Raw genomic sequence first — 72,089 nt, 5'->3', positions numbered from 1 at the left:
TGGCTCAGTTAGTATGCCACCTTAGTTAGTTGAGTTTGGTTTGAGACCCATATATAGGGTTCTTCTATTTCTTTGTATGAGAGTTCTTTTGGCTTACACAACTAAGAAGAGGAAAACTGTTTTCAGCCTCCACCTCTGTGTGTATTCCCCCATTGTGCAAGCAAGAAAGCTACAAGTGAGACTCATTCCTTCTCTCCCACAATCTTGACACCTACTACTGATACATAGGGAGTTTTGATTGGGGAGTTGGATGCGGATGAGGATGAGGATGAGGTTATGGTCGAGAATGCTTCTGTTTTTCTGCAGACAAAGAAGAGGGTTCAGCCTATGCATTATGCTGAAATTAATAAGCCTATCTTGGTACTGCGCAGTCACTTTTCGCGGAGTCATTGGGCTAGAGCAACTACAGAAACAATGGTAAAAGTTGGAGAGAAACAGGTGCCTTATGTTGCTTTGGTGGATCATGGTTTAGACATTGATCTCATAGTTCATGGAGTTTATGAAAGTAATAAATGGCCTATGTATGCAGAGCATAGGTGGCGTATGAGAGCCGCCAACAACACTGTAGGTGATTGTATGCTACTTGTCCCAGTGTCAGGATTTCTATTGGAGATGTAGAGGAGAATTTCCATTTCTTTGTGTAGGATTCATGCTCTTACCCCATAATCCTAGGACAACCATTCATCACAAAGATGTGCATGGAGATGAAAGTAATGGATGACGGGTCTGCTTATGCACGGATTTGCAGTAAAGATGGTATGAGAGTAGTCCAGTTTATGACTGTGTGTGTAAACCATGCTAGAAACAAGGATACCCTTCGAGATGCGCCTTTGCCCATTGCAAGGGATTCGGATTTTCATTAGGTATTGCTATTCCGCGAGACGACGGTGGTACAGAGCAGAGGAGATTGGAGTTCTCGCCTCATGACTGTGTGTGTAAACCATGCTAGAAACAAGGATACCCTTCGAGATGCGCCTTTGCCCATTGCAAGGGATTCGGATTTTCATTAGGTATTGCTATTCCGCGAGACGACGGTGGTACAGAGCAGAGGAGATTGGAGTTCTCGCCTCATGGCAACAATGTTTTATCCTCCAATTTTGTTGGAATTTTAGCAAACAGTTCGATGAGTTATCAGAAGATTTCTGAGAGAAAAGAGATGATGAGGATTATGCATTAGAAGAATTTGCAAGAGAAGAGCAACGAGAAGAAACTCTAGTAGAAGAGATAGATGATATGACAGATAATCTTGCTGATATACCTGAAATACACACTGAAGAGATTGATCTATTCGTGGATCTTGACGATAATGATCATGGGTAGTTGGCCCATCTGGAGGATGCGCAGGATCAGAGGGGGTGGATGTGGTACTGCTATGCATCCAAGGTGCGGAATCCACCAAAAAGTTGTGTGTGTCACATTTGTTACTTTGTACATACTTAGTCGTTGAGTTTGCATTTTTGTTCTGTGTGGGCAGTATAGTTGAGAGGGGTTTGGAGGAAGAGGAACTTATCTGTAATGCTCTAGTTGGCATGTATGCCAAGTATGGAAGTCTACCAGATGCTGATACTTGCAGAAATATTCATCTAGACATATTTATTGAGAATACCATGATCTCTATGTACAGCAAGTGTGGAAGCATTGTGAAAGTAGAGATTGTGTTTGATGGCTTATCAAGTCAGGATGTTGTCTTGTGGACTGAAATGCTCACCACTTATGTAGAGCTAGACCAGGGGGAGGAGGCTCTTCAGTTTTACAGACAGATGCAAGAGGAAAGTGTCATCCCAGACCAACAGACATATGTGGTTGGGCTTCAAGCATGTGGCATTCTAACACGAAAGGATAAAGCCATGGCTGAGACAGGACAGTTGAACAGAGTGATAGCACTGATCATAGGGCAAGCATTGCATTCGGATGCACAAAGGGAAGGGTTGTGTTCTAATGTGTTCCTTGATAACACTCTTGTAAATTTGTATGGCAAGTGCGGAAGCATTGTTGAAGCAGAGAATGTCTTTATTGGGTTATCAAGGTGAGACTTAGTATCATGGAACTCAATGCTTACAGCATAAGTGGAGCAAGAGTAAGTGGAAAAGACTGTATTGTTGTACAAACAGATGCAAGATGAAGGTATCCTTCCAGATTAGCAGTCATCTGTGATTGCCATTCAAGCATGTGTGTGCTGTCAAGGGTACGATCAGGACCCTTTTATAAGAAACACTCTCCTCCGAGCATATGGAAGTTGTGTAAGTATGCTGGATGCTCAAAAGGTCTTATATACAGAGGAGCCCAGTATTTTATATCAATGACCCGAGAGTATGGCATCACTCTAGTTGCAAAGCACTATGGGGTAATGATGGATCTCCTTGCACGGGCAGGAGAGTTTGGTAGAATGAGAATTCTATTATTGCAAATGCCAGTGCAGACTAACTGGTCCATCTGGATGTGCGTTTTGGGAGCATGCCATAAATATGGCAATGTGATGGTAAAAGAGGAGCCTGAAGAAAAAGCAACGGAAAAGAAAAGAGGAGAGCGATCAGGAAGAAAGGAAGGATCGATCGAAGAAAAGGGCATAGGCAGCGGGCTCTCAAGTTATCAGTCGAGAATCCTCCTCTCCGTGGACATGGTGTCATCTCCAAAGGGCAAAACGAGCATTCCGCAACAACTTGTTGGTTTGAGTAACCTCTGGTAGATATGTCACAGAAGCAGTGTTAGTGGCAGATGCAGAGAAGGGGGCACATGCATCAAGAAGCATTGAGATTGTCAGTTAACAGGATGGATGTAATGGGGCAAAGTTTGTCTGAGGTGAAACAGAACATGATGATATTGGTAGCACAACTCTGACTAAGGGCCGCTCTTCTATTCCTGAAAGCCAAAGATCTACAGTTTCATTGCTCACTGAACACTCTAATGAGATTGTCGAGGATGGTGTTGCAAGCAGTGCAAAGACTTTGGAGAAGAAGCCATTGAATGAAGCTGGGTCGAAAGCTGAGGACTTTGTTTCAGGGCACCATGACAATGAAGCAGTTGCAAAGGAAGCCGATCAGCAAAAGTAAAGGACCTTGACAATTCTGCAGCACATGATATCAAAGCCGACACAAAACCTGAGAACAATGCTCACAATAATGCAGAAAGTGCTCGAGTTTTAGAAGAGGGAGATGCTTTTGGGGAGCTAGAGCTGATGCTTTGTGCTTGTATCTTATCAACTCCCCAGTTGTTCGAGCAGAACCTTGGCGGTTCAAGAAAATAGGAGTCTTTGCACTAGTGAAAGATGTGTTCCTGCCTTGGTATAATGCCTATAGATTTTTGGTTCAGAATGCGATCCAAATCAAGATTGAATGTGGAACTCCTTTTATTCCTTTAAACTATAGAGGTTTGCTGGACTCCACCAATGTTCTTGACCAGTGGATAAATTCTGCATCTCAGAGCCTTGTGAGGTTTGTTCATGCAGAGATGGAGGCATATCGACTTTATACTGTTGAACCTTTCCTTCTAAAGTCTATTGATAGCTTGACTAATATCTATGTTCGGTTCAACCGTAAAAGATAAAAAGGCCGCACTGGTGATGCTGACTGCAGAGAAGCCCTTTCAACGTTGTTTTGTGTTCTAAACATTTATGGTGTTGTCAACTGCACTTTTCAATAAGCAAGCCTTCAGAAACCTTGTATGCAATGATCTAGTTCTTGCTGAGGATGGGAAGAAAATGAGCAAGAGATTAAAGAATTATCCACCTCCAATGGAAGTTGTCAATGAGTATGAAGCTGATGTTAAGGGGTGCAGAGTTGAGGGGAGCTATTGAAGAGGAAGAAAAGAGGAGACTACTCTGATTCAGACTGGAGGGAAAAATCTTGGATTGAGAGGACAATTCAAATAGTAGCTCAGATTATGAAACATCTGACATCGAGGTTGTAGAGATGAAAGCGTGCACAGAGTTTATTCTATTACTGTACTATCCAAGGTTGTAAGCGCATGTTTTAGACAATTTTCATCATATAGTACTGATCAACAACAACCTGCAGAGTGTTCCTCTCTTAAATAGCAAGAGTCTAGTCTTCAGCATATAGATTATCTTGGTGCTTCTTATATAGTACTGATTAATGGACAACTTGTAGAGTATCTCTCTCTGAAGAATAGCAAGAAGGGACGTGAAGGACTTCAGTTTTTGAGCAGCTAGTTTATAAATCAGATTTGTTTTTTTTAATGAAGCTGAAGCTATTGATGTTGAACAGGGTTGTAATCAAACGAGTGAAGTGTAGCTAGTATTGCATACATTCAGGTCTATTTGCCACATTCAAGAGACCAAAAGGCTTGAACAAGTTGATTATAGGGCCATTATCCGAAATTGAGGTGACCTTCTTTAAAATTGAATCGTGATCTTGCTTGATTGATCTTCTATCCTGAAATTAGTCAAGGTCCTCTGTGGTCACGACTTTGCTTTCGAAAACCCTTCGACAACACTGGAGGGACTCATAATCTTTGAGGTATTCTTTAATTGCCACTCACAAAGAAGGCAAATCTAGCTCAACAGGGAAGATGGCTTCTGTGCCATACACCAACTGGAAAGGAGTTTGACCTGTAGCAGCCTTGTAAGAGGTTTTGTATGCCCAAAGGGCCTCTGTAAGTTGATTATCCCAATCGTGGCGATGTGTGGCAATCGTCCTTGTCAAGATCGAGTAGAGGATGTGATTGGTGACTTCAACTTGGCCATTGGCTCTAGGGTAATAAGGAGTGCACTTGCAATGGAGAATCTTATACAGCTCTGTCAGCTCCCACTAACTCAAGAACTTCCATATCCTCAAGTGCACCATTTGCAACCAAGACCCATGAGCATTCAATCCACAAATGCCAACATAGAGGCACAAAAGCAAGTACTTTATCTACAGCAAAAGATGTAAGAAAAATGACAAGGAATATGTAGAATGATATACGAAGAACATCAAGAAAAGAGTCCAACAACACCAAAGAGATTCTGTCATGAAAATGAAGAAAGACATAGAAACATTCCAACCATTACAGGATAACTTGGAGGCTAACATAGAAACAATAGTTTATCGCATGGACAAGGCTAGGAATTTTGAGCAAGCCACCATCCATAAGAAAAATGCAACCGTGCCATGGTACAATAACCTATATGGACACCCAATAAGATGTAAAATGCATTATTTTTTAAAGAGAATAAACCTCATTTAGCATACCAAAAGAAATAAGTATGTTCAAAATCATGATCAATGATTTGAACTATATATATATATATATATACTCTCCTTTCAACATCCTCCATGTATTTAAACGACACAAAAACTTATATACAAATGTACTTCACTTCAAAACACGTCAAATGTCTAAAGACCATTAGAGAAAAAGATACATAAAATACATGCAAGAACTGGATATACAACTTCTTACTCCCTTAAAGCTGCAACTGTCAATCTAGTTATATAGGTTTTGTTCTTCTAGTACATGTTGTCAAAGCTTAAGGCTTTTTCAATGTTAAAGATTTCCATTAAGCTTTTAAGCGTTAATTTTTTTTAAATCTCTTAAAATCCTAAAGGCCTTTTTCTTTTTTTCCAATGTAGGCTACAATCTCTTCTCTCATTCATGTTGAGATTCATCTAATGCCTCCTGCCTTATCTTGCAATCTTACCCTTAAGCAGCCTACCTTTGCCCTTTCTGTCTAGAAGTGCTTTCCTATCCTTGTCTAGTTTCAACTTAGTGATTACCACTTTGGACAAATGAATACCAATGTTGACCATGGCTTCATTTACTTTCTCCCGTGTAATGCGCTCCGCATGAATGTTCCACTTGTGCTTGTAAAATTGGATGACCTTTCCCTCTCTTCTTTTGAAGTCCCCTCCTACAACCTTAACCTCATCATCCTTCCTCATAGGTCCTGAGCAAACATTGACCATTGTACTTGTTACATAAGGTAGATGATAGTGGAGCACTCATCAAAATGTGGAATTACACTTGAACGTGCAATAAAGTGAGCTTTCTTGGACTTGTGCATGGAATTGCTGACTCTTGGATTGAACTTCATGGTGACTAGTCATGTGCTTCACGCTCCAAGAGTCTATCGATGTTGCCTTAGTGATAAATCTCCTCATCAACTTCTCCCTTGTAGCATGAGCTCCTCTACTCCTCCGCAAAGTAGCTCTCCTATAGAATATGGGCTACCACCTCCATTCCAAAGAAACTGTTTGGCCACTTCTTCTCTTCCCACCAAACCGCCATGGTATTCCCCTTTATATCCAATGTTCTCTATCAATATCCTCCAACAACTGCATTATTCAAAAAATAAATAAGCCAAAGTTGACCTATAATACCTGCTACCTCTCCTCACACAACATCCATTCTTTCAGCCTTCTAAAGCATAATTCCTATTTAAGGTCATTGCCTCTGATATTGATGTTGAAGAAGTGTAGCAACTCCTTGCATGCAAAGAAGAAAACTCCATATTGCTAACCTTTGAAGTCCCATGTTACAGTCATCAACATTGCAAAGTATTGATGATCCACTCTTCTAGTAGGCATTATATTATTCCTTTTTTGTGCAATAATGAACTAACCAAGCCCTTGTCATGTATCAACACTTCACTTGTAGGATAATTTGGCTAAACGAAACGATTCCATGCCATGCAATCATACCAGCAATGCTACACATGAAAAGATGGATGCACTAGAAACTATAGTGCCTAGCATATCAACATGTCCCTGTGTATCATACAAAATGCAAACACAATTCCTTGAGTTTCTTTGCAATCCTTAACATCACCTCTCATCACTCAGCAAAGAAGAAATGTTTATACTCTACTCCACCCTCCCAAATCTCATATTCTCTCAAAAAATTAATGGTCGTCATGATGTTGACCAAGAAAAAAACCCATCTCACAATTGAAGGCATCCTTCACAAACCTCAAAACTCACTCAATCACTTTTTTCACTCAACTAGGGTTTCCTATTTAGGTGATAAATATTTCAACTCTTATGTGTGCAAAAAACTATGCGTGCTCAATGAATGTGTTGTCTCAAGTATACATGCATCTAAGATTTACTAGATATTGCTACACTAGGTATCATGTTGTGCTAGTGCTCAATGATAGTGTAAAACATGCATCAACCCAATCCATGGCATGGAAATAATTTATAAAATCAGGAGACGATGGTGGGTGAAAATGAGCGACCGGGGACATGATGCTACGTGGAGTCAAGTGGGATAACACATGCAAATATCATTTTTTTGCCTTTCTAACACATCCGTAGTGGGAGTCGGATTGATAGATGAAAATCCCAAGTGGTACCGTGCATGTTTGATGTGTGGTTGTGATATTTTATTTTTGAGCCTTCTCAAACTCAAGAAGAACATGGTGTCCCAACTTGAGATTTTAACTTACAACGATACTTATCAGCTTCGTGCTTATGCTTATCTTGTGTCCTTTGGATAGTAGCTTTTAATTGAGTGAAAGTTGTATCAATGTCTCTAAAAAACTCATCTACTGCAAAGATCTTCTCCTTCGCAAGAAGAATGGGTGGTAAATGAGGCTTACCATAGATGATCTCAAAGGGTGCCTTACCAGTACTAGAGTGCACTGTGTTATTGTATGCAAACTCTACTAAAGGCAAATACTTTTCCCATTCTCTTTGATTATCATAGACATAGGATTTCAAAAGGTCCAAAATAATAGAATTAGCACTTTCACTTTGCCCATCCATTTGAGGATGATAAGAGGATGAAAACTTTAACTAAGTCCTGAGGTTCTCAAAGAGAGCTTACCAATAGAGGTTGGTCATGCGGGGATCTCAATAACTTATAATGGACTTAGACATGCCATGATGCTTGAAAATATGAGCAATGAATAGCTTAGCCATATGATCACCTTTGATTGTCTTTCGCATAGGTGTAAAGTGAGCTTGCTTACTGAATCTATCAATGATAGTCCAGATTACATCGTTGCCTGCTTGTGTGCGAGGAAGCTCCATGATAAAGTCCATGGCTATAGTTTCCTAAGGCTCATTGGGAATAGGTAATGGCTTTAGTAGACTAGATGGTTTAGGCTAGTCATACTTTACTTTTTGGCATATCTTGCACTCACAGACATATCTTTCAATGTCAGCTCTAAGAGTGGGCCAAAAGAAATATCTTTCCAATTCTTGAGTAGTGGGTAGAATATCCCTATCTATAGCATATGGAGATGCATGTGCTTCATCCATTACCTTGTATCGCAATGGTAATGCTACACATATTTCTTGATGATGATACAAATAACCATCTCAAATCGAGTAAGGTGTAATTGACTAACTGAGTTATACTGATCCCATATAGTTGAGAAGTCAGAATTAGTTGCATACGTTTTGGGAAAATCCATGAACTTGTTATGATAACGGTTGTGATTCCATTCACTCAAGGTCATCGTAATAGAGCATCTACTACCACATCCTAAGTTCCAGATGTGTGAAGGATTTGGAAGAGAAACATAGATAAGAAATTTTGCCCAACACATCTATTTCTCTGAGAGCTTCTTATGAGTGAGAAAGTATCTTAAACTCTAGTGATGTGTTTTAATAACAAAATTTGCACCAAGTAAATAGTGTTTCCATACTTGAAGAGCATGTATCAACACCATAATATATTTCTCATATACTGAAGCATGTAGCTCATGATCCTTGAGGCATCGGCTCTCAAATGCTATTGCATGATGCTCTTGGTGAAGCACAGCTCCAATGCAATCCCTAGAAGCATCCCAGTGAACCTCAAAAGGTTTTTGAAGATCCGAAACTATGAAAACTAGTTCTTGAGTCACAAGAAACTTAACTCTTTCAAAGGCTTGTAGTTGCCTTGATCCCCAGTGAAAATGCATTCACTTATTAGTAAGGTCATGTAGAGGAGATGCAACATATGCAAAACCTTGTATGAACCTCCTGTAGTATGAACATAGGCCCAAGAAACTTCTAACTTCATGTACAAAAGTAGATGTGGGCCATTCAATAATGGCTTGAATCTTCTCATGATCCATTCTCACCTAATTGTGAGAAACAATATGGCCCAAATAATGAATTTTCGAAAGGAAAATTTCACTCTTCTTATCATTGACATGTAATCTATGCTTGCGAAGCTCTTGAAAAACAATAGATAGATGCTTTGTAAACTCTTCTTCAGATCGTAAAAATATTAGAATGTCATCAAAGAAGACACATGTGAACTTTGAGTGAGGTTTGATAATTCTCTCCATCATTCGATTGAATATGGTAGGTGCATTAGTCAAACCAAATGGCATGACTAAGAACTCATATAGTCCAAACGTTGTATGAAAAGTTGTCTTATGAACATCTTCATCAGGTGATATCCATATCTAGTGATAGCCATTGTTGATATCAATGCGACTAAAGATACTAGTCCCTTACAACTTATCCAAGATATCATCTATCCTTGGGATAGGAAAATGATTATTGATTGTGATCTTGCTCAAAGATATGTAGTCTATACACATATGGAAAGAACAATCCTTCTTTTGAACAAGTAAGACTGGAGAGCAGTATGGAGAAGAGCTAGGTTAAACTAACCCTTTTTCCAATAGTTTGTTCACTTGTTTTAGGATCTCCTCTTGCTGACTTGGACTTACTCAGTAAGGTGGTAGGCTAGATGGTGAACTGCCTGGGATATGATCAATTGTGTGATTTTGCAGGCGCCTATGAGGTAACTCTCATGGGAGTGAATCACCAAAAAAATCTTCATATTGTTTAACAAAATCATGTCTCGCTTGATCAATTAAAGAGAGGGATTCTTTTAAAGTTTGAGACTTAGAAGCATTAGTTTGTATTGTCTGCTCATTAGAGGCATCAAGTGCCCTTGAATAATTAGCTTCTTTTGACTCTCTCACAAAAATCATGTATGCAGAAATAGATTTTTTCATTTATTTAGAAATGCTAACATGACTAACCATTGGCACAGGCCAATCTCTAGTGCATCAGTAATGCATACTATGTTCAAACTCTTGAATTGAAATGCAATGGTCTTCTTAACAAAATCGAAAAGAGGTCTAATCTTGTAATGCCAAGGCATACCTAAGATAACATCACAGTTACCAATGGGTGGAAGTAGGAAATATTCTTGGTTGCGGTAATCCCCAATTCTAAGATTCAACTTTCCCTAGATAGAGGTAGAATTGGTTGTAAGTCCTTCAAATGCCAAACCTGATCCAATTGGTGTTCCCAATTGATCCAATGTTATTTGTAGCCGTTTAGTAGTATCCACTGATACAAAATTATTTGTGAATCCTGGATCAAAGAGTATCAAACTTGTTGATTGTTGAGTGTCCCCCAACCCTTCAAGAGTTGTCTCTTCTTCTCATTCGAATGAGTATTAGCTTGCACATCTGGAATAGAATTTGAGGATGGTAGAGGAGGATCTGTGAGGACAATCATGCTTCATATGCCCTAACTCACCACAAAGAAAGCATCTTCCTTCCTCTTTGTGCTTTTGTATCTCAAAGGGTGAGAGATACTTGCATTGCTTCTTGTTACCCTCTAGCTTTGAATATTGGTCATGGGTAGAGGTAGGTCTTCTTCGATTAGTCGTATCTCTTGGTTGATCATAGAGTTGCTCTTTTCTAGCTCTATAAGAACTCATCTCCAACTTTCAAGATGTACAAGGTGTATGCAAAGGTTCAGGTATGATGGTAGACTCCATCATGCAAGATAAGGTTTCATGTGGATACACCTTTATGATTTGTGTAAATGAGGGAGTAGGCCAGCTTCAAAATTCATTTTCTTCTCTTCATCGCGCTGATCTCAATGAAGGGAGTAACCTTGAGAATAGTAGACCAAAACTTGTCCACATAACTAGTGACCTTCTCATGCTCTTTCTGGCCTAGCTAATCCCACTCCTTCTTGATATCATTCTCAAAATCAGAAGGCAAGAATCGAGCATAAAACTTATTCTTGAACTTTTTCCAAGTTTTAGGTTTCCTTCCCTCCAAAATTAGAGTCAACCACCAATTGCTAGCGGTGTCTTTCAAGTGCTTGCCTACATGCCTGAGCTTGGACTTTTTCGAGAAATTACCATGATAAAAAGCAACTTCAAATTGCCTGACAAAGGCTAACGCCTTACCAGGATCTATCCTACCCAAGTAAGAGTCAAACCTTATGCCCTTATCCCTAGACTTGAAATTCTTAGTCTTCTTAAGATTGCTCCTCTTATGGTTCCTCTTTTTCCGTTTGTGGATTGTATGAGACTTCGAACCAAGAGAGTACGAACTAGAAGATGATGAAAAGGAGGAGGAACTTGAGTAATTAGGGAAGTAGTTGGTTGCTAAGGGAGATGACTTTCTCCTTATTCGCCTCACTCGAGGTGAGGTCTTTTTACTCTTCTTGACCTGAAAGTCCTTCTTCCTTCAAAGAAGCTTCTTAGCAATTGGATGCTTTGCACCTTCACCATCAGTTGATGCAATGGTGTTTCCTTCAGTATCATCATCTTTTGGAGGATTCGATCCTTCATAAGTAGCTTCTTTCCTTGCCCTTAAGCTGTCAACCAATTGACAATCTCCAACAAGCTACCATTCTCTATCGTTTGAGCATGTAATTGCTCACTTGTAGGCACTTCATTAATTGTTATCTTTACCTTCTTCTTGCAAGGATAGCCTTTACTTTGAGAAAAGAAAAGAGATATGCTCTAATACCATTGTTATAAGATCCGAGATACACGCTTGACCTTCTTATATACTTAAAAGATATATGGTGAATATTATGCTTGCATAAAGAGAGAACAAATGAGAGAAAAGAAAGTTGTAGAGAGAGAGATCTAGAGAGAGAGAGAGAGAGATTGACAACATACTAGGGACTGGAAGATGGGCTAGTCTCCCCCTTGTGGAGTTATATTATTGACAAGGAGCAAGCTTCTCTATTACACATAAACCCATTCTTAACTTGTAGATCTTGGGAACAAGATTATGGTTCCTTGCATTGTATACAACCAGCTAACACTTGCACAACTTGGAAGTTGGTACTTTTTGATCCTTCTTGAGTCTCTCCTTCTCTTCTACACAATAGGTGTAGGGATCTCCTCTTTGAGCTTGATTTCAGTAGAGCTTCCACAGTACTTGCATCTTCTCTCCTACACAATACGTGTAGGGATCTCCTCTTAGAACTTGATTTTAGCAGGGGTTCCGCAACACTTACACTTTCTCTCCTACACAATATATGTATGGGTCTCTTCTTGAAACTTGATTTAAGCAGAGCTTTTCGCAGCACTTTGTGAGACTCGAAGCACCTTCTCTTCTTCTCTTGCATACATACAAAGTGATGTTTTCTTCACATCCTCCATACCCAAGGAGAGCCTCCCCTTTTATAGGCTCCAAGAGCTTCACTTCTTGAAGAGAGACTTGAGTGCAAAGATTGGAAATGTTGAACTTCATGCAAGATGTGGTTGTTCCAAGATCTACTCTACAATACAAATTTTGAAATATCTCTCTGTGTGTTGCTCGGATAGAAAAATGTCCAACACAAAAGTTGTAGATCTCGCCATTTACGATAACTCAATCTAGCCGTTTTTAGAGATCGGCTTTGTATCACGAGATATTTTAAAAATAGATTCACCTTGTCTTTTTAAAGAAAAGCAGTTGTTTAAACTCTATTCTTAACGTACGGTCCATGCAACCACCTTGAGCCATAAATAAGGAGAGTTCATAAGATTTCCTTGGGCCTTAACCTTAAGATTGACTTCCACACAAAAGCTTGTATCATTTTAGATCTTAGAAAGGGAAAATCGCTTCTCTCCTCACTTTCAGAGGATCACATTTCTCATCTTTCTCAGTGAGAGAATTATCTCTCTCATCTTTCTTAATGAAAGAAAAGATCTTAGACCTTTACTTATAAGGGAGAGGATGATCCCAAATGAATGCAATGCTCATTACACACAAGTAAATGTTCCCAAGCATACACATAAAAACATATACACAATGCTAATGTATTTCATCTTTTTAGAACGCAATCCATCTTGATTTATGTGTAACTCATTGGTTCTTATGTAAACTCTTACACTTGGCAGATACTTCCTTTCCCCTCTATAACTTGTACTCCCTGTACCAGATATCCCCGTTACAGTGCTCTGATCACCCTATTAAGTGATGCACTAGGAATACTGGTCTCTAAATGGGCTCATGGCCATGCTAGATCATCATCAACACTTAAAGAAAAGTGAGTCATTAGTTTATTGATATAAATTTATTAAATAGAGAATACGTAATAAGCAATTAATTTAGTGATAGAGTACAATAGTTCATCATCTCCACCAAATTTGTGAAGGGCCAAGGAGTTGGAGAATGGGCATATACACACAAAAAAGAGCAATATGATTAGTTTCTAATCTATCAAAATACAACACCAATGAAGAAATGATAATATAACTCCTTGTTCTTGTAGTTACATTAACTATACCGTAGATAGTTAAACTACAATTTCCATAATATAATAATATACTATATAAAAATATAACAATAATATGGTGTGTGAGAGGCTCCACGAGAATGATTGCGATGTTTGTTATTCTTGTCGTATGTATATTGCAACGTTGCAACATTGCAACATTGCAATATATGATGTAATAATACAGCATTCCTAGTATGTGCGTGTGTGTGGCTCCATGGGAATGGTCGTCTATGGCCTCTTCTGTTTGGTGTGAATAAGAATTATCGTATGTATCGCTAATATGGTCATGGATATGATCAATCGGCTCGGATGGATTGATGAGATCGACACCTTTCGTCGTCATGTGATGAGAACAGATCCTTGCTCATGTTATTAATTGAGGCGGACGTATAAATATACAAGTACTTATATGCATATCGCACACAGGAGAAGACACGTTGTATCGATTTGAACCCTAAACGCAGAGTGTATAAAGATACCTTTATAGGTCTGCGTGAGTCACCCGATTATGAGCATTCTGCTCGGGTGTCAAGCTCGCCATTAAGAAGGCCAATTCGAAGCACAGAAGTTGTGATGGCGAGGCGAATTTCTCCTCCTGCCGACTGATAAAGAATCCCTACCCGTCGATGATGGCGGTGCTCGATTACAATACACAATCCCCCTTTTCCCGAGTTAAGATCCCACTCACGCCCTTAGTCCATCCGCCTCACGATGTATGACCTTGGAATACCTTATTGCGGGTCCCTATCTCTCTCTCCGTCCTTTAGATGCAAGTACATTTCGTCGGAAACATTTGATCAATACTGGGTTTTTATCCCAATAACATTGTAGAATTTTGATATTAGGCATACAAACCTCCCTTAGTACTGGTCTACACTCTACATGAGCTTGGCCACACCAACGTCTACATCAAAATGAAGAGGAACATCTATAGAAACATATAACATTGTGATTAGCGAGAAGACAAATAACAACATACAACCCAAATTTACAAGTATCAACATAATAAGGTATTTTACCACGTTTATATCCATTGCCTGCACCTATACACATTGTTTGTTTGTTATTTCACATAGTTAGCATCAATCAAATAATTTAGAATCAAGAACTACTAGCATAACATAGCATACACCTAGTTCAATCTAGCATTAAATAACCTAGCATATGCATATGGTTACCCTACATCTAGTCACACATAGTCTACACTACAAGATATAGGCCTTATACTGATGTTAAAAGCGATGAAAATGTAAATAACAAAATTTGTCCCCGTCGTCGCAAAAAGTGTCGTTATTGACGACGCCATAGAACAATCGTTATCAACGTCGTTATTAGCATCGCTATTTGCGTCAGTATCAGCGACGCTCTATGATGCTAATAACGATCGATGCAAATAGCGACTTGTGCAGGTAAATTTGCGACACTAATAGCAACGCTAACAAGGAAAAAAGAAAATTGTGGCAGGGCAGCCATATAGCACTGTGTGCTTTATTTGGGCCATACAAAATGGTTTCTGCACTGTGTACAATGCTCGTGTAAACAAAAATAAAGTGTACTTAAATCATAACACTGATACATGAAATAAATATATTATCACATAATGAAAGTGACTGGTACAATTATGACAAGATATCACTACTACATAGAAAATGTTTACACAAATCAGGCGACCAAAAAAGAAAGGTGTGTGAGATCCAGGGATCCAAGGGCGAGCTACATATCCTCGCCATCCGAAAGCTTGTCCCGTCGCAAAGGAACATCGAACGAACTTTGCAAAAAAAGAAACAACTACACATCAGTCCATTATACAATAATGCATTTTAATTAAACATGGTAACTACAGACAAGAAAGATGAGTGACTTATAGGGCCGCCACGTCTATACAATCGATTGATCAATGTAGTGAGACCGTGCCTCTCAGTATATCGAGTCTCAAGGTCAATCGGATCGCGATTTGTAATGGAGTGCTATAAAGAAAACAAAATACTAATTGTTAGAAACATGATTGTCAGTACAAAAGATATTGCAAAAAAATAAGCAAGCAAAACAAAAGAAAAACTTAAAAAGTCCTCCATATATGTCTTCTGGCTGCCACTACCAAGATGATGGATCACTCTGGCCTCTAGTCGTGCCCTCGCCACCTCGCACTGTTGACTCCAATGTCGTGGAGAATCTATAGCCTTCTCCCTCAGTCGGCGTCAATTGTACGCGTCTAATCACTCGGGCTTTGCAGCCCCACTCTTGAGTGCCTTGCGTGCGTCCAATCGTTTGTGTAACATATACGCACCCATCCACTCCATCATCCAGCCCGTAGAAAATCTATTTGCTATGGCTAGAACCAGAAACTCCTCATGTAAGGATGCTACTATGTAGTCCTTGCTCCCCTCCGGTATGTTTTTCCAATGATCTAGAGATGTTGTGCCAAAAAACTTGTTGCCACAACTCTCTCATGCAAGCCATCACCCTCCTCCCCTCATCATATATGATGATGGCTCATGATCTATCATCGACAAGATAGGCATATCCCTCTAGGGTATGCCTAAGATGGGTTCTCTCCCACCTGCGTCCACGCTCTTGGCCATATCTAAGAGACCCCTGTAGAACTGATGTACTGAACACGGTAGTATCTATTGGTGTAGTACCCATAGGGGTGCCACCTGCAGACGATTGAGCAAGAGCTGGAGTAACTGGAGTAGACGTCCCCACACGTGTGACAAATCCTAGAGGTGACGCAACTCCAGTAAAACGACAAGATGGAGACACCGCGTCCGTGCCTCCACAGCAACCACCTGAGCCACGCTCCTTAGAACCACCACGAGAGCGAGGAGTCGCACCTGTATCCCGTGCCGACCGCGGGCTCACTACCTCCGTATCTCTACAGCATCACCCTGACCCTAAAACACACTCTCTCTCTGGCCTAAGTTTGGAGCGTCGATCTCGTCTGCTCGAAGCTGAAGCATCTGATCACGCCGAAGTAGATCTAGTAGAGTGGCCTGACGATGTCCGAGACAACTCCTGGTCTGTCATGTCTCTGAATCTCGTCATCTGATCCGGAGACATGTGCGTGAAGATATCATGAACTTCTCATCACTCATCCCTTGACTCATCTTGAAAAGATCACATGCATAGAAAAAAATGATGTTAGTATAAGCAATTTAAATCATACAAAGCACGGTAATATAAATCCTAAAAAAATGATCTTACTTAAAGTGCATATCTTATGTACCCTTATAAGTGATTAGTCAACGAATTGAGTAAGTGGATGCTCCAAGTATGAAGTATCATATGCTCCCATGTCAATCTCGTGACACAACTCCGCATACACTGGAAGGTCGATAGACATGTCACCACAAAAGGATGAGACCATCTCATTCCCAAAGAATTCTTGGACTCTTGTATTTCCATCATTGTTAGCCAATGCTGGCTCCTCTACATGCTCCAAGCTTTCAATGGCCTCCACCCCTTGCAATATTGACCTCTCTATTTGCATATTATCCTTATCTATGCTCGGAACATCGCTTTGATCATATACTCTCGCACTTCAAGGAGTTGAATGTATAACATACCACCATCAAGGTTGTCGGGGGTTTGGATAGAAGATTACCTGTTCATAAACACGTACAAGAGAGATTAAACTATTGTGACATGTACCATGTTGTAATACAATTAACAAACAAATGAGTTCATGCACCTGTTCACAATGGGCCGGCAACACAAAGGTGTCACGTAAATACGTCCATTTTTTTTAAAATCTATTTCGAGAAATCTAGATGGACCTCGTCGAACTGTTCCTCCAGCTCCTTCAAGTACCACTTTGAACCACTGCACATCGAATAGTATCATGGAGAAGCTACGGTAATCCACCATAACAATACTTTGCAAGTTCCCAAAATACTCTATCTCATCTATAACCTGTTTGGATCTGTTGCTCGTCGTCGGCTCTCCTGCTCGAATCTTGCCATGATACCATAGTCCATTATGGAGCGCATTTTGTCAATATGCTCCATGCGAAAATGTCATCCGCGCAATCATGCTGCACTATATATTTTGTACTGCACATTGAAACACTCAAATTGGTTGTCACATATAAAATATAGATATGACAAATCTTAAACATGTCATCACCTTTGGACTACATCCCCTCGAGAATTCCCACTCCTCCATTGAGACCTCCGGCCCTTTGCGAGACACTGTGGTCAAACCTCCATGCAACCATTGTATTGACATGAACTGCAGCATCTCCTCCATATCCTCAGGATATCGAATCGTTCAATGGTGTGTACTACGTTGAAATTTAGATCGCGCTTCCTCTCGATCTTGCCTAGAGATCTGGTACCTGGCGAGCCACGTCTCCATAAAGGCATGGTGCAACATAAAAAATGGATTCACCTTCTTCTCCATTACAACATCCATTCCTTTTTCTACCCCATTTCCAACCACCACATCTCCGGTCAGTCTATCATCGTCCTTCAGCGACCATAGCATTTTGTTGTCTGGATCCACCATTGGTAGCCATTATGAAATATGCACTAGCGCCTCAGACACCAATCAACCTTCAGCCATGCTACCTTCTGGCCGAGCTTGTTGTCACACAAAGCCTTTCAGGGTTTTCATGAAGTGCTCCAAGAAGAACATCCATTTCATATAGACAAGTCCAGCAATCTCCACTTCATCTACAAGATGCACAAGAAGGTGGATTTGTATCATGAGCATGCTGGTAGGCAGGTATTTCTCAAAGAGACACACAGTCTCCACTGCTCCCCGCCTCGCGGATTCAATAGAGGATGTCTTAATCTCCTTCTGTGAGATCCATTGCACCAAAGTAGACAATCTCTAAATGGCCCAACGTATTTCCGGAGTAAGGCATCCTGTGATTACGAACGGTAGTACAAACTACCACAAATGAGAAAACATTATGAACAATGGCTACACTCCAAATAGCAAAATGCGCACGCCAATTACAATCCATTCATAGTACAAGGTTGACATATCTTATGCCAGTCATGGGATTTGAGCCCTGATAATTGGTCATCTTTAGAAAATACAGACCTGAGAGAACGCATCATACCCGTCTGAGTGTGGATACACTTGACTACTTGCTTCACAATGCGCTATTCTTTAGTGGACAAAACCCAAGGAGCGCGAGGTAGCTGCATGCAACCATCAGCGCTCGACTACGGCCAAAGGGCCTCCATCTTGCCTACCTCCTTTAAATCCATTCATGCCCCTATAGTATCTCTCTTTCCTATGATGTGGTCCCATAGCAAGCTGCTGACATTCTTAAAAATATGTGTGGGATCCAATAAGTGGTTGATCTATAAGTGGGTCCAATATGGCAACTCGTAGAAAATTGAGAACCGTCACATTCCGTTTGGATGTGACTCCACGTGGACCATTTTCAGCTCGTACCAGCTTGCGTCATTCATACGTATTGGAGGTCGTCCAAGAAAACCTTCCCTGAGTTCATGACCCTCTGGCAAGAAAGCGGTGTGTCCTTGATATACTATCTTCTTCATGGTTCGTGACCTTCGGGAGTCTAACTGTGGCCCGCACAATGGACATGCATAATAACTTGAGGTAACCAGACCTGTTCCAACACCTCTATCCAGTGAATAAAAAACTTGAATGAGATAAAATATAGATATTACTAATGAGAATGGAAGCCTATTTACCTGAGCACTCTCCAAATCCCAAAAAGTCATGCATCGTCCACATGAGAATGGCTCGAATATTGGCGGACCGTCGACTATCGCGCTTCCTCATATCTTACATGGTGACCCCCTTTTTCCACAAAATCTTAAGCTCATCGACTAATGGACGAAGATACACGTCCATATTTTTTACTTTGCAGTAGATAAGTAAGCTAAGGATGAGATGTCATTTCTTCGTAGAAAGCCATGGAGGGATATTATAGTTGACAAGGACTATAGGCCACACACTGTAAGAAGTTGAGCACAGACCGAATGGGTTCATGCCATCCATTACAAGACCGAGCCAAAGATTCCTTGGCTCTCGGGCAAAGCCTGGGAAGGTAGAGTCAATGTGGCTCCATGTGTGTGAATCCACTGATATTCGTTGAACTCCATCTGTGGATATATTCTGCGCATGCCACGTTGTCAAGCTCACCATTACGGACGTACGAAACATGTGGTTTATGTGGGGGATAAGAGGAAAGTGTCTAAGAACTTTTTGAGGGATGGTTTGCCCTTGCAAGTCCTGTCGATACCTGTGAGCACTACACTTTGGACATGTCTCCATAGTCTCGTATTCTCCTCGAAACAGTATGCAATCGTTGATACATACATGGATGCTGTTGTAGTCCATACTAAGCTTTCGTAAAACATATCGTGCATCATCACGAGACTCAGGCATGGTATTTGCAGGTGGTAATATATGATATTTCAGTAACTTGAAAAAAATCATAAATCACCTTGAAAAAGCACAAATATTTTTAATGATAGTGTCGAAAAGAAATCAATGAAGCATACATACAAGGTACCTGAACAACTTGGTGACACTCGCATCGCTCCACTCGTATTTTGCTTGCCACTTAGAAGTACAAGCAATGTCTTTAGGTGAGATACTCGACACCTATCATATAATGGTATGGATCCTTCCTCTCTAAGTAGATCAGAAGTCTCGACATCCATGGGAATCAATGCATCGATCATTGTCTCCATCTTAGGCTCCAAGATTGTAGGTAGGCCTGGAAGGCTGCCTGTCTCCTCTGGTATTGACGGTATAGATTGGGTAGTACCTTCCAAGTGGTGGATTGGCTCAAGCACTCCATCCATTACACGCCCATGAACTCTTTTAATTAGCCGCAAAGGGTACACTCCTCCTTCGGACGAGATGTCACCTCCCTGGATAGAAAATTTTCCAGCCACATCCAACCTTCTTGTATATGGTATTCAATTAGCTTGCGAGTACAATGCATGATTGATATTAACTTTTCTTACCATTTGCTGAAAATCCAAGATCACTTGATCAATGATCTCAAATTGAAACTCGTCGAAGCGTCGTATATATTCTATAGACAATCGACGTTTTTGTCTAATTGCCAGCTTGCATTGAGAGCAAGGACATGGGACACGCTGATTAAGATACACCTGGCAATCTTGAACAACAAGACCTTCATCGTTTTCCATTTTGTCTACGTTACAATAAACAATTCGTTTTTGTTATCATTTTTCTTTCTTTCTTAAATTTTTTGAGAAGGGATTTCTTTTCTTGTAACTCAGCAAAAATTAACGTATGTAAAGTCTCCACCCACCCACCCACAGATTAACATATATATGTCAGAGTGTTTCCTGTCTCGTGGTGTTGCACCGGACCTCACCACCACTCTCTCTTTGTTTTTATTCATTCATTATCTCCTCTCCTTCCATCTCTCTCTCTCTTTCTCTTTCTTTATTATGCTGTATCTTTATTTTCTCTCTCTCGTTCCTTCTTCATTTTTCTCTTTCTCCCCCTCTCTCATTTTATTTAACGATCACGGCTACGACTACGATGAAGACCACGACCACGACTACGATGACCACGACTACGACTACGACTAAGACTACGACCACGACTACGACCACGACCATAACCACGACCACAACTACGACTACGACTATAACTACGACAACCATGACCACGATGATGAGTACGACCACGACCACGACCACAATCACGACCACGACCACGACCACGACCACGACCACGACCACGACCACGACCACGACTACGATTACGACTACGACTACGACCATGACCACGACCACGACTACGACTACGACTACGACTACGACCATGACCACGACCACGACTATGACTACGACTATGACCACAACCACGACCACAACCACGACCACGAATACGACGACCACAACTATGATCACGACCTCAACCACGACCATGATTACCACTACCATGACTACAACCACCACATCTACCACTACCACTACCACTACCACGATATCGACCACTATAATAAACAAGAAAAGAAGAAAAAAAGAACAACAACAATAACTACTACTACTACTACTACTACGATCACGACCACGACCACGGCTACGACTACGACCACGATCACGACCACAACCACGACCACGACCATGACTACGACTACGACCATGACTACGATGACCACAACTACGATCACGACCATGACCACGATTACCACTACCACGACTACGACCACCACATCTACCACTACCACTACCACTACCATGACATCAACCACTATAATAAACAAGAAAAGAAGGAAAAAAAAAAAACAACAACAACAACTACTACTACTACAATAACAAAAAACAAGAAAACTAAACAACAATAAACAAGAAAAGAAAAAAAACTACTACTACTACTATAATAAAAAATAACAATTAATTTTCTTTTCTCTTTTCCTCTTCCTCTCTCATTTCCTCTCCCTCTCTCACCCTCTGCCTCTCTTTCTCTCTTTCCCTATCAGGTTTAATTTTTTTTCCTTTCTTTTTCTCTCTCCTCTCCCTCTCTCATTTTTTCTCTCTCTTTCTCTCCCTCTCTCATTTCCTCTCCCTCTCTTTTTCTTTTTCCCTATTATGTTTAGTGCATTTTCTCTCTCCTCTCCCTCTCATTTTCTTTTCTCTCTTCCTTTCCCTCTCTCATTTCCTCTCCTTGTCTCATGCTCTCCCTCTCTTTCTCTCTTTCCCTATTAGGTTTAATGTTTTTTCTCTCTTTTTCTCTCTCCTCTCCCTCTCTCATTTTTTCTCTCTCCTCCCCCTCTCTCATTTCCTTTTCTCTCTTTCTCTCCCTCTTTAATTTCCTCTCCCTCCCTCACCCTCTCCCTCTCCCTCTCTTTCTCTCTTTTCCTATTAGGTTTAATGTTTTTTCTCTCTTTTTCTCTCTCTTCTCCCTCTCTCATTTCCTTTTCCCTCTTTCTCTCCCTTTCTCATTTCCTCTCCCTCCCTCACCCTCTCTTTCTCTCTTTCCCTATTATGTTTAACATCTTTTCTCTCTTTTTCTCTCTCCTCTCCTCTCATTTTTCTTCTCTCTCCTCTCCATCTCTCATTTCCATTTACTCTCTTCCTCTCCCTCTCTCATTTCTTCTCCCTCTCTCACCCTCTTCCTCTCTTTCTCTCTTCCCCTATTATGTTTAATATTTTTTCTCTTTTTCTCTATCATCTCCCTCTCTCATTTCCTTTTTTCTCTTCCTCTCCCTCTCTCATTTCCTCTCCCTCCCTCACCCTCACCCTCACCCTCTCTTTCTCTCTTTCCCTTTTATGTTAAACATCTTTTCTCTCTTTTTCTCTCTCCTCTCCTTCTCTCATTTCCTTTTGCTCTCTTCCTCTCCCTCTCTCATTTCTTCTCCCTCTCTCACCCTCACCCTCTCTTTCTCTCTTTCTCTATTATGTTTAATGTTTTTTCTCTCTTTTCCTCTCCCTTCCGCTCTCTTTCTCTCTCCCTCCCTCTCCCTCTCTTTCTCTCTTTTAATGTTTCCCTCTCCCTCTCCCTCTCCCTCTCTCATTTCCCTATTATGTTTAATGTCTCCCTCCCTTTCCCTTTCCCTTTCCCTCTCCATCTCCCTCTCCCTCTCTCTCTCCCTCTCTCATTTCCCTATTATGTTTAATGTCTCCCTCTCTCTCTCTCTCTCCCCCTCTCTCATTTCCTCTCCCTCCCCCTCTTCCTCTCTTCCTCCCTCTCCCTCTCCCTCTTTCTTCCTTTCCCATTTCCTCCCTCTCTCATTTTCTCTCCCTCCCTCTCCCATTTCCTCTCTCTCTCATTTTCTCTCTCTCCCTCTCCCTCTTCCTTTCCCATTTCCTCCCTCTCTCATTTTCTCTCCCTCCCTCTCCCATTTCCTCCCTCTCTCATTTCCTCTCTCTCCCTCTCCCTCTCCCTCTCTTTCTCTCTCATTTCCTCTCCCTCTCTCAATACACACGAATTATACCAAAAACAAGTAAAAGAGAGAGAGGAAACTCCCTCTCTCTCTCTCTTTCTCTCTTACTCCCTCTCCCTCTCTCATTTCCTCTCCCTCCCTCTCCCTCTCCCTCTCTTTCTCTCTCATTTCCTCTCCCTCTCTCAATATACATGAATTATACCAAAAACAAGTAAAAGAGAGAGAGGAAATACAAAAGCAAAGAAAGAATGGACAATGCACTCACCGTTAAGGATCGAAGAAGGGTTTGGCCGCTCCTCTTCAGCCTCCGTACACCTCCTCTTCTTCGCGAATGGCGGTGGTAGCGGCGGCAGCGGTGAGAAGCCTTCTTTCTCATTCTTTCTCTCTTTCTCTCCCTCTTAGTAAGATGCTCGTTCTCCCTCTCTCTCTCCCTTTCGCTCTCTCTTTCGTGAATGTGCGAAAAATGATGCGCTCGGGTTTCAGCCCACATTTTTTTCCTCTAGATACTGTCGCTATTTTCGTTGCTATTAGTGTCGCAAATGCGACGCTAATAGCAACGCCGCTATTTCTTGTCACTAATGAGCGTCGCTATACCCTGATATCCTTGTAGTGCTAGTCAATGCCGATGCCTACCTAGGGTAGCCTAGCCTAAGCATGTACCTAGGGTGAGCCTATGCCTCGACTAGAATGGCCTACCTATATGTTTCTTGGTTTTGAAAAACCATCCCTGTTGTAACTCCAAGGAGGAGTACACACAAATAGGTGAACCACCTAGGCAATCACCCATTATAACATATATAATGGATCTTCTATGGTTGCAGGTCTGCCACCTACTTTTGTATTCGCTTCATGGCAATCACCCATTATAACATATATCATGGATCTTGTATGGTTGCGGGTTCGCCACCTACTTTTCTATGGGCTTCATATGCATCTAATCACAAATTTCTTGTTAGCCTATATAAAAATTGAAAGAAAATCCACATCTAGTCTACAATTTCGTAAAGTCAATGGATCCACTAAACAACAATTTTGTATGCATGAGTATACTTCAAGTTAAGTGAGAGGTTAAATAAGTGAAATTTCTCTTTTCTATATGAAATTGGGAATAATGGGGGGAAGTGAAAGGGTAATAGGGGGCAAAGGAATATTTTTCATACTATAAAGGAGAGAAGAAAGTTAGGATTGAGAAGGGCAAGAGAGAAAAATAGTGAGATGAAGAGAGGTGTGGTTTTTGGCAAGGTTTTAAAAATACTCATTGAACCATGATGTGTAAGGGTGAAAGCATGCTAGAATAGTTCACATAGGTGTTGCTTAGGACATGACCTATCATAGAGCTATAGCACTATATTTTATCACATCAGACTATACTAGTGATGTGGGATTTTGTGTGAAGTCATATGTATCTATGGATAGCCATTCAGAAAGAAATTCTAAATTTATAATCCTCGAAAAAATTTAAGATAATTTTGAAAAAATTTAATTGGTGTTCTTTTTTCAATTATTACTACAACGATTATCTACTTAGAAAGCACAAATAGTGAGCCACATGAGGATGCTTTCACCCATTAAGGTGTGCCTAGAAAATATAAATGGTCATATGTAATGGTGGATTATATGCATGTGTATCTCTGTGTACACATCCTCTCTCTCTATATATAGATATATATCCATGTAGGAAACACCCCCTCCAGTATAAAATCGAGCCCTCTCCTTACTTTTCTTCATGAGCAGAAGAATTATAGCCCAATATATAGGTGGGAGGAAACTTATGTGTTTTTCGTTTTTCTTAAGAAATTTTCTGCTAGAGTTATATACAAATAAATTTTTTTTATACTTAGAGAAGGTTTTGGTGCACATGGGTTATTCTCTTTTCAAAAGCCTATACTTACACGTATTTATTTGTATGCAAACATATGTATTTATTTATTATGGCTATTGCACACATGTATAATATTTATTTACTATGGTTATAGCATTTTAAAGCTTAAGTGTGTCATTTATGGAAAGAAAGAAAAAATCCTAAAAGAATGCTTTCCATAAATTTTGATCATAAAAGCTACAATATTAAAATCCTTAAATATATACTAGAGATGCTCACTCATGCGTGGGGAGAGATTCTACCCATTCTCTTGTCATGCTCTATTCTCTCTATTTTATCTATTTATCACTTTGTATTCTCTCAATTTCGAAGTTAATAATTGGTTATTGTACAATAGAGGGCTACAAAATTTGTTATTCACCACATAAGGCACCACTAGCATGTGACTAATTACTGAAAATATGAGAAAATGTTATGAGAATCACTATGAAAATAAGATGTTATTTATGTGTTTTTTTTGTGGATTTCTTTTGGTCTATTTGTTGCATAATAGTAACTTTATATGCATAGCACTCCATGTAGCAATGATCACATTGTTTCTAAAGAATAGATTGCATGGAGCTAATGGGTTTTGTGCTTTTAGCGAGCAAATGATTACATGGAATTATTGAAATTAGTTACATTTATGCTGAAAGAAACACATTTTGGTGCATGTGAACTATTATTATTTTTTGATCCTATACTTGTGAAATTTTACTTGGCTCCACATGTGCATACTTCTATATCTACAGCCTATAATTGATGGATCTACCAAAGCTACAACCAATCTTGTGTGGCAACTCTAAAAATCTCCCATTGCAAAAACTTTTTATTTTAAGAAAACTAATCATTTTAGTGGAGTTCTAGCTAGTTAAGCGCCCCACACATTCAGTCTCTCTCCCTCAGAATAGATCATGTCCATGCATCCCACACGCACACACACTCTATCTCTCTTCCTTGAAATAGATAATAATCATGTTTCCTTTTCTCTCCGAGTATTGTACATGTTTCACTCATTAATGTATCTCTTTATTTAGAATGGGTATGGGGAGTTTTGACTTGGTCCCTTAAAAATCATATCGTTATTTTAGTGATTCTTAGCTCCCCCCACTATATAGTATAAATTTAAAGCTCCTCTTGAGGCTTTGAAATATTGAAAATTCAAAATATTCATTTAGACATGTATAAGGCCTTTGAAACATCAAAAAGTTCTTTGGCTACATTTAATCCATCCTAAGCATATGGTAGGAAGAGTGAGTGGGAGAGTAGACGATATGACTTTTCCTTGTTTTGTGCTACCATGCCCTACCTTAATTCTTGTTGTGATGAGCATGTAGATTAATCTTCTGTGCTTGAGCTTCTTTGCACCCAAGTCCCTATTGTCATCTTGAGGCCCACCTATGTACATCATGGAATGTTCGACTAGGTTAGATTTCACTAGTTTCGTATGCAATGTGGAAGAGATGAAGAGGTGACAAAGAGGTAAACTAGTCAAATGGAGGGTGAAGGAACCATCTCTGGCCAATGGCAAGCCATGGTCTCTTGCTCTCTCTCTCTCTCTCTCTCTCTCCCCCCCTTTTGTGTGTTTATTCTATTAATGGAGGGGAAGAGAGTAGATTGATGAAAGACTTGGATGATGGTGGAGTAAGGTTGGCTTATGTGAAGGAGACATGAGGTAGAGGGGGGGACTATTATTTTTGTGGAGGTGGAAGCCAAGGTTGAGATCCAAGGTCAAGAGACAAGGTCGATGGTCTTGAGATGAGGCTTTGGGTGAATGGCCGCTGACCACATAGGTGAGATAAAAAGAAATAGTCCCAAAGGATGGCAAAGTGTGGATAGCTGCATGACAATCGATGGTAATGACATTGGGCAATGGAAACACTCGACGTTATCCCTATTCTCTCTCTCTTGCTTTCTCTCTCTCTCTCTCATGTATAGTGTGCAATGGGCTGCAAATAGGAGTGTTGTATCTAAGTGCTGGGGTTTGGGATAATGATGGTGGACTCATGCCCCTCTTGATTGCAGCATTGATTAACCAATTCAACTCTCCTAGCCCCTACATGGTGTTAAATTGATGGATTTAATAATATTTATGGACAAAACATTCATTTCTCCAAGTCGTCATCATTGCTTACAATGCCCCTCCATGAGGATATACATGGCTTGCATGTTTGGCCCTTTCAATGAATCAATTGATTGACATGGAGGGTCCAATTCTTACACCTTAAGATCAAGCCCCCATTGTTGCACACAACCATCTTATGCGAGCAACTAGGTATGCTAGTAGTGATGTGTTGATCCAAGGATGGAGAAACTACTGGCCTTGTCTTGTAGAGTGAAGGGAGTATATCATAATGAATCTCACAGAGGCAAAACAAAGAGCTTGGAGGCAACAATGATTTGGTGGAGGCATTCGATCTTTTGAAGGGCGGTGAGGATTATTGTTGAGAAGCCAAGAAACTCCGTCTTCCTCTCTCTCATTCTTTCCCTCTCTCTTAGTAGATACTGAGAACCTCTTTCTCTCTCTCTCTCTCTCTCTCTCTTATAATGTGTCTATGTCTCTCAATCTCTCTAGCATGATGATGACTAGCATTATGGCATGATGGTGTGATCGCGTGAGGAGGACTCCCTGCTTGACTAGACTCTAGCGTAAGGACACTGGAATGACTAGACATTGGCATGAGACGGGTGCTAACGTGTCTAGCATGAGCTTTGATGGCACCGACATGAGTGCTAACATGAAGGCGTTACTCTGCAGGGGCACGTCTCTATGCAAAGAGATAGTCATTGTCCTCCAGAGTCACATCTCTACACAGGGAGACTCTGGCTGCCCTAGAAGGTGTAGAGGTATTGGCAGTTGTTTAGGAAGGGTCTGTAGGGTTAATGCAAGCACACTTAGTGGCTGTCCTAAATTGTGAGAAGTCAGAGACTACTAACAAAGAAACAAGCGGACATGAGATCGAACTTCATACACATCCTATCTGGCCAACCGTAGGAGGAACTACATCAAAAGGGCAATACAAGACCCCCACTAAGGACAAAAAGTTCTACTATAGACAAAATAGAAGGAGAGCTCATGAAAATGCCACTCCCACAAGTCCCAAGTGATGGAAAAAGATGCAAAGGATAATTGCAACAAATGGTTTGGATGGCATGAAAGCCCTCATAAGAGCAGAGATTGCAGCAATATGTAGGCCAATGTTTGGCAAGGTGACAAGTGACATGAATGTGATGCATGAGACATGGGTAAATGAATTGAATGCTAAAATGGATGAAAACCTTAGAGCATTCATGAGGCTGTGTGGTAATATGCAACAAAAAATCATGAATGACATGGATACAAAACAAAAAGATCTATATGGAAAATTGCAGGAGACATTCAGGGAAGAACTAAGTGATGTTGTCAAAGCAAATAGGAAATCATGCTCTTACAATTGGGATGATGCAAAATACAAAGAAATCAAGGCTAACTTGCAAATGGATATGATAGATAGCTTGAACAAGGTAAGGGACGCTTGGAAAGTAGATATGGATGCATTGAAATCTGATACAAATGCACGCATAGTAGCCAAGCACATGGAGATTGCTGAACTCAAAAGGTAGTTAGAGTCATGTAAGAATGAATTAGTGACATACAAGTCAATGATGGATACACGAACAGCAATGTCAGATGCACCAGAATTAAAGAAAGAGATGGAAAGTTTAAAAAAAGTCATTCACATATGGATGAATGTGGTAGAGGGAGCTCAAAAGAAAGTAGAAAATGTTCATCAAATAGTGAAAGAAAATGCACAATGGATCAAGGTAGTCAAAAAGAAACAAAGGCGTGCCTCACAACAAAGTACAAATGATGAACGCAACACTACAGGAGGAAGCAAAGAGGAAACTCCGTGCATTGCGTGTTATATGTATGGTGGGGTGGGCTAAAAAAGGAAACCCCCAAGAGGATGGGAAAGCACTTTGTGCTAAGATGGGTGTAGACAAGCCATGCATTATGGATGCTTGGAGGATAGGTGATCCAAATGACCAAAGAGGTCAAACCCTCATGTTGAAATTTGGGGACATGGATAGCAAAAGGGCCTTCTTATAAAAAATAAAGACTTTGAAGGGTGAAAAGATTTACCCCGATGAGGATCTCACACCCACATAGCTAGAGAACAGAAGGGATTGCATGCCAAAAGTTCTGGAGACACGTAAAGAAGGCAAGTATGCTATGTATAGAGACGGAAAAGTAATCATAGTAGAACGGAGGTCACAATGACGATACAAGGCCTATGAGATGTTAAACATGCCCCTTTGGAATTCTAATGGTTCAATGAGACTCGATGCAAGTTATTTTGAGGATACTTTTTGTGGGATAGATATGGCTATGTATACAAAGACACATCAACAAATTCAAGAATACGGGATGTTGTGGGATACAAATGGGAGAGCCGATATAGACCTCAACCCGATAGACCAGGAGGAACCACGGGGTCAGGAGGGGTGGCTATTCTTTATCGTGAGAGCCTCCAAGAAATGATTCACATGGTGTCACGAGATGTGCATGCTAGTTATATGTGGGTAAGGCTAAGGATAGGGCACCCGAGGGATTTATATGTTGCAATATGCTGCTTCCCACCTGACTCTTCAACATTTTCTATTGAGGAGAGATCACCATTTGAAGTACTATAAGAAGATATTATGAGATATGTAAGTATTGGGGACATACTAGTGGGAGCCTTTAATGCTCAAACAAGAAGTGAGCAGTCCGTCTTTTATGATACCGAACGTGAAATGTTTAAGGAATTGGCAATTGGATGAACTAGGGCTTGCCAGGACATCTCAAGATAAGCAGGCGATAGGATATGGATCACATTTGCTAGATTTGGGAAGAGCTCACGGATTTGATATATTCAATGGCCTATTAAGATGGCTGGGAGTGGATGCTTTCACTTGTTAGAATAGTAAAAAAGGAGTTAATGTGGTGGACTATGTAATGGGCTTGCCAACATTAATTCTAGAAATTAAGGATTTTGAGATATCTGATAAGCTGATCAATATAATGGCCAACCACAGAATCCTAAAATTTACTCTATCATATAGTCAAAGACAAGAAACATGCACACAATCACACACATTCCCGCATTATGAATTTCAAGAGCAAACGTTGCATATCTATAGTGATGCACTACAAGATGGCTTAAGTCAGCTAGACCAACATGAACCACTAGAAGATGTCACTAGATCTCTAGCAAAGGTTTTACATTCTGTAGCTTCAAATGCATTCCCATGTAAGATGCCCCTAGTGCAATACACAATTGTACTGCCCCTCAAAATGCTTGGTATGATGATGAGTGTAGACAGAGGGATATTATACTAGCGACATGCACACAGAAGCAAGCACAAAATGTCTCTCATCCTCTTATGTGGAAAAAGAAGAGAGATTATTTAGACAAACTAGAGTCAATGATGTATCAACTCTTTTAGCAAGAGGGCATGGAAGAAATTTCATGGGAGACAACCCCCAATTTAGTTGACATCATCACCTATGGTTTGGCATGAACATGCTAGGGCAGTATACAATGTTCCATCAGAAGAGTAGATACTGTGTCCATAAAATTCTAGGCCAACATACAATGGTTTTGTTGCCAAAAAGATGGTGCGATATGTCATTTGGAGGCTTTGAAGAATGGGAGAGCACATGATCAAGATGGCCTTGTGGAAAAGCATTTTGCACATGCATGTTATGCCCTGGCCCCTATCTTGGTGAATCTCTTCTATAGAACCATATGTGAGCGGTTTCCAGTAAGTTGGTGTGGCCACACAATAGTGCCAATTTTTTAGAGTGGAGATCTAGTGGTTGCTAACAACTACTGCACTATTATGATTGGCTAAATGTGCTAGCAAAGATATATGCTTCTATTGTGGAGCATGAGTTGAGTTGGTGGGCTGAAACAAAGAAAATATGGTCTATAGGGCAAGCTGGTTTTTGCCACGGATACAATACGATAGACCATATATTCACACTAAGGTCCTTGATTGAGGAGGGACGATCATGAAGGCAAAAAATCTACCATTGTTTTGTGGACATCCGCAAAGCCTTTGATATTGTGCCACATCCAAGACTCATGAAAATGTTGCAAGCCATTGGGTTCCCAGAGGATATGTAGTGGTGTATTTATTCATTATATGAAACTATGACAAGGAGAGTATGAGTTCCTACTAGAGGCACAATAGACTCAGTCTCTAGCACAGTGGGCATAAAGCAAGGATGTCCCCTCTCTCCTTTGTTGTTTGGACTGTACATTGATGAGATTTTTGATTACATGATGAGATGGGGTGGTATGGGAGCCAGCTTGTTGCCTGGGGTACTGATACCAATTTTGTTATATGCTGATGATATAGTGCTTATCTCGAATTCACTAGAGGGACTACAATGGCATTTGGATGCATTGCATGTGATCTATGAAGATAAAGGTCTCAAGGTTAATTTGGGGAAGAATAAAATCATGGTCTTTAACACCTCAGCAGCTTGGGTGATACACTTAGGGCACCAGTTTATGTATGACAGTCAGCCTGTGAAAATGGTTAGACAAAATGTATATCTCGGGATCACTTTCAAGGGGCCACATTTTTCATGCAAGGAGACTTTAGAGGCTAGGCTGGCAAAGGCATATGCAACATTGGGTACTCTAGAGTGGTAGTATGCACATATACAACTTCAAGAGTCTCATACCAAATTGTGCCTTTTTTACACTTAAGTTACTCTATGGGGCAGCCATTTGGGGCCCAAGCCTTTATCATACTAGATGGATGCCACTTATGGATTGAGATGGACGAGAAGCACAACATTATGATGGCTAGGAATACATGGAAAGACCACTTGTCATGATGATAGCACATATGATAAGGGAAAAAGCCTCAACACCATAAGAGATCATCCGAGCATAATTCGGCGCTGCACCCATGGTAGTTGAGGCATTATTCCAAACAATTAACTTCCTCCAAAGGATATGGCAGCTCTCTAAAGATCGATATCCTAGACTAGCACTCGAGTCTTCTAGTGAGCTTGCAACAGAGAGAGATAAATAGTGTTGGTATGCACATATGAGCATGTGACTGAATTTACATGGCATGAGTTTAGATAGACTACCACTATTTGATTTACACCCTCTGATGCCCTACTTTGAGCCTTAATCTTGCAGAGTTGAATAGTTTGATCAGGGAAAACATCACTAAAGTGGAGATAGAAAGGACTTGGTCCAAGCCCCCTTTCTCATTTGGCACGAAAAAGGCACAATACCAATCTCACTTCTTGCAACTTTCTCATGATGGTTTCATAGTGAGGTTGAGATATGGATGCTCAACTTTCCCATGGACTCTGAGTTGCTATTGGTCAAATCCGCACCTCATTGCATCAACTGATGATTGAGATAGGTTGATGGAGCCATGTTGCAGCCAATGAGAGGATGTGCTAGCTTTGTGAATGGGAATCAGAGAGGGAGGAGCACTACATTTGTAGATGTACTAAATACTATGATATCTGAGGCCGCTATCATTGCCTCTTTAAGGAGGGCTTTGGACCACTAAGACGGGTGATGGACTATGAGGACCAAAGATGTTTGGGCCTTTTCTTACTGAAGCTCCAATGATGCAGAGCATTATTGTTACAGGATAGGAGGTGACTCTAGCATCATCCACCCCTCTAGAGCATAGTTACAGACTACTTTAGCACAGCTAAACTCCCAGCCATGACCACCCCAGACACTACATCTCCTACTGATAGGCATTGCCAAGATACAACATTAGGAGGTATCACCATTGACAGAGCTACAATGCTATGCAGAGCATGATGCCCTAGAGTACTTAGTTGGAAACATAAGTGTGCCCATATGTTCCATGTTCACTTAACGATTACTCGTTACATAGGTAGATTGGCACATGACTCACTTGGAGGTAGCTTGTAGAGTCTTGGTAGATTTTATAGACGGAGGGGGAGATACTCTACACTCTTGAACTTTTTAAACTTAGTTTTTTCCCAACTTTTTTAGTTTCCATACTTCTCATTCCAATATACCATGTAAACTCACACATAAATTTGATCTCTTCTTATCTGATGAGAGATGATGATACAAGTTGTATTAGTTATGGTCTCATAGGCCACTTTGGCCTTTTGGAGACATCCATAGATCTCTCTCTCTCTCTCTCTCTCTCTCTCTCTCTCTCTCTCTCTCTCTCTCTCTTTGCAAATGATTGAGGAGAATAACTACTACAAGAGGTAGCTAGTGGAGACACTGAGAATGAGCTCTTGAGGCAAAGATAGCCCTCGTCGAGACAAATATGAATGAAATGATACATGATCTTCTTGATGATGATAATCTCATTAGGGCCAAGAATGTTTCAAAGAGGGCATTTGTAAGAAAATGAATAAGTTACTAATTAGTTGAGGTTTTAAAATAATGAAACCTTCAAATTTGGCCATTCAAATGTGATTAATGGGAGAATATATTATTCATTTAAGAGCTTAACCATTCCATTCCTAAGGACATTAACTCATGTGAAGGATCACTTTTTGGCCATTATTCTTTCTTTTTGAATGGTTAAATATTATGTTATCACATTTCCCACCAAAATCATGCTAGTTTATTTGTCTACATTCACTTGAACCATCGATCTCTCCTCTTTTCTTTGTTTTTTAGTTCTTAGAGTAGATTATAATCTATCATAAATTTTCTCACCAAAGGCACATCTAGTTCTTACCACTAGTCTGCATTGGTCTCCCTTCATTTCCTTTTACAAACTCTTGAGAATGTGATTAACAATCAAAAGAGTCTTTGTCTAGAGGACCAATGGCACTTACTTCTAACCTAGTTATAGAGATATGGGCCTTCATAGACCTAAAACAAGATCATCTCGTCAATTTTTGGTAGACCCAACTTGGTTGCGACATCCAAGCTACATCTTTACTTCATCTCCTAAGTTATTCATTTGGTAAATTTTTGTTTCAACCAAATCCAAGCTTTTTGTTGAATAGTCTCTTGAATTTGATTCATCAAAAATTTGTTAAAAGAGACTCATGGTGCTGACACAAATTGGTAGGGATAGATATACTAAGGATGAACCTCAAGCTAATATAATAGAAAATGAAAAGATTCGTCTTGATCTTAGCACTTGAAAATAGAACATCTTCATTATACAATGTTCTAATAAAAACTTTTTAGCAAGCCCTAATGCATAAGACAAGGATAATATATTATAATGAGAAGAAAAGAAGTACTTTGATTTCTAGGAGATAGAAATATTAATTCAAAAAACTTGCTACTATTGATAAATCTTCTCCTTTTCTTAATATTTATTATTTAATTTTTTCCTATTAAAATAAAAAGTAACCTGGTAATAGATAAAAGTATTAGCGATATTGTACATCATATCCACTAAATTAGGACTAAGAGGATTTTATATATGTAGGATGCTTCAAAGAATAAGAAGGATACAACTTTATACTTGATATTAGCTCTTGAGAGTCCTTTTCTCATCATACCCTTAGCTGCGATTCTTAATAGCACTATTTTCAATATCCTCAACTACAATTCTTAATAGCACTATTGGATTGCAATACCTAAATGGTGTCTTGATATCATGGAATGATGCTACTTATGTTATCCTAAATGGTGGGTTGACATCATGGGATGACACTACTTATGTTATCCTAAATGGTGGCTTGACATCATGGGATGACGCTACTTATGTTATCCTATCCTTAGAAATCTCTTAAGATCTCTCCCCTTAGTTTGTAGGGATAAATAGAAAGGACTTGGCTTTATTTCTTCCTCTCAGAACTTTGATTCTAATGCATATTGATTTCATGATTGAAAGTATTACTACTTATTATGCTTAAGATACTTTGAAATAAAAATAAATCTTTTCAATACTTTTTAGCTCAATAGCTATTTTTGAATGTTTTAAGGCTAAAAATAAGTTTTAAAATGACAAAAAACCAAAGAACATAGGACTTACCCATACAATGCAATTAGGGGGATTGGTGGCACCACCCTCGTAATCATGTTATATATGAGTAAGTCCTATTTTTTATTAAGTTTTCTTCAACTATATCTAAAATTTTTCATTTTTATTGCATTTTTCAGCTTTAGAGTAATGGTCATAACTCTGTGATACTACTATAATCTTTATTTTTAGTGAGATCTTACACTTATAAAAAGTTAGATTTTTTAAATAAATATTTAATTCTTGAAAAATTAAAATTTAAAGCTCATTTGTTATTTTTAAACTATTTCAAGGCTAAGGACTAAGATTAAAAAATTGCCAAAAATTTTACAAATAAATAACACAAAAATAGGACATGAGAAAACTACACAAATAGGGTATTCTTAAAAAATTCTTTAAATTTAAAAAAATCAATTTATTTATGTTTTTTTAAAATAATAAGTTTAAGGTATCACTAAAAATAAAGATAATAGAAAAATCAAACATTTTGGATATAATTGAAAATTTTGAGAAAATCATAAATTACACTTTAAGGATAGATTATTATTTCATATATTTATATATGCACACTCAAATCTTGTAACTTATGATGTAATAAAAGATACTTTGGGTATATAAATCGAACATATTTTCATTTATAAAATCATATTGAAGTATTTGAAGTTTTATCAAAATATTTTTAAAAAAGAAGTGCTTATAAGCAATATCATGTTTTGAATGGTTTATATATTTGTTTCAAAAATATAGAGATATGTAGCTTATTTAAAGCAAATAATATTCAAAGCTTTTTTCAATGGTGTACACCATTAATCTTGAATATATATCCAGAAGTTATATTTTCTTATCAAAAACTTATCATGCATTTACACCATTTAACTCAATCGTATATCTTTGTTTTCTTTTTTTTTGTGAGTTAGGTATGCAGAAATAGGTTTTGCAAGGTATCCACCATTGGGAGTCCCTTATGGCACTATAACACCCATGCCAACTATCCCACTTGCATCATGATGGCCATCCCATTGCATAAAACCCCCTATGGCACCACAAGGGTTGATTGGGCTCCATGAACTCTCTCCCTCATGATGTAACAGTAATCACTTCTCACTCTTCCCAACGATGCGATAAGGGTTGCTTAGGCTCCATGAATTGCCTCTCTTGCACTGTAATGATAATCACTTCTTACCCTTTTCCAAAGATGTGATAAGGGTTGCTCAGGCTCCATGAACTATCTCCCTTGCGCCATAAGGGCAATCACTTCTCACTCTTTTCCAAAGACACCATAAGGGTCGCTCAGGCTCTATGAACTATCTCCCTAGTGCCATAATGATAATCACTCAGAAGCCTTCGCCAATGGTGTGATAAGGGTTTCTTGGGCTCCATGAATTGCCTCCAATGCGCTGTCGAAGGGTTTTAGTCGAAAGGCCATATCCACTAGTGGAGATTAGAGAGAGAAGAAAGTAGAGAGTAGGAGATAGAAGAGAAGAAAAAGAATAGGCAAGGGATTCAAATCTACCAAAGCCTTTTAAACAATAGGAAGACAAAGCTCAATGATTCAAAGCACTATGTATTAATATAACAACATAAGATGATAAACAATATGTGCACTAAACACTAGCTTCTTCTCTGCTACTACTGAGACCACAAATTTGATGGTTCCATTGGCTTCGAAAGGGGGGTACAATTGTAAGACTCCTGCTTAGAATTCTTTTAGATTACTCCTTCTCCCTGCTCGGAATATTGTTTGTTGCTTGAAAACTACAATCGTGCATCATACAAATTTAGAAGCCCTTCTTTTTGCATGCTATCTCCCTATAATTGACTAAAAAACCACTTTCTTTTTGCATATCACTCCATTCTAGAAGTTTTCTATACATTTTAAGGATATTTACAAGAAATAATATCAAAAAAATAAAAAATAGACTAAACTTGTCCAAAACTCTTGTATTTTGAAACTAGCCATATTATGGATACTAGCACTAATGACTAAGATGACATTGACTCTCTAGATTAATAAGAAAGTTGGATGATGATGCACTCCATATTTTTTTCACACTATGTCCATGTAGTGACATGACATCCACCTATCTAAACTTGCGCATCCTCCGATATGTGCCACCGATGCACTACCTAGGTCAAATATCTATAGTGTCAACTTATTTCTCATCATGCACATAAGAAGGTATCCCCCTAGATCACGGATCAAAATGACTAGCATTTGCACAACTCTAATTCCATACCAAGCATCCACTCCAATTAGGACATCAAGCCTTGGTTGCGCATTATTTACAAGAGGTTTTTGAATCTCCATATATATGCTATCAATGCACCCATCAATAAATAAATAGAAACATTCCTACTCTTTCAGAATCCATCGCATGGAAAGATACTTCTGATAGCGTTTTTCCTGTACATCTAACATAATCAATGCATCCAATATACTTAGACTATCTTTGAAAGTATCAAAATATTCCAAATATTCAAGCATCTCTACATTTTCTATCAAGGCAACAAATAAAGCATCCAAAACGTTCTCCATTTTTTAAGCATCATAGTTAATATTCTCAATCTCATGAACTATTTCAGCAATGATAATTGTATCCTACAAATCATGTACATCAAACACTTCACCAATCTCCTTTTGAGTCCATGCAACATCAAGTAAAACATGAGCTTCATAAACTTCTTTAGATACATTAAGAAAATCTACAAATGAAATTGATGACTCTTCCATTACAGGATCTTCCAAGGCATTCAAGGCTGTCTCAATGTAACAATTCCGATCTCTAAAAAAATCGCACTCCCCATGAGAACCTCCTCTTACTAAAAAAATCCAAATGGATAATTGTTAAAATTTATGGAAATTTTTTTAATTCCCTCCTTTTTCCCCCAGCCGACTATCGTACTGGGGGAGAGGGAGGGAAAGGGGGATGATTAAGCATCCCTGCTGGATGCCATGGGACGGACGAAGGCATGCCGATGCCGCGTGGGCGAGGGAGGATCCCCTCCCCTCACCTATTTAAGCTGAGAGTGGAGGGAGGACTCAGGAGCCGGGGGGAAAAGTGCGGACGCTGCTATAGAGAAGTACAAGGCCGTAACATCACCAGTTGAGGGAGTCGAGAGGAGAGTCACCCCTACCCGCCATCACGTCGCCATCTGCCGCTGCTGCAGTCCGCCCCTGCCCGTCATCACGCCGCCATTGATCTGCTGTTCCCTTCCTCCACGTGGGTTCTCCACGATTTGGAAGAAGCTTCTGGAAGCTTTTTAGAGCGCTTCCCAAGCCCCCTTTCATATTCCATTCCCCCCAAATTTTTACTAGTGGGCTTCCTCTTAGCCCTTGCTTACGCGGGCTTGACAAAAACCCCCCCGGAATCCAAAGCCCCCCTTCTTCCGTGGCTCTAGTTAGCCTTCCCCTTGAAGGGTTTTATAACCTCTTTTCCACCCTCCACGCGATTTAAACCCCATTCCCATGGGTTCCCCCCCCCCCCCCGTCCGCAAGAATTCTTCTTTACGGTCTTTTTCACCCTTTGCCCCCTTTTTCCAATCCACCAAAGTCCATTATAGCACCCCCATTTTCGTGGAGTCCTATCCAAGGCCTTTAAAAAGCCTCGTCAAGCCCTTTTTCCCTCTTGGATTTCCTACAATCTCCCAATTAGCCCAGAGTGCTAAACCCCTTCCTGTGTAGACAATTTGCACCTCAAGCTTCTACGAAAGGAAGGAGAAATTAATAAGTTCCATTTCTAAGGTTCGATTCTGAAGGACAATGAAATCACAAAGGGAGTTTCGTGTGCAAAGAAGATGGTCAACATCATAAATCTGCGTCCAAGGCGGAAAGGCCGAATTCGCGATGGCTCCTAAGAAAGCACAAGGCGCAACCGCAGGAGGATCGTCTCCTAGCATCCATGTGGACATTTCACCACAAGTCCAGGTTTTTTCTTCCTAATTTTGATTTACGTCGTTAAAATCAAATCGTGCATGGATCATTTTTGGAGATAGGATGCATCTTTCGATTTAAATACTTTGACTAATTTAAAGGAAAGAGCTCATGATGGAAGAATTCGGTCATTAGTATTTTTCAATAAAAAGGAACAAAATAAAGCAAGCATAAGATTTCTATGCATTTCTAGCAAGTGGCTTTATGCATTAATTAGATTAAGTAACGCCCATCTTTACAAAACGGAATTATGATAGTACACTTCGATTAAGCATGAAAGGAATAAACCCCATATTGCATTATTGAACATATTTTTTTCGAAATGATTCTTAAAGAAAGTTGCTAGCAACCGCAGGAATTTGCTAGGGCTGCATGAAGAATATTTAACTCTAGGAAAGTGGCCTAAAAACTCAAATCAACGAAAGGTTGTGTAAGTTTTGCATACGTCAAATTCATTCGGAAATGAAAGTAGAAAAAGGTTGTATGTTAAACATAAAATCCTAAAGCCGAGTAACATGAAACTTGTTTGCATATTATAGGATGATCAACTGAAATGATGCTATAACTTAACCTATGATTTGATCATAACCCGAAAAGTTAGGGTTTGTAAATCAACTTATACGTAGGTAATGAATCATGTGGTTACGGAAATGATAGCATAATTATCTCAAGAATAGACAGCTTAAATTGGTTTAAAACTAAACACCTAATACCGCAAGGTACTCGTTTAGGAAGGGTTAATTCAATGCAACATATTCCAAAGAACTAACTAGGATTTAACACGTTGAGACGCGACATAGTCGCTCGTATTGCCAAAGCTGAAAATCCTATACCCTAAAGACTTGCTCACATTCACGGAATGTAGGGATAATAGGACATACTTGCGAGAAAAGATCTAGGGTTTTTACCCTAAGGATCTCTCGCTAAAAATATAAAAATCGGAACCCTAGGACCGACAATGTCGACCTAACACAATCAGGAACGGATTGTTATATCTAATCATGATACCGTGATTAGAAGACACCCTTGATGGGTAGAATAGTCCCATAGTTGATGCGACACTTGTGCAACAAGTTGCAGAGTCGCATGATCTTGTGATTTGATCACAAGGGAATGGCCAAATCCTCGGAATGAGATTGGCATATTCTTACACAAGTTATCTTGCATGAGAATGAATAATCATCCTGATATAGTACCTTTCTTGGGTAAAGTGACCAAGATACGGGGATTAGATATTCGCTTGGAAGCAAAATACCAATCAATAAATTGGAATAATATATAAACTTAAGGTATTAACTAAGTCAGGTTAATAGGGTACGGCCCGAACCCAGGATGTAGGGTTAACAAATAAACCCTTGGGGATCTTGCCAAGTCGCAATTGATCCCTGTCCGAGTGCTGGATGCATTCAGAAAGAAGGATTCGCTCCTTAGCAGTTGGCCAAAAATAACGATCAATGGTAATGATTGTGCTTGTAACAGTTTTAAGAGCACTCTTTTACTTTGTTTGCTCAAAGAATTAAAGGATAAATGAATATCTAATGCTTTAGGTTGAAGGCCTGAAGGGAGAGCCAGCTTTAGTAACCCCCGACTGCCTGCTTGACCCTAACCAAGGGGGTTGTTAACTACGCCGGGAAGATGGACCGAACCCGCCACGAGAGGTCTCTCCATTGAGCGCTACTTGGAGCAGGAGGATGCTTGGGTGCCAGGGGGGCTCTGGCCGTAAACCCGTCGCCTTCCGGGCCTTGCACAAGAGGCCAACATGACTCAGGATTGAATCTCGAGGCCTGCATACTAGTCTACGGGTGGAATCTTGGATTAGTAATCCCTATGGATTGCTGGATAGCCTTCGGATGGATTATGGATAAGCCTACGGGCTGGACTTTATGTATTTCAAAGATAAATATGATAACCTGTTAAAAAGAAACTTGTTTGACATTGTTTTTCTATGTCAAGTGCTATGATTACGTGAAGGAACCAATGCGTAATGGGTTAATTAAGGAAGCTGATTAACACATGTCCAACTAAATGTGTTAGGTAATTAAATAACTAAAATAACCTGAGGAAAGTGTGGAGGATGTGGCCATAGGTCCATCCCATGGATGGGTGGTCCCGGTTGGTCGGGAACTTTTCTCAATCATGATGGGAACAGCGAGAAGATCATTTCAAAGGATACGAACACGAAAAGGGTGCTGACCTAGAGTCTAAGTTATAAATGATCTCGACTTACGCTATTTTAGGGGAACAGAATGGGACTATGCCCTATGGCAGAGAGGTTGAGCCTTGCATTCCTCTCGTTTTCCATTCTCCTTGAACCAAGTGTAGCGTGAATCCGCTTCGGACCTAGCGTTTCTACGTAAAGTAGTTCGCTCGAGTTTGACGCTAGTTGCCATTTAGGAAATGACCAATAGGGAAAACCCTGATGGTCCTAAGTGGGAACAGCCAAAATACTTCTGCTACGTGGCAGACGCGGAAAGTCCTAGATCATAAACCTCGTAACATTCCATGGGAGTGCCGGGCGGAGCTTTCTAGACATCCTTTCCGATGGACCGCTAAGACGTTTCCTGAAGACAACAGGTAGACACATTACAGTTGGTATCAGAGCGAACTAACAAAGGATTTGCTTTTATGAAATCTTAATAAGATGAAGTAAAGCAAATGTTACTGTTCCAAACATTTCCTTACTTTCAATGCTATCTTGTAGAATTATGAAGCATGGAACATGTTCTTAGTGTTCCGAGTCATGTTTATGACTGCGATGCATTCCCCGGATTATCAACAAAGTGTTGAGATGATGAACATCCTAGAGCATATTTATAATCCATCACCTTTGTACATGGAACGAAGATGGATGGGTGCCTGAGGAATCTACTACATAGCTGCCCACCAATTTGCATACCTTCAAGCCAACGTAAAGAGGATCAAGTGGTTGGAAGACCTGAAAGTCGTGAAGCTATTCATTTTTGTGGAAACTCACGTAAATTCGACTTTGCATATTCGAGGTCCGAGGGCTGAGCGGAACTCATATGTATATGAGGAAGTGACCCGTGTAATCCTCGCCTACAGGATCAAGGTATTGGGGCGCCATGAGAAGAATGGGTTCCAAAGGAAAGGATACCCTAATCTTCCAATGACTTATTGATTCTTGAAGATCCATGACCCGAAACCATACTATTGTCCAGTTCCTGTAGATAAATGTAATACAACATTATTCTCCCCAAACTAAATGTAAACAGTTGGCTTATCATTGCAAGAAATGTTGTATTCCGAAAGGGTTATGTCCATATAAATACAATAAGACTCCTTTTTATCAATGTCTGTTTGTTCATGGGAATTGATAAGAAGTTAAGTGGTTAGATTACTTGGTTGATAGCTGAAATGGAAATGAGATATAAATCACCGCGTTTATCGTGTAATAACATTAAGAAACCTTTATACAGGCACAACCCCAGGTACAAATTCCCAGTTTGCCTCCTACATCAAGTACTGCTGTAATCCAGGAGAAGAAGTTTCTTCTCAACCAGATTAAGCCGCCCAAATTTGACAGGAGAGGCAGGTCCGTCGAAGCAGATGCTGAAATTTGGATTGAATCCATGGAGGATTACTTTGAAGCAGCTGGCAGTACTGCACTTGCCAACCAGGCTATGCTCACTAAGCTGAAGCTCACCGGTGAAGCCAGGCTTTAGTGGAAGCAATGATGTAGAGATCAAGGGATCACAGAAGTATTCATTACCTGGGAGAAGCTAAAGAAAGCCGTGCAGGGAAGATACTTACCACCTACGTATCGCACGTAGAAAATGAATGATTTCTATGAGCTAAAATAGCTGGGACTCACTCTTGACGCATACTACTCAAAATTTGTCTGACTTCTTAAGTATGCGCCATAGATGGACATGACACAGCAGGTGTCAAAATTTTGTACTGGTTTAAAACCGCCAGTGAATACCCGTCTCGAATCTATGCGCCCATCGGATCTACAGGACACACTCATTCGAGCCACCCCTATAATTCAGGAGGTGTAGGCTAGACCAAGAGGCAACAAAACTTGGTCTTATAATGACCCGAACAGAGGAACATTTAGGCCTCAAATTAAGAGAGTTCAAGGTCAGAATCAGGGACAAAGAAAGAAGGCAAGGACTAATAATGTCAACAACTTTGTCTCTACTCAAAGCAATGGCCGAAACCTCCGTTGTTTCCACTGCAATGAGCCCGGTCATTTCAAGAGGCAATGTCCCAAGCTTAGAGGAGGACATCACCAAGCACCTTTCCAAGGAACTGGCAATGGTCAGGGAGCTGCTACCCGAGGCAGAGGAAGAACCACATGTGTTGCCAATAGGGAGATGTGCGAAGAAGAAGAAGATCCAACCATGGAGGCAGAGTTTGAAAGAGCGACAGTCCATGCCACTCTTCATAAGAAAGGCCCAAATCACCAGTTCTTGGTGATTCAGACACCGTCAAACTATCAAGGTAAAGGTTTCAAGACCTTGATTGATTGTGGCAGTACACATTCCTTTATCTCACCAGCTTGTGCAAAAAGATTAGGAATAGCCATAGTAGAAGCACCTATCTTGCTAATGGAATTGGCAAATGGTCGTGAGGTTACTTGTACCAGGCAAATTGCTAAGGTGAAATTCTTTCTGGGAGGAAAAATGACTTCGGTCAAATTCAGAGTCATGAATTTAGGCATCCATGAGTGTCTACTCGGAATGGATTGGCTTAAACCTAATGACGCCCACATTCATTGTGGAAAGGGCCAAATTTCCTTTCAGAACTCTGAAGGGGATTTAGTCACAACTCAAGGTGAGGCTGGAGTGCCAAAAATTCAATTGGCCAAGGCATCTCAGATTATAAAGAGAGTCAAGAAGGGACTACCTGTCTACTTGATTAAGCTCAACAAGTTAGATCAAAAGCAGGAGTCTAGCGAAGGACCTTCTTGGCTAAAGGAATACACGGACGTATTTCCTGAAGAGTTGACAGAACTCCCGTCTCAAAGAGAAGTGGATCATGAGATCAAGCTAGTACCAGGAGCTGCGCCAATTGCAAAGAGACCTTATAGAATGTCCATCCTGGAAGCAATTGAGCTGAAGGAACAACTTAAGCAACTGCTAGATCAGCGCTACATCCGTCCTAGCAGTTCACCATGGGGAGCTCCAGTACTGTTCTAGAAAAAGAAAGATGGAATGCTTCGACTATGTATTGATTACAGAGGGTTGAATCAATCAACTGTCAAGAACAAATACCCTATTCCTAGAATAGATGAGCTTCTTGATCGTCTTCAGGGTGCGAAGATCTTCTCCAAGATTGATCTCAGGTCTGGTTACTATCAGATAAGAATCAAGGAAGAAGATATCCCAAAGACGGCCTTCAACATAAGATATGGGCACTTTGAGTTCCTAGTTGTCATTCAGGCTTACAAATGCGCCTGCCACCTTCAACAGGTTAATGCAGGATATCTTTAGGCCATATCTTGATGACTTCGTACTCGTCTTCTTCGACGACACTTTAGTCTATTCCAAACGAGAAGAAGATCATGAGACCCAACTTCGGATTGTCCTTGAGACAATGAGGGCTCATAAGCTGTATACTAAGATGAAGAAGTGTGCATTCTTCAAATGTCAGATTGAATATTTGGGATTCATTGTATTAGTGGGAGGAATCTCAATGGACCTAGCCAAGGTCAGGGATGTGTTAGAATGGCCAATACCAACAATTGTCAAAGAAATACGTAGTTTTCTTGGATTGACAGGATGGTATAGGGTCTTCATAAAAAACTATGCTTTGATTGTAGCACCTCTGAGACGGACTTACTGAAGAAGCAAACATCCATTGCATGGTCAACTCCTGAACAAAGCAGCTTTGATATATTGAAGCAAAGTTTGGTATTAGCACCTATCCTAAAACTTCTAGATCTCAATAAGGAGTTCGAGGTAGTAACAGATGCTAGCACGCTTGCCTTAGATTTTGTACTCATGCAGGAAGGTCATCATGTAGCATACTCTTCAAGGAAACTAAAGAGTCATGAGAAGAATTATGCTACCCATGATCTGGAATTGCTAGCTGTCATCCATGCTCTAAAGATTTGGAGACACTACCTGTTGGGTAACAAGTTTACTTTAATGATTGATCATAAGAGTCTCAAGTGGATCTTTACCCAGAACGAGCTCAACATGAGGCAACGTCGGTGGATTGAAGTGCTAGAGGAGTATGAATTTGAAATCAAGTACCGACCAGGAAAAGAGAATGTAGTTGCCGATGCACTCAGTCGCAAGGCATTTCTTAATTCTCTAATCTTGCAAAACCCATCAACAGCTAGATCTCTTGCCACAAAGGTATCCATGCCGAGCAACCCAATACTTGAGCTAACTAGAGAGGAAGCATGCCATGATCCAGCCTATCAAAAGATGCTAAGGGAGATCTCTATCAAGGACCAGGACCAAAAGCTACAGGCTAAGTATCATTAATTCTCTATCAATAGTGGACTTGTCTACTATAGAACGAGAGTATGTATACCGGCAAGCCAGTCACTTAAGTAGAAGATATTGTGGGAAGCTCATGATTCCCCTTTCTCAGGACATCCTGGCTATGCCAAGACTCTTAATGCAGTTAGGAAGAGCTAGTATTGGGAAAGGCTTAACAGTGACGTTCTCAAATATGTCACTGAGTGTTTGTCTTGTCAACGTATCAAAGCCGAACATGTCAAGATGCCAGGGAAGTTGCAACCACTTGACATTCCCCAAATGAAATGGGACTTCATCAGTATGGACTTTATTATTGGCCTACCCCAAGTTCAGGGGGTTACAACTCCATCATGGTTGTGGTTGACATGCTTACTAAGGTTGCACACCTTATTCCAGTAAAGACAAACTATAAAGCCTCAGACATTGCAAGGTTGTTGATCAAGGAGATATTCAAGCTACATGAGCTACCCAGAAGAATCATTAGTGATCATGATTCTCTCTTCACATCACACTTCTGCAGAGCTATCTTTGAAGCTATTGGGACTCAACTCTATTTTAGCACAGCTTACAATCCCCAAACTGATGGCCAAATGGAGTGAGTCAATCAAGTCATTGAGGATATGCTAAGGACACACTGCTGTCGTAAACCAAAAAGGTGGATTCAATATTTGCCTTTGGTTGAGTTTGCCTACAATGCTTCTTACCAACAAAGCATTCAGATGACCCCTTTTCAAGCATTATATGGTCATGACTGCAGAAGTCCCCTAAACTTCCTAGATCCAACCTTGAGGGTTGAAGCTTCAAGGCAAATGTTGGAAGAGATGGATGACCAAATAAAGTTAATAAGACAGGACATCCAAGCCGCCAAGGATAGATAGAAGGCATACGCGGATTTGAAGCATCAAGATAGAACCTTCGAGGAAGGAGACATGGTCTTCATTTGAGTACGTCCAAAGAAGAGTTCCCTATCCTTAGGAGATTGCAAGAAGCTAAGTCCAAGGTATTGTGGACCATATAAGATCCTCAAGTGCCTAGGACCTAATGCTTATAGACTGCAACTCCCTGAGAACCTAAAGGGTCATAATGTATTCCATATCAGCCTATTGAAGATGTATGTATCTAATCCTAACCATGTACTTGATGACCAACAAGTTGTAATGCCTAGTCAAGGAATCCTTGAACTACGGCCTGACAGGATCTTAGATGTTAGGGAGAGACAACTGAGATCCAGAACCTTGAGAGAATGCCTCGTTCAGTAGAAAGATTATCTCGAGGAGGATGCCACTTGGATAGGTGAAAGCACTCTCAACCATCACTATCCCCAGTTTATCTCGAGATGAGGACATCTCGATTCCTCCAAGGGGGAGAGAATATAACAATTCTGATATCTAAAAAAACCGCACTCCCCATGAGAACCTCCTCTTACTAAAAAAATCGAAATGGATAATTGTTGAAATTTATGGAATTTTTTTTAATTCCCTCCTTTTTCCCCCAACCAACTGTCGTGCTGGGGGAGAGGAAGGGAAAGGGGGATGATTAAGCATCCCTGTTGGATGCCATGGGACGGACGAAGGCATGCCCGATGCCACATGGGGGAGGGAGGATCCCCTCCCCTCACCTATTTAAGCTGAGAGTGGGGGAGCAGCCAGGAGAAAAGCTGCGGATGCTGCTATAGAGAAGGAGAAGGCCGTAACATCATCAGTTGAGGGAGTCGAGAGGAGAGTCGCCATTGAAGCTGCCGCTACAATCTGCCCCTACCCACCATCACGTCACCATCTGCCGTCCATCCCTACCCGTCATCGCGCCGCCGTTGATCTGTTGTTCCCTTCCTCCACGTGGGTTCTCCATGATTTGGAAGAAGCTTCTAAAAGCTTTTTAAAGCTTCCAAGGGGGCTTCCTAAGCCCCCTTTCATATATCATTCCCCCCCAAATTTTTACTAGTGGGCTTCCTCTTAGCCCTTTCTCATGTGGGCTTGACAAAAACCCCCCTGGAATCCAAAGCCCCCCTTCTTCCGTGTCTCTAGTTGGCCTTCCCCTTGAAGGGTTTTATAACGTCTTTTCCACCCTCCCCAGGCTTTAAATCCCATTCCCATGGGTTCCCCCCCCCTCCGCAAGAATACTTATTTATGGTCTTTTTCACCCTTTGCCCCCTTTTTCTAATTTGCCAAAGTCCATTATAGCACCCCCATATCCGTGGAGTCCTATCCGAGGCCTTTAAAAAGCCTCATCAAGCCCCTTTTCCCTCTTGGATTTCCTACAATCTCCAAATTAGCCCAAAGTGCTAAACCCCTTCCTATGTAGACAATTTGCACCTCGAGCTTCTGCGAAAGGAAGGAGAAATTAATAAGTTCCATTTCTAAGGTTCGATTCTCAAGTACGGTGGAATCACAAAGGGAGTTTCGTGTACCAAGGAGACAGCCAACATCATAAATATGTGTCCAAGGCGGAAAGGCCAAATTCACAATGGCTCTTAAGAAAGCACAAAGCGCAACCGCAGGAGGATCGTCTCCTAACATCCATGTGGACATTTCACCACAAGTCCAGGTTTTTTCTTCCTAATTTTGATTTACGTCATTATAATCAAATCATGCATGGATCATTTTTGGAGATAGGATGCATCTTTCGATTTAAATACTTTGACTAATTTAAAGGAAAGAGCTCACGATGGAAGAATTCGGTCATTAGTATTTTTCAATAAAACGAACAAAATAACGCAAGCATAAGATTTCTATGCATTTTTAGCAAGTGGCTTTATGCATTAATTAGATTAATTAATGCCCATCTTTACAAAACGGAATTATGATAGTACACTTCGATTAAGCATGAAAGGAATAAACCCCATATTGCATTATTGAACATCTTTTTTTCGAAATGATTCTTCAAGAAAGTTGCTAGCAACTGTAGGAATTTGCTAGGGCTGCATGAAGAAGATTTAACTCTAGGCAAGTGGCCTAAAAACTCAAATCAATGAAAGGTTGTGTAAGTTTTGCATACGACAAATTCATTTGGAAATGAAAGTAGAAAAAGGCTGCATGTTAAACATAAAATCCTAAAGCCGAGTAGCATGAAACTTGTTTGCATATTATAGGATGATCAACTGAAACGATGCTATAACTTAACCTATGATTTGATCTTAACCCGAAAAGTTAGGGTTTGTAAATCAACTTATATGTAGGTAATGAATCATGTGGTTACTGAAATGATAGCGTAATTATCTCAAGAATAGACAGGTTAAATTGGTTTAAAACTAAACACCTAATACCCCAAGGTACTCGTTTAGGAAGGGTTAACTCAATGCACCATATTCCAAAGAACTAATTAGGATTTAACACGTTGAGACGTGACCTAGTCGCTCGTATTGCCAAAGCTGAAAATCCTATACCCTAAAGACTTGCTCACATTCATGGAATGTAGGGACAGTAGGACATACTTGCGAGAAAAGATCTAGGGTTATTACCCTAAGGATCTCTCGCTAAAAATATGAAAATCAGTATCCTAGGACCAACAATGTCGACCTAACGCAATCAGGAATGAATTGATATATCTAATCATGATACTGTGATTAGAAGACACCCTTGATGGGTAGAATAGTCCCATAGTTGATGTGACACTTGTGCAACAAGTTGCAGAGTCGCATGATCTTGTAATTTGATCACAAGGGAATGGCCAATTCCTCGGAATGAGATTGGCAAATTCTTACGCAAGTTATCTTGCATGAGGATGAATAATCATCCTAATATAGTACCTTTCTTGGGTAAAGTGACCAAGATACGGGGATTAGATATTTGCTTGGAAACAAAAGACCAATCAATAAATTGGAATAATATATGAACTTAAGGTATTGACTAAGTCAGGTTAATAGGGTACGGCCCTAACCCAGGATGTAGGGTTAACAAATAAACCCTTGGGAATCTTGCCAAGTTGCAATTGATCCCGGTCCGAGTGCTGGATGCATTTGGAAAGAAGGATTCACTCCTTAGCAGTTGGCCAAAAATAAAGACCAATGGTAATGATTGTGCTTGTAACAGTTTTAAGAGCACTCTTTTGCTTTGTTTGCTCAAAGAATTAAAGGATAAATGGATATCTAATGCTTCAGGTTGAAGGCTTGAAGGTAGATGTAGTTTCAGTTACTGCCGACTGCCTGCTTGACCCTAACCAAGGGGATTGTTAACCGCGCCGGGAAGGTGGACCGAACCTGCCGCGAGAGGTCTCTCCATTGAGCGCTACTTGGAGCGGGAGGACGCTTGGGTGCCAGGGGGGCTCTGGCCCTAAATCCCTCGCCTTCCGAGCCCTACACAAGAGGCCAACGTGACTCAGGATTGGATCTTGAGGCCCACATACTAGTCTATGGGTGAAATCTTGGATTAGTAATCCCTGTGGATTGCTGGATAGCCTTCGGGCGCATTATGGATAAGTCTACAGGCTGGACTTTATGTATTTCAAAGATAAATATGATAACCTGTTAAAAAGGAACTTGTTTGACATTGTTTTTCTATATCAAGTGCTATGATTACGTGAAGGAACTAGTGCCTAATGGGTTAATTAAGGAAGTTGATTGACACATGTCCAACTAAATGTGTTAGGTAATTAAATAACTAAAACAACCTGAGGAAAGTGTGGAGGATGTGGCCATAGGTCCGTCCTACAGATGGGTGGTCCTGGTTGGCCGAGAGCTTTTCTCAATCATGATGGACAGTGAGAAGATCGTTTCAAAGGATACGAACAGGAAAAGGGTGTTGACCTAGAGTCTAAGTTATAAATGATCCCGATTTACGCTGTTTTAGGGGAATGGAATGGGAATATACCCTATGGCAGAGAGGTTGAGCCTTGCATCCCTCTCATTTCCCATTCTCCTTGAACCAAGTGCAGCGTGAATCCACTTTGGACCTGGCGTTTTTGTGTAAAATAGTTCGCTCGAGTTTGATGCTAGTTGCCGTTTAGAGAATGACCAATAGGGAAAACCCTGATTCAGGTCAGTCCTAAGTGGGAACGGACAGAATACTTTTGCTACGTGGCAGACGCGGAAAGTCCTAGATCGCAAACCTCGTAACATTCCATGGGAGTGCCGGGCGGAGCTTTCTAGAGATCCTTTCCGATGGACTGCTAAGACATGTCCTGAAGACAAGAGGTGGACACGTTACACTCAATATCAAAATGCAGCATATATCCTGACTTCTTGCCCTTCTTGTTGCCTTCTTGTTTGCTATCATGTTTTTTCTCCTACCCAATCTCTTCCATTATATGCTGTTGGAAGGTGGCTAATTTATAACCTTAGGCTCATCCACACTTCTTCTTGTCATCACTAGATGTCCCTACATTATCTTCATCTCTCTTTTGCATCTCTCTTCCAATAGACTGTTCTTGAATTTCAGAAAGTCTATTCCTGAACTACAAGGAGTCAATCACTTACATATTACATATAGCATTGAATACCTTAGTTGCAAATATGCCGAATGCTTAGGGCATTGACAATATGACTCAAATTGTGGGAGAGAAGCTTGATAACAAAATCTTTGCTCTATGAAAGTTTAGGATGCAAAATTTATTGATTGACAGAGGCTATTAGGATTTAGATACAGGGGTTGAAGCTGAACCCGAATTGCCTGACGGAATCTGACTTAGGAACAATAGAAATCTCACCAATAGTGATTGAAAAGAGCTAGTAAAGTACTATATTGGTTTTCTTTGTGCATTTTTGATGTGATGGCTATGCAGATTACCAGTTGCCACCTCCCAAAGGATGCTTGGGATACACTCATGAAGAATTATGCTAATGTCATGCATGCAAGAAAGTTATAGCTGAAGCAACAGTTTAGCAATATATCTAGGAATGGTAGGAGCATTCAAGCATACACGACTAAAATAAAGACCATAGCTGACCAGCTGGCTACTATTGGATCTAGTGTTTCATAGGATGATATGATTGCAATGACATTGAATGGGTTAGGCAAGGAGTATACGATGTTTGATACGTCCATTTTGATGAGAGTAGAACCCCCTAATTGAGATACGTTTTTTGCCTTGTTGCTACATGAAGAAGTAAATCTTGGATTAAATACATGTTCAAGCACATCTCAAGGCAAAGACATTGTCTTTTACTCTAGTCAGTCAGCTAGAGGTGGTAGAGATCGAGTTTTTGGGGGTCAAGGAGACACTCAAAACACACATGGATAGTAGTAGCAAAATGCTTAGCACAACTCAAATATGCAAGGACAGTAAGGATCTGGAGCCTTTAGAGGCAGGGGGAGATCACTTAGAGGAAGAAGAGGTGGCTCCTGTGCAGTTGCATGAGTAGTGTAACATGGATAAAGACTTGATTATTGTGGAAGATATGGGCATATTGCAAAGGATTGCCATAAAAAGCAAGCCGATATGAAGGAAAAAGGTAGGCAACATAGATATTATGCATCCTCTAGTGATATTTAGGATGACTAGGAAGATAGATTGTTTGCTATGCAACATTGTATCAAAGAATACGCCTAAGCAAGGCAAAGATGAGAAATGGTACATAGACTAAGGAGCATTCAATCATATGACTCCTCATGGGGAATGGTTTGATAAGTTAGTAGCAGGGTCTCATGGATTTGCATGTACTGGTGATGATACACAATATGATATTGAGCATACAATTATGGTTGTGTTACTCATGCTTGATGGAAGAAAGAAGAGCCTACTTGATGTACTACATGTACCTTCTATTACTAAGAATTTACTGTCGATTGGACAGATGGAAAAATACAATCTACATGTTAGATTTAATAGGGATGGTTGTTTCATTAAAGAATATAGGAATAGTTGTAAATTGATTGCCAAAGGCAAGAGAGATGGCAGAATGTTTACCTTGGATGCATCTATCCCAAGATTGAAGGTAGCCATGTTTGCCCATGATAATGGAGTAGTTTGGGATGTAGAAATCTGGTATAAACCCATCGGTCATGTTAATGTATAGAAGATAAAAAATATGCAACAAAAAGAGGTTGTACTTGGCTTGCCAAAGTTCAAGTTCACTGATCTTAGACATGTATGCTTGGTCTACTTATCAGTTTGGGAAACAAGTGAGATTTCTGTTCATGAGACATGTCAGAAATAGCTCTCAGCCTTTGCAGTTGATACATTTGGATGTATGTGGTCCTACCCATAATGCATCTTTTGCTGATGCCAAGTATTATGTATCCTTCATTGATGATTTCAATCGATGCACATGGTTGTACATTATTCTAAAGCATAAGGATGAGGTGATTGATGTCTTTGAGGACTTTAAGAAGCATGCTGAAAATAAACTTGGATGTTATATCTCATATCTAAGCGATCTGATGGAGATGGAGAATATATAACCAAAGAGTTTGATAGGTACCTTGCTAAATATGGCATAAAAAGGCATCTCACATGCACTTACACACCTTAGTAGAATAGTGTGGTAGAGAGAAAAAATCAGTTGCTTATGGAAGCTGCCATGGAAATGCTTAATAAAAAGAATTTGCCAAATGCTTATTTGGTTGAAGCAATGGTTATTGCAGTTTATGTGCTAAATCAAACACCTACAGCTAGGGTTCATGATTTGACTCTGTATGAGAAATTTTATGGGCACAAGGCCCACATTAGTCACCTAAAAGTATTTAGCTCCATTGCCTACATACAGTGCCTAATGACAAAAGAAAGAAGTCAGACTCGAAAGCTGTTAAAAATGTTTTTATTGGCTATGCAAAGGAAAGAAAGGCTTACAAATGCTATGACCAGATTAGTAGGGAAACCTTGATCAACAAGGATGTAGTTTTTGATGAGTTAGCCTCATGTTATGGTATTTCGAATGTAGTGGTCTCTGATGGACCAGCCACCCCTACTTATGCTGAAAATTATCCTTCGGCTACTAGTATGTCTATGAATGGTGGACCGATATGTGATGGTTCATCTATTGTTTCATCTATTGTTAGTCCTTGGAAAGGATGACTCTGTAGTCATGCTATTGCATCCATTAACACAGATATGTCAGTGAGAGAGGGAGATTGGATAAAGGCAAATAAAAGATGTTTGACAATGTGACGAGCCCATTTACAGTTGGATATGAGTCACTTGGCAGTGACAATCTTGATAGTGAATTGGTCATACCATAAGTGATGACGCCTGGTGCAAGGCAATGGTGCAAGGAAAAGCAGGTATGTGCCTCCTCAAGCCCAGAGTGCACCACAGTTAAGGAGGTCTGAAAGGGTCAAAAAACTAGTTGATAGGCTGACATACAATGGGTATTGAGCTAGCCATTATAAATATATGACTAAAGTGTCAGGCTACAAAGAGCCTATGAAGTTCAGTGAGGTAGTTTTTTATATATAAAAATTGGTGTGTTGCCATGGATGAGGAATACAAAGCATTGGCTGAAAATGACACATTGAAATTGGTCTGTTTGCTTGAAGGCAAAGTATCCATTGGCTGCAAAAGGATTTATAAAGTGAAATGCAAGTCAGATAGTTTGTTGGAAAGGTATAAAGCCTGGTTGGTCCAAAGGGGTATGCACAGCAGTACGACCTAGATTATGAGGGGACTTTTAGGCTGGTTGCCAAGATGGCAACTGTGAGAACAATCATTGTATTAGCATCTTTTAAGGGCTGGAAATTATGGAAGATGAATGTCAAAAATGCATTCTTAAATGGTGGCTTTCTTGAAGAGGTGTATATGGAGCAACTTGAAGGTTATGTACAAAGGTGTTTGACAATCAAGCCATACCACTTAGGTTATTTCTTTTTAGGATATGCCCATGAACCGAACATTAATAAATCATGTATCATTCAGAAGTTTTGCTTTGATACCAACTGTAACGTGCCCACCCCTCTGATTGTGGGACACATCTTAGTAGCCCATCAAGAGATCAATCTAGAAGACACCGCCCGGCACTCCCAAGGAATGATACCGGGTTTGCCAACTGGGGTCTCTCGAGTCTACCTTGCAACATAACTTATCCGGCCGTTCCCACTAGGATCGACCTGAAGTGCGGGTTCCTAGCAGACGAGTCTTCCCAACAACCTTCTAGCATCGGTCGACAGAGCTGCTCCACTTTGTGTAGATATAACTGGACCCAAGCAAACTCACACTGCACTTGGTTCAAAGAGAATGGGAAATGAGAGGGATGCATCGCTCGACCTCTCTGCTCGTAGGGCATAGTCCCATTTCAGTCCCCTAAAATGGTATGAATCAGGGTTCTAGCAAGCATTGTCTAAGGTCATCGACCCACTTTTTCCTAACATTTCTCGTTAACATTTCCTTTGAGGAAATCTCTCGGCTAACTGAGACCACCCTTCCGTAGGATAGACCCATTGGTAACATCCACCACACTTCCCTCAAGGGTTGTTTTAGTTATTTAATTACCTACCACATTATGTTTGACAATAAAAGCGGCTTCCTTAATTAACCCGTTAATCACAGGTTCCTTTACGTAGTTTAGGGCACAGATACGAAGACAAGATAAAACAAGATCAAACACTTCCTTAACTTATCTTCAGATTAATGTTTGTCTCCCGCCCATACAGGAGAATTAAGTGTTCCTTTTTGCCTCCACAGAAAAATCCTTCCATCTCCCGGAAATAAAACCCGAACGTTTATCCTACCAAGATTCCACCTTGTAACTAGTATCAAGGCCTTGAGATCCCATCTCAAGTCACGTAGAACACTTGTGTAGGGCCCGGAGGCATTGGGATGTACGGCGAGAGCCCCCACTGGCACCCAAGTGTCTCCTACGCCAAGTAATTTCCACGGAGAGACCTCTCACAGCGGGTTCGGTCCACATTCTCGGTGCAGATTCATAACCCCCTTGGTTAGGGTTTGGCGGTTTGTGGGGGGTAGCTAGTGTCATCCTTCCTTAATTATCCCTTTAGGAAATCAAGCACAGCTGAAGCAACAGGATTAATAACATTTACTAGGAAAAACATCCCTTTTGTTTCCATGGCAATCAGTCATCTCAGACCTGACCATGCAAACATCTATCACAAACAACTTGGATTAGCCTCCAAAACCACATCAACAAACAATTGAATGCACAACCACTTGCTTCAAGGCATCGCAATCCCATTGCATGCACAACCTCTTGCTTCAAGGCATCGCAATCCCATTGCATGCACAACCAGAATTTAACTTGGATGTATCAAAACACTTGGTCAAGGAATTTACAACCTTTTCAAACAACTAAGCATAACTTAGGTCAACAATCCATTTAGGGTTAGGTCACTAGCTTCAATTAAACTAGGAGCGTATCCATTTGCGATAGTCCATAGCATGATGATAAAACAATTCACAGGCAATTGTACTTATTCGTAATGCATTGGATCTCATGAAGATCTAGGTTTCTATCCATCAGTGCAATTGCATCCTATGAACAGAAACTATCATTTCATGTGTTTCTTTTAGTCATGATTGCGAAGCATGAATTCTAAATGACTATTCATGCACTAAACTGGTTTAAAAGCTATTATTTTATGTGAAATGATGTGAAAACCTTATCATTCTGTGTGTAGAAGCTAGCATATAAACTTATGCGAACTCCATACTCTATCATTTCATGCATGCAACCTAGCGCTTAGAGTAAACAAAAATCCTAAGACTCGTCCTTGTTCCATGCATGTAGCTAGCCCCTTAAATTCTTCCATAATTAATTATAAAGCTTAAAGAACCTGGGTTTGATTCGTGATCGTAGGGGCATTCGTTGCATTGGTCGCTCCACTTGCCTCTCCCGCATTACCGGTACCAATGGTAGCTTTGGCACCTACGCTTCCCGCGACTTTCTTTTTGGGAGCCATTTCCACGTGGAGTTTGGATTGATCTGACCTTAACGGCCTTCAGGACGATAGGATCTAGTAGGAAAAATTGTTAGATGGGGGTCCTTCGCCGAGGTAGTGGTTTGAGTGTGGCTCCTCAAACCTTCAACTCTCACCAACTCTCTCCCTCTCCCTCACTCACTCTCTCTCTCTCTCTCTCTCCTTCTTCTTCTCTTCTTCTTCTTCTCTTCTCCTTCTCTCTCTCTCCCTCTTCTTCTTCTTTTCTTCTTTCCTTCTCCTACTCTCTCTCTTCCTATTCTTTTTCTTCCTCTCTTCCTCTTCTCCTACTCTCTCACCCTCTCCTTCTCTCCTTTTCCTTCTCTCTCTCTTCCTCTCCTTCTTCTTCTCCTTCTCTCTCTCTCTTCCTCTCCTTCTTCTTCTCCTTCTCCTTCTCTCTCCTTCTCCCTCTTCTTCTCCTTTTTCTTCTTCTTCTCTCTCTCACTTCCTCTCCTTCTTCTTCTCCTTCTCCCTCTCCCTCTTCTTCTTCCACTTCTTCTCTTCTTCTCTCCCTCTCCTCTTCTTCTTCTACTTCTTCTCTTGCTCTTCTCCCTCTTTCTTCTCTCCTTCTCTCCCTCTCCTCTTCTTCTTCTTCTTCCTCTTCTTCTTCTCCCTTCTCCTTCTCACTCTCCCTCTTCTCTTCCTCTTCTCTCTCTCCTTCTCTTCCTCTTCTTCTTCTTCTTCTTCTTCTTCTTCTTCTTCTTCTTCTTCTTCTTCTTCTTCTACCCTTCTTCTTCTCCCTTCTCCTTCTCACTCTCCCTCTTCTCTCCCTCTTCTCTCTCTCCTTCTCTCCCTCTTCTCTTCCTCTTCTACCTTGTCTCTTCTTCTCTCACTACTCACGAGGGGCGCAGTTGCCTTGCAACGGGGGGGTTTTCTGTTGGATGGCCGAGGGCCACTACTGTCGTACGGAGGGGGGGGGAAGCTTGCAATAGAGGAGGGGGGACGTAGTGTCTGTCTATCATGGCCAATAGGGGGGCCGCTTGTCGTGAGGCTGGCGAGGGAGTGCTGTAGTCCAGGGAGGGGAGGAGCTTTATAAGGTGGAGGGGGGGAGGTGGTAAGGCAGTGCCACCCACCACCTAGGGGGGTGCATGCCCCCCTACTCTACATTACTCTTACTCTCTCTCTCTCTCTCTCTCTCTCTCTCTCTCTCCCCGCCACGCACATGGTAGGGTCCAATGATTAACAAAAGTACCATTTCTGAAGCATTTTGGCCCTAATGACTTTGTGCAAACCTTGAAAAAGGAGGCAAATACACCATTGCATAAGTACTCAAGAATATCCAAGCTAAATTTATGTTGATCATTGCTAAACTTGTAAAGATTTTATGGATGGAGCATTGCAAGTATTATAGCCTTGTTCAAGTATTCAATTTAAATTTTGTAGAATACCTCCTAAAATTATATGCATATGGGCCATAAAGTTGTTATTTGATTTTGTTATAGGTTATTTAAGAATCATATTCTACCACAACAAATGTAATCCCTAACTCTCATAATGAGCCAAAAAATATTTTGCAATCATTGCGCATTGACTACAATAGCATGTCCATGCCTACTGTAATGAAGGATAATCTTTAGAAATGAATATACTACGTTGATTGCATGCCAAAAATGTGGTGTAGAAAGATGTTGCACTAAGTTAAGGATGGGACAATTATTATTAAAGTGCTTCATTATTTTTCTCTTTTTTCATGCATCCAATAAATGTCTAGGCCTTGGCATCGATGGAGTCAACCGTTTTGGCCAATGGGTGACCTCATACATTGTTTATCCCATGTTCTTGGTCAATTATAATACTCTCCATGACTTACAACCAAGAAAGACCATCTAGTTATTAGTTTGTTGATTCTTTGTCACTACAAGGTAATGAATATAGATGCCTATCTCTAGCCTTTGATTGAGGAGCTACAACTTATATGGATAGGTGTTCCACAATTGATATCACGAGGTGTGTTGATCAACACCGAGATGCATTGGCTTGAGGCATCTTAATATGGACCATACATGACTTTCCTAGGTACACACAATACTCACACAAATATCATGTGTCTTATTGTAATGAACCGGGCATATGGGAAAATACTAGACACATTGACGGTATAAAAAATTTAAGAGGGCTTCCTCAGGCATCACAGAATTATCAAGAAACCTCTCTTCCACCTCTCTTGAGATCTCATTGTTAGAGATGCGGGATCTAGAGCATGGCAGTGAGTTTTGGTGGATGGAAGGAGAAGTGTGGACTCATGATGGAGAAGACAAAGACACTGTTTGTTACACAAGTGAATTAGGTTCCAAGATTGAGACTTGGACTCATAAACACAATCTTGTGTATGTGGTCAATGACACTGACACTTCACTGAAAAGAAAAGAGTACTATCATTGCATTAAGAAAAGGAAGCAAGTACAATGCTTTATAGGAAAGTAGGAAACTACAGTAGGCACCACTGTGCATATGGGATAGGTTAGCATGCATGTCCTTGGCCCTGAAGCTCCATACAAAGAGGCTGTTTAGTGAGTGTGATTGCTGAATCTCAACAGCCCTCCTCAATCACAACTAGAAAGGCACAAAGTGTGTAGAGGCTATAATGAGAACCACCTGCAAAGTGTGGGCACACCACAAACATGGTAGACACCAGAGGCTGTCATAGAAAAGGCTAAGTGTGGGCACCAAAACATGATGGACATCCAGAGGCTGTAACAGGGGCCTCACAAAGTGTACAGGGACTGTAATGCCAAGTTACATGAGGAGTTTACAAAGCTTATGGCAGGAAGCATTAGGGCAAGGAAATACAAGGCTTTTAAAACAGTCTATCAGAGTTATGAGAGTAGAAGGACTGATGAGTCTTGTCCTTTCGATCCTGGTGGTCTTCATCTTCTTATTCTTCTTCCTTTGCTCCATTTTCTTCTTCTTCTTTGACTGTGACTAGATAGGCCTTTTGGGATCTCTTTCTTGCATGACAGAACTTCTTGGTGTGTCCGGTCCTTTTGCAGAAGTCACAGAAGAGCTGATCATTCTTGCCTTTGTACCTGTTGCCAACATATAATGCATGCTCATCTCTAGAGGTACTTGGTTCTTCCTTAGTTTTTAGCTTCTTTTCCTCTTCTAACAGTGATGCCTGGATATCAACAAGTTCAGGATTTGGCATGTTGATTAAAATTGTTGATACATTATTATATTCAGGAGGCAAACTCTTAAGTAGAGCACCGATGCAAACATCTTCGTCCATTTTAATGTTGATTCTTGCAAGTTGGGTTAGGAGTCCTTCCATGTAATTTAGATGTGTGGCAAGTGATGTGCTGGACTTCATTTCAAGCCTAAAGAACTCAATCAGGAGACCATACTTTGATGATTTAGATTGTGCACCGAACAAGGTGTCAAGTCTCATCCATGTATCCTGTGAGGTCTCACAGTTATCCACATGGTGGATATAACTATCGTCTAGCTCCAGTTTGATAATGGCTTGGGCTCTGTCATCATTCTTTTGCCAAGTAGTTGCAGGGTCCACATCCCGAGGTTTCTTCTCTTTGCCATTTGTGATGGCCCAGAGACCCTTTTTCATCAAGATGAGCTTGATGCGGGTTTGCCAGGTGTGAAACCTGACTCCTTTGAATCGAGCATTTGGAGAGTCTTTTCCCATGTTGAGGTTGCAAGATCAGCAGCAAATCAACACCTGAATTCTGAGATTTTATCAGTAGAAGAGCAGATTGCAATGTGTCAAGAGACACAGTTAATGACAGTGTGAAAACACACTATGTCAGTGTTGATGTTGAGCTTGATTCTTCTTGTTCAGGATCGTTCAGTCGTTCTTCAATCTTCTCAGGTCCTTCCCCTCCTTGATTTGATGCTGGGTCAATGGATTAGAGTGGGCTTTAGCTTGGTTTAGTGTCAGGAGTGAGAAAAATGAGGAAAAAGGAAGCTTGAGAGATTTTGGCTATGGCTGACAGTTTAGGGTTTCAGAGAGAGGCCTGGTTTTTTGTAGATTGCAGGAGCTATGGTTAATTATTTCCAAAAAAAAATTTATGAAAATGTAGCTCTTTCCAAGGCCTATCAAAGCCCTATGATCTTCGTCAACATCGCGACGTGTGCAGGTGGAATATGATGTATGAATCAGCAGCAGTGCAGTCTGGACAGCGACGACAAATTTTCGCAATGCTGGAGTTACAGGTCACCAATGTTATGGTTTGAGGTGCTTGGATGAAGCGCCTTGAAGTGAGGAACACTTTCTCAAAAGGAAGTAAGTGAAGATATGCCCTGTAAGTGGAGATCCAGCTCCTCCAACAGAGGTAGGTTGCAGGTTGGCTATGGCTGCCAAGGGGTAGAGAGTGAAAATGGAGTTGGAGATGAAGTCAAACACTTGAGCTGAGCTGGATAGAGATTATGAGAGACTGAGAGAGCAGAGAGAGAACCTGAAACATGCTAAGCCATGCTCAGCTACACTCTGATACCATGTTAGAGATGCGAGATCTAGAGCATGGCAGTGAGTTATGGTGGATGGAAGGAGAAGTGTGGACTTGTGATGGAGAAGACAAAGACACTGTTTGTTACACAAGTGAATTAGGTTCCAAGATTGAGACTTGGACTCATAAGCACAATCTTGTGTATGTGGTCAATGACACTGACTCTTCACTGAAAAGAAAAGAGTACTATCATTGCATTAAGAAAAGGAAGTAAGTACAATGCTTTATAGGAAAGTAGGAAACTGCAGTAGGCACCACTGTGCATATGGGATAGGTTAGCATGCATGTCCTTGGCCCTGAAGCTCCATACAAAGAGGCTGTGTAGTGAGTGTGATTTCTGAATCTCAACACTCATGGCTTCTCCTTCTTCTTCTCTCTTTCTCTCTCTCTCTCTTCTCCCTATCTTTCTCTCTCCTCTCTTTCTTCTCGTGCAGTCCTTCTCTCTCTTTTCTCACTTAGGCTAGCTAGGTCTCCTTCATTACAGTTGGTATCAGAGCTTAGGTGTTTGGTCTTGTCTTCCTTCCCTTTCCTCACATCTAGTTATACTTTACAAAAAAAATCCCTAGTTTAGATAGGTACAACAAGGACAAGAGATATAAGGGGCACTGATGGAGTACTACACGGGGATGGTAGCTTTCTTGGAGACCACAACAAAAGCTTTACTGCGCTTGTCTATAGCTTTTCCTCTGTGGGAGCTTTCGCTCAACCGCCAAGACCCATGGACCGCTTATTGTTTCAAGTGTTCCAAGCGAGCTCTAATGGCTATCTCTCACCTAGCCGACGCGCCGTTGATCCTATGAGTGTACTGAGCTTACCTTGATGCCCGATCGAGTATCCTTCTCTCTCTTGCACTTCGGTAGCTCCACGATTCTTGATGCTAGCTCAAGCATCCTCAAGCCTCCTCCATCTCCAAGCTCCATCCTCCATAGCTGCGCGCGCAAGAGAAGAGAAGAGAAGAGAAGAGAAGAAGAGAAGAGGAGATGGTGAAGAGCTTCACCTTCTTGATCCCTCACTCTCACACACACTCACTCCCTCACACTCTCACACTCCCTCTCTCAAGAGCACACACAAGCAAGAAGGAGAGAAGAAGAGAGGAATAAGAAGACTCTTTTTGCCACACCAAAGAATGAGCTTCTCATTCACTTTTCAACTTTATATACAAAGCCCTAAATCCTTTTTGGGCGATCATCCCATTTTCCCTCTTTTACATGGCCGGCCGTAGCCGAGGCCCTTTTTCCCATTTCCCACCATTCTAATTTATCCTATTCCCAACTAATGCATACACTTTGCATAGGAGCGAGCCTGGCACTCTTTTACACAGATTCGGGGGCGCTTCCGCATTTTAATGGTGCGCATTTTTCTCTTTCGTTGCCTTGGCCCGACATTGAAGCTTTCTGAGGGTCATGCCCGAACATTTGAATTTTTCAGGGATTGGCTATCGGTCAATGCCCCTTTTTCTGCTTTTATCCTGCGCCTTTTTTGCTATTTCCCTTTTTTCCATTTCTTGCTCCTTTGTGCTGCGCAAATAGGGTAACATTACCCCCCTCCTAGCCAAGTGCCAGTGCCATGGCACTATGGTGGGACATAGTGGCTAGTTAGGTTGGCTGTTAGGCGGAACATGTAGGTGGGTGGTTGGGGAAATGATAGGCGATGGAGGTTGGAGACGATGAACAGGAAAGATTCCGGCGTGCTTTAGGCTCCATGAAGATACTCGGCATCTGTCACACAATTGTGGCACTGGTTATGTAGCCGATTGTCTTTTGAGTATGAGAAATGCTTGAAGCAATAAGCAATCCCTTAGGATGATGGTATTGGAGGGATTTATTCTGGAGAAACCCCTCGAATGCTGTTTGTCTTGAAAACCCGTGGCTTCGATTGAAGATCCTTGTCTTTGAGTTGAAGGTCTTTAAGCTTGTGGAATCAATAAGCGATCCGTGGATCTTGAGGCGTTGGGCATGAATCTTTGGATGATGCGGTTCCAAGATCTATGCCAATGGCATTTCTACTTTGACGTGGTTCGATCATGGTGGCCATCAACAGCAACAGATGGCTGGATGCCAGCACGTTTGGGTCATTAAAGGGTGCCGTGGGTGATCCTCTTCTGCGGGTAGCCATTCCTTGAGAATCGAATATAACCTACAAGAAAAGTTGTGCACTCCCTAAGGGGTGTGTCTACTTGCCGTGTAGTGTGTAGTGCTTGTGGCAGTGGAACTGGGAGATGGGTCTAACCTTGGGCAAGCCCTTGGTAACATCCCACACTTGAGGACCAAGTTCGTGCTTTGTTGGAGGTGCGGTGCAAGTCTTAGGGTGACAGGTCTGAAAGTCTTGCCCTTGATGTACCCTAAGTGTGAAGTGGGGAGGGGACTAGGGAGAACCCTAGGTGCAGTGATTGTGGTGCTTTCTTTCTTGCTTTTCTTTTCTTTCTTCTTCTTCTTCTTCTTTTTTTTTTTTGATTGATTGATTGAAATGATACAGAGGCCTAATTGTCTTGATTGGAATAAGGAGGAGAAGGGGGTCAGAGAGACTTGCTCAAAATTTGGCGACTTTGCATGTAATCTTTTAGATTCATGCGGACATGAAGGGAGGTGGTGGAGAGAAAGGAGTGGTTGCATCTAGTGAATTGGTTGTCATTCATGTCCTCTAGGAGGGCTAGGCAAAAAGAGGAAAGGAGACTAGCCCTCATCATGAGATGAGCCATGGCGCAGTTATCTATAGCGTTAGGGTCAAAGAATAGGGGAGGCAGGCCGCGCTCTTGTGGAGCCGGGTCCTGCTTAAGAAGTAGCCTAAGTAACCTAAGCTAATTACAAGTGGTTATAAAAGCGGGGTCAGGACATGAGGAAAAGTCCGCAAGGAAGCGCATCATAGACTCGTCTAGGCTTTCCACGGTAAAAAGAAGGGCGTTCTTAAAGGATACTGTAGTAGAGTTATAAATAACGGGAAAGTCATACCACCCGTGGAGGGTGGCATCAAAATCTACCCCTGCCCTTCGAGGGTACACCATGTAGGTAGGGTTGTTCCGCTCGAATGGCAGGGTATTACAAAAAGCCATCCAGGCGAGCATGCTTATGTCGCATACTCGCCTCCTCCATAGGGGTTGGCTCTTGTAGTTTTGTACAGTGTGGGGGATTTCAAAAATTTTATCTTGCCAATAGTCGGCCGCTTCGGTGCCCCAAGAGGTTGGGGTCTTTTCCCACTCTTCCAACCATTTTTTCCCCAACCGGCCCACTTACCGCGATCACCTCGTCCATCACTTTGAGAGGCAGGACCCTCTGCAGACTGTTGGGTAGGAGGAAACTGAAGGAGAATGGATCCTTTCCTAGTTCCTGTACCTCCCACACCACCAGTTCTACATGGAATCCTATGGGAAGATCATCTGGGTATGTAGGGAGAGGTGAGGACGGTAGCACCGCTGGCTTGGCTCTCAGTTTTTGTCTAGCCTCCTCCACTAGCTTTTTGCATCTCTCTTTCAAGACGGCTTTTCTTTCTACAGCGGGATCTTCTTGTGGTGGGTCTTGGGCCTGCGGCGAGGGGGGTTGTGGGACTACATCTTCCCTAAATCGATTCACATCGATTTCTAGCTCTGCTTCTTCCCCCTGCCGTTTTGCGTGTGCTGTTTTTTCCTCGAATCCTAGGGCGTCTATCTCCTGGGGGGTTAGGTCGGCCAGCATTAGGTATTTTCGTTGTTCATCCAAACTCAGCCTAACCGCCACAGGTAATGGCAGCATCTGTAGTCCAGCGTGTAGGGCCCTTCTTGCCATACCGAGCTTTCTTTGCATTGCCTCCAGTGGCTCTCCTTGCACTGCGTGTGTGGCGTCTAAGATAGTGTCAAGGAAGGCCTTCTGTTGAGTGCTAAAGGCCAGTTGGGCTGCCTCCGCCTTGCTCTCCGCGATGATTTTTTCCTTTTCTGTCAGAGCAAGGCGGCGCGCCAGTGTCTTCATCCTCTTCTTGTTGTGCGCAGCCCACTCCTCTGTCCTTTTGTTCATTACTTCCAAGAGCTCTCCCTGTCTTAAGGCCAGCATCATGATTTTCTGCTCATACTCCTCTAGTTTCCTAACTAGCCTCTCTCGTTCTCCTCTTTCAGAGGTCAATTGATCTGTTAGGCGCTTGAGTTCCTCCTACTGCTCCTCCATGCCTTGTTTCCTTTCTTCATCCCTGGCATTCAACTCCGTCACGAGTGCATCAATCTGAGCAGATTGCGCAGCAAGCTCCTGGTACTCCACTATTAAGAGCTTGTGCTCTCTTTGCATGTTTACTAACTCTTGAGTCTCATTTTCGAGCAACTGCCTCCAGTGTTCCTCCCTCTCATCCCTAGCCTTCAGTTCTTGTTTCAGATCTGCAATCTCACGCTGCTGTAAGGCTATTATTCTTGTCTTGTCCAGCTGGAAGGCGGCCACTGTTTCCTTCTTGGCTGCCAACTCAACCACGGCTATCTTGTGCTCCTCCTTCACTCTCTCCAATTGGGAGAGCAGCTCGGTGACATATTTGTCGTAATTAGTCAGTGGTGTCATCTTGTGTGAATGGGTGAGGTTGAGGCTTCGACTTTTTGCTTTTGGGGCTCTTGCCTGGACTCTGTATCCATGGCTGGCCTCTTCTAACCTGTGGCCATAGTCTCCGTGCTCTAGCCCTGGCCCATCTCCTTGTTGATGAAATACTGCATCCACGCCACGAAGTTTGACATATTTGCGCTAGTGGGGATGCTGGGAGTGATGGTGGTGAGTTCCGCGGAAGGCACCAGGAGGGTAGGGATCGGATGGAGTGGGGCCTTGCCTTTGCCTTCGGGAACTGGAGGTGGCACGAACTTTGGCACGTGTGTGTTAGACCCTATCCCCTCTTCTCTGCATTGGCTTAGGTTCCTTAGTTCGTCTGCTCAACACTGTTGTTCAATGGACCGGTGGGTGGCCTCTGCTAGGTCCTCTTCCTCCTTTCTTCGTAGCTCCTCCTCTTCCTCCTCCGCTTTTCTCTTCCTTTCCTCCTCCCTTTTCTTCTGCTCCTCCTTCTTTTTCCCTTTCTGTTATTTTTCCCTCCTTTTCTCGCTTCAGCTTCTTGTTTTGACGCCTCCTTTGCTTTCTGTAACTCCTCTTTTTCCCTCTCCTCCTGATGTCTCTTTGTTCTCTCTCTCTCCTTTGCTTCTCTTAGGGATTCCTTCTTCGCCCTTTCCAAGTCTTCCTTTTCCTTCTTCCTGCCTTCTCATTCTTCTTCTTCCTCTGTGCTGCGTTCTTCTTTGTTGTCCTGATTATCTTCTTGGTAGTCTGCCCCTCCCCTTCTTCTTCTGTTTCCATTCTGTCGATGGACCTATCTTTGTCCTGGCGAGGAGGCAACCTCTCTGGTGTTTCTTCTTCTCCCTCCTGTGCCTCCTGTGCTTCCTTTACTGCCTCTTGAATGAGTGCAGTCAAGACTCCTCCATATCCGATGAAAGAGGCCTTGGAGGAGGCTTTCTTCCTTTCCATTACCTTAGAAGCCGGAGATTCTCCTCCTGTTGGTGCACTTACTAGGGCTAGCACCTAGGCTACTTGATCAATCGTCTTCTGCATGTAGCCATTCCAATCCACCTCATCTAGGGTGTGGGCTGCTACATTCTCCAACATTGGCACGCTAATTCGATGCATTAAGGAATTGTAACGTTGGCTGGAGAAGAGCACGTGCACCAACTTGGCCTGCAACCTGGCTTTTGTGTCAGGGATGTCCTAGATGCTTATGCCGTCGTTCGTGAGCACCTCTTCCTTCTTCATTTTCAGCAAGGTATAAACATCCCTTTTTTGTCTCCTTTCTGTCCTTGGTACCAATCCCAAAGCCTTTTCCACCAAGGCTGGATCCAACCAGACTTGCACCTGCTTTGCACCCTCTCCTCGGCCCACTGTTACAATGCCACCTTCCTAGTCCAGATTGTATGTTCTGAGGAATTCTACGCATTTTAAGTGATCCGGCTCTTGCGAGAATTTTTCAATATACTTTGTAAGGTTGCACTGTTCCAGTACCCTCCTAGCTGCCTCCTCCTTGGCCACCACGACTTCGATGTTGTGGATGGTTCGAAACTTGAGCTGGGCGAAGGCACGGTTCTCTAAATGGATGCGATACTGGTCCCTTTCATCGTCTGTGAACGGGAGTCGATGGGCGCGGTCTTGCTACGACATTTTCTGCTCCTGCCATAATTCATAACTTTCGTTAGCATTTTCCACATATCACTTTGCTGTTTATGCGAGAATAAAAACTCTTGACTGAATTTTTTAGGAAGCCATTTTTCTCATACTATATGCTTATGCTTTTCACTATCTTTACTTTACTGTATCCCCTTTTTATTCATTTCATATCTGATTCTTTTCACCTTCACCACATACCCACACACCCCCTCCTCTTCCAACTTAGAAAAGCATCCTTCCTAGGATTGGGGGTTAAAAGGTGAAGGGCTTTGGGCCTGTTGGGGTAGGAGTTTACGTGTGAAGAAGCCACGTATAGAATTTTGGATTGTATTCCAGTTGAGCATGACAATCAAGAGCAGATGGTTGGATGGAGACTTGGGAGATGTAGGTCAAGACATCGTGAAAGAGATCTCCAGTATTAAGGCGGCTGGCAACATGTAATTCCTCTTCCGTAAGGAATTGGTCAATGTAGGGGTGAGCAAGCACATAGTCATCCAAACGGTGATGCGGGTTCTGAGTGAGCAGTCATAAGGGTTTTTAAGTTCTCTGGATTAGGTAAGTTTAAGGCTTGTGGCGTTTTCTTTGGTCGATAGATGAGCTGGGGCTTACTAGCCACGACTGGCGATGGTGTGTTGACTATATTCTTGGCACCACGTGTGCAAGCCTCCCTCACTGGTGTGAGATTGCTTGTAGATGAGCTTTTTAGTTGGCCATTTTTAGGCACCCAAATCCAGGGGTTGCCCTCGTAGTATCCTTGTGCTCGCAAGAGATCTTTGGGGATCCATCACGGTGTGGTTGTGTGTCTACGTCGATAGCGTCTAGGCTGCCTCTTAGGCCGTGACGGCTGATGATTTTGGCGTTTAGGATCACGTTTGGGTGGTCTACCCGAATGTGGTTTTTGCCATTTTGGCATCCATATAAGCTTGGACTCCTTGGCCTTGTGAGCACTCTTGGTGGGTTTGGGCCTGGGGTCGAGAGCCTGGCACGAGGCCGTAGTTTTCTTCTGCTTAGACTTGGGTTGGAGTGTGGTCGTAGGGGTTTCTACCGGTGGCTTCGTAATGGTGGAGGAATCATGATAGCCCTTGCTGAAAGTTGTCACTATACGCACATTGCCGATAGCAAGATGAATGCGGTTTAGGTTGTAATCCACATTATAGTTTGTTTGCTTCTTGAAAGTGCGACCCAATAGTGACACATTACCGGCTCCTTTAGTGTCAGGCAACACATGGAAGAAAGCTGGTAAACTTTGAGACTCGATGGAAATGACTACCTTGTACTTCCCTAGGAGTGAATAAGTAGTACTCCCAAACAGGGTGAGTTTGGCATTAGTGGGCTGTAGTTTCGGTTGACCAATGCGTGTCCAATGTTCATGCGTCAAGACGTTGTAGTCGGCCCCTTCATCAATCAAGGCATCAAAAGAATACATCGCTCCTACTGTGACTTTGATTCGTAGATACGCCAGTGCCACTACTTCTCCATCCTGATCTGTAAGGTCAGTTATAGTAGCTATGCAGACGTTCATTGGGAGTTCTAGCGTGGGTGGCTCATGATGTAATGGATGGAAAGGAGGATAGCACTTCTTTATGCGGCTGCCGTTCAAAAAGCCTATTCCTTCACCTTCAAGTGTCTCCAACTCAACATTCCCTATTCTACCAATCATGCGTACTCTGAAAGGCCCTAGCCCCCGAAACTTCATCTTCTGTTTATGTCCTTTTACAAAGTAAAGCAGAACAAGGTCCCCTTGTTTGAAGTCTCGCTGTTTGACATGCTTATCAAACCACATCTTTCGTCGAGCCTTCTCACAAATCAGAGAGTAAGAGGTGAGGAGTCGGGTCTCCGTTAAAGCGCTCTAGCTCCACTAAGCAATTGGTCCAAGCCTCTCTTTCCTCCCAACGCTCCTGGACTGCTAGCCTTAAGCTAGGGATGAAGAATTCTAAGGGCAAAATGGCTTCAGTTCCATACGTCAGCCTAAAAGGTGTCTGTCCTACAGCCGTTTTATAAGCTGTGCGATAGGCCCACAAGGCTGCCATTAGCTTGTTGTCCCAGTCACTTCTTGAAGTAGACACGACCTTTGTAAGCACGTTGACTAAGATTTTATTTGTGGATTCCGCTTGGCCATTAGTCTGAGGGTAATAGGGATAGGACTTCCGATGAGTTATTAGGAAGGTAGAGAGTAGGTGGGCAATCACCTCATTAACGAAGTGCGTGCCTTGGTCGCTTACAAGTTCGATTGGACAGCCAAACCATGAAATGACCTGCTCCCACAAGAACTTTCCAGTGGTCCTAGCATCATTCCTCCTCGTGGCTCATGCCTCTGTCCACTTCGTTAGATAATCGGTTGCCATTATGATGTAGCGAGCTTGGGAATATTGTGCCGTAGGACAAATAGGTCCAATAAAATCGAGGCCCCATTTTTCAAAGGGTTGTCGGGCTATGAAAGGGGTCAACTCCATCTTGTCTTTCCCCACCGGCACTTTAGTCCTTTGGCACTCATCACAGTGCTTTAGAATTTAGCTGCATAGCACCTTTTGGGCTGTTGTGTCACCGCTAAAGTGTCCTCCAGCGATTCTGCCATGTGCTTCTTTCAATGCGTCATGCATCTCGTGCTCACATACGCATCTACGCAATAAACCGTCTTGTCCCAACCTGTAGAGTTGGCCAGCTATGAGTTGGTATGGCTGAATTTTCAGGATAAGTCTTCTCAGCTTGGCCTTCCCAATGGGTCGCTCAGGTAGTCCATTCTCTAGTACTCGCACTATGTCTTTGATCCGATACGGCATCAAATAAGCTTTGAACAATTCTCTCTTGCTCGACAGGTTAAAGAGATGAGCATTCGGTAAATTGTCCGGTATGCCTTGTCCAACGGCTTCCCCTATGGGTATACGGGACATATGGTCAGCCATGTAATGCTGCTTTCCCTTACATACAACCACAGAGAAGTCAAACTCCAGTAGAAGGAGTAACCATCTAGCTATGTGTCCCGTAGCACAAGGCTTGTTCACAAGATATAGCAAGGCTTGATGGTCAACAAAGAAGACAAAGGGAGTGGCCAACAGGTAATGCCTGAATTTCTTTACCGCAAATACCATGTCCAACCCCTCCCTTTCTGTCATGGAATAGTTCATCTCGGTCTCTGTGAGCTGCCTACTGGCAAAACTCACCAGGTATTCTAAGTTATGTTCACCAGGCTGGCATGGCACAGCTCCAATAGCGAACTTAGAGGCGTCTATGTGTACATGAAACATTATGTTCCAGTCTGGGGCTCGTAAGATTGGTGCAGTAGTGAGAGACTTTTTCAACTCCTCATATGCGCGCTGGCATTCCTTAGTCCACTCGAATACTATCAACAGCTTGTACAATGGTCTAGCAATTAGTGCGTAATTTAGTACAATGCGTCGATAATATCCAGTGTGTCCTAAGAAGCACTCAACTCCCTTGTAGTTATCGGGTGGTGATAAGTCAACAATGACTCTGACTTTAGAAAAGTCAGTGGCAATGCTGTTCTTTGACACTATGTGCCCTAAGATGCATCCATGTTTCACCTAGAACTGGCACTTTAAGGGGTTCAAGGAGAGACCATATAAGCGGCACGGTTCAAAGACTGCTCGGAGTTTGTCTAAGTGTCGAATGGACACACAGATCATCGACAAAGACCTCTAATTCCTTGCGAAGCATGTCTTTAAAGATGGTGCACATGAGGTGTTGGAAAGTGGCAGGGGCATTGGTCAACCCGAAGGGCATGACTATGTATGCAAAGACGCCCCACTCAGTGGCAAAGGCCTGTCTGTAGGATGCACTTGCACATGATTGTACCCTGAGAAGCCATCTAGAAAACTGTAGGCTTCCTTGCTTGCCACCCTCTCAAGCATGTGCTTGGTGTACGGCAAGGGATAGTTGTCTCTCTTTGTAGCAGCGTTTACCTTCTTGTAATTGACACACACTCAAATTTTTCCGTTCTTCTTCATTACAATGACTATGGGTGATACCCAGTCTGTGTGCTCAATTTCATAAATGAATCCAGCTCTCATCAGCTTGTCAATTTTCTCTTTGACAGCATGAGCGTATTTTGGATTCATGGGGTATGGTCTCGCTGCTTGACCGGCATCACATCCGATGTCATGGGTATGTTGTGAGTCACAACACTCGGATCTACCCCCCGTAGCTCTTCTAAGGACCAGGAAAACACATCTATGTACTCCCGCAAGAGAGGGACAAGACTCAACTCTTCTTCACCAGTCAAGTCATCGGCGATGAACATTGGTCGAGGTATCTCCCCTTCCAGGGCTAGGTTTACCTCCTTGACCTTGGCTAGTCCTTCAATTGGTTCGCTCGTCTACCCTTGATGCTTGGCACCTAGCAGAACCACTACCCTATCCCATTTTTTGAATTTAGTGAAGCGTTTAGGGAGGTCCTGCGGCTTTTTCTGTTCTTCTGATCGTGCATCCCTGGGGTGCTTTGCCCCATCCTTCCTTGACCGTCTGCGCCTCAGGTGGACGGGTAAGTCCCCCTTGGTGCGTCTTGTCATGGGCGGCCTAGGGATCTCTGGGTCGCTATCCGAAGTAACTTCCGATTCAAAGTCAAACCCTCCATCTTCGCTGGAATAGGTGGTCTCCCCTGGTGGCCGCAATTCGGATGGTGATTCAGTTCTAAGTATTGATGTCGTTCCTAATTGGGCTAGGCCTGCTTGCTCAAGGTCTATGGCTCCTATACATTCTAACCACGCACGATCACATCTCATGCACATAACTCCTTGCTCCAGTCTAAGGGCCTGCCTTTTCTGTGGCTCGTATCTGCTCAATTTCTTGTCCTTCAGTGTCGTACTCTATGGTGTCCACTTCACCCTCGCTCTCATCACTGAAGGATTGGCAGTCTTTGTATTCATCACAAGAATCTTTATCATTCGACTACTCATCGTCTCTTAGGGCTTGGTATGCCCCGTGTTGTTGGTCAGGAACCAGGGCCCAGTTATACATGAGGTTCAGCTCGTGCACCCTGGTCCATTGCCACTTGGAATCCTCTAAGAGGTCCTGGAGTGGTTTGAAGTTGGCGGTTGGGTTGCCAGCTAGCTGGTCCGTTAGGTATTCCAGTATCCCCTGGAGTTCCCTTTTGTTGGATGGCACTTGGAAGGTAATAGGCTTAGGCCTTCCATGGAGGCTTGCTGCCATCATGCAGACTGGTGTAGAGAGTGCTTCGT

The sequence above is a fragment of the Lygodium microphyllum genome, chromosome 20 (assembly GCF_053477565.2).
Source record: "Lygodium microphyllum isolate KBCC chromosome 20, Lygodium_microphyllum_v1.1.10, whole genome shotgun sequence".
Lineage (NCBI taxonomy): Eukaryota > Viridiplantae > Streptophyta > Polypodiopsida > Schizaeales > Lygodiaceae > Lygodium > Lygodium microphyllum.
Note: the sequence above shows the minus strand (reverse complement) of the source record.